At 39.8% G+C, this 72,089-nt stretch overlaps 1 protein-coding gene and 1 long non-coding RNA gene across 2 annotated transcripts; both read right to left on the bottom strand.

Moving 5' to 3' along the window:
• Positions 1-33,824: 33,824 nt before the first annotated feature.
• LOC131229471 (uncharacterized) lies at positions 33,825-37,932 on the bottom strand. Its single transcript, XR_009163352.1, has 2 exons — positions 37,574-37,932; positions 33,825-34,082 (listed from the first exon to the last, which is right to left on the bottom strand). It is a non-coding gene; the product is annotated as an uncharacterized LOC131229471 (long non-coding RNA).
• A 26,485-nt stretch (positions 37,933-64,417) lies between these two features.
• LOC131228956 (presenilin-like protein At2g29900) lies at positions 64,418-65,880 on the bottom strand. Its single transcript, XM_058224792.1, has one exon. The coding sequence runs from the start codon at positions 65,782-65,784 to the stop codon at positions 64,474-64,476; it is 1,311 nt and encodes a 436-aa protein (XP_058080775.1). The 5' UTR covers positions 65,785-65,880; the 3' UTR covers positions 64,418-64,473.
• Positions 65,881-72,089: the final 6,209 nt, after the last annotated feature.

Below are 72,089 nucleotides of genomic sequence, written 5' to 3'. Positions count from 1 at the left end.
AGCCCATGTGAAAGGCCCATCGTGATGTATATTAAGCTCTTGAGTGAGGCCCATGGTGTTGTATTTTTGGCCCTCGTGTGAGGCCATGGGTCCACTATATGTTAGGCTCTATGTGGGTCATTCCTTGGGGGTAATGTTGGTTAAATATCCACGTTGTCGAGGTCGATTATTGATGTCGGTTACTGATACCGATTATGAGTATGTGACAACATAGCATCATGATACATGCCCATACGCATCATCTGCATGTTTGTTATGAGATGTGGTTGACCATTGCATATGACATTGGGCAAGTTGTTATGAAACTCTCAGATAGGCGGAGGTTATCTCACATGAGCACACGGTATGCGCAGGATTGATGCATGACTGGATCGTATGACTCATGCACCTTTCATTGTGTGTTGTGATTATTGTACGCCCTATCGATATCAAGGCTGTAGCCTCCATAGGCATATCGTGGATGGTCAAATGGGACACCGAAAATCTGTTATTAGTATCGAGCTATTATAGATGGCCTTGGATAAAAATTTCTAAACCCTCTTGGTACCAGAGGATGCCCCAACGTCGAGACCGAGTGGATATATATGAGCGCATGAGGGCTGCATACTAATAGGCCACGTCTCTCACTTGTCGTGGTCGGTTGGGAGGGGGTGTGGCCTTACCCACTTGAGGGAGTAGGCATAGCTAGGCTGAGTCTGACGAGCTCCTAAATGGGTCCGCTATCGACGAGCCAGATAGGCATTGGTATACTGCTGGCAGGCGGGTAATGAGATCTTTTCCACTCACTGGGCTACGTGGCTTGCAGGGGCGGTAGCCAGTTTGGAGTATATTAGACCTCGGTGATGATCCCAGAGATGTACAGTACTGATATGTGGACTTATTGAGCAGGAGTTGCATACTCATTCATTCATTCATTCACTATCCACTCGGGCTGGTGGTGCGTAACTATTTGTTACGTGTACCTTCGCAATGGCCAGGATTTCGGTTGAGGCACGCGACTAACCTGAGATCAGGAGTTTACCACATTGTCTGACTACCCAAATTTAGATGGGACTGGTTTGGATAGAAGTCCCTTGTGGTGAACCTCGTAGCCTGTGATACTACGTACTATCATACCGACTTCACACTCCATCTTGGTCATTTTATTCGCATCGCATATTTCATTACATCCGCAGGCATATGACATTTTGGGTTGCTATGTTTCTGCACTTATATGGCCTAGATAGACTTAGCAGGATTTACATATTGCATTGTATCCTTAGTATCTGATATTTGACTTTCTATGACTCCTCATTTGCATAGCTGATCTGTATTGCGTACTCTGATATTGTATGATTTATAGACTTACGGTATTTTCGCTTACTCTGATTCGTATGATTCATGATTTTGCCAATAATTCTGATATTGTATGATTAAGGCATTGTATTGAATACTTGGCACTTATCCTATGCACACACACCACCCTCTAAGCTTTCTATAAGCTTATGCACGATAGATGCGTGCAGGTGGCATTAGGTTACAGCAGCGTTGAGCTTGAAGCATGCAGCTGACTTCTGGAGCTTTGATTTTCGATATATGTATTTTTGATATTTTCGTTTCAGCATTATATTCAAATGTTTATATTAGTAGATATGTGATGATGATGTTGCCTTTGTGATTTGGGTACACTTGTGGTTATGCTTCTTATGAGACAAATATACATTGGAAAATCCTCCTTGTAGGATCCCAGGATCAGAATTTGGCGTATGCACGCTGGGAGCCGAGAATGGGGTACTATGGAGGCTGTCGGCACCGAATTCGGCGATCGGGAATTTTGAGAGCCCGGTTTTCGAGTTTGGGGTGTGACACGTGAGGGGCATTATTTACACTTATTTTCAGTGCCTTAACGTAGACCAAAAAGAATATGCCACCTGGAGACACTATGTGTTTAGCAGTCAGAATCATACTCACACCCAGAGAAGATTTGTGTATGATCTTCCTTCGGCGTTACGCATTCTATCAATATTACGACAATACAAACTCTTATCAGGTCCTTTAAGGGTATAAATCGTTGCATGCCACGTGGCCACGATTAATGTGCCATTAAATGAGGGACGTGCTTGGCACGGATATAAAGACACGCTAGATGAGCATATTGTATCTCACAGCTAGATCATCCTCAAAGCCACCTCCTACGGTCCTTCCAAAATGGGAGATTTACTAGAGACCTTTATAGAACTAGCAACGATCCAAAAGATTCTGAAGATATGTATATTGGGTGAATCTCTAAATGAACCTAGCCTAGGGTTAGGCCATGATCGGGAGGAACAAAAATATCTTCTAGGTTGGGTCCGTAACTATGACCCATTTGGGATCAAAAAATGTAAGAGTGGGATCTAACTTGGTCCAATAATGTGTAAGTTCTTATACTTAAAACACAGTTAAGATTGTCAAATTTCGTAGTCTCGAATGGATCACAAGTACTCATGAAGATGTTCTTCAAATACTCATGAAGACAACGTAAAGACTAGATCAACATCTCAAGGAAGACTCATCATTGCAAGCTTTATATTGGCTTGGTTCAATGTTTAAAGCATCTGTATGTGTCAACCATTAGGTAGTTTAACCTTATATTGACCCTAGGTTAGGGTTATTTCACATGGTATCATAATGAACATAATTCTAAGTAAAATACACTGAAGTTAGGCCAGCCTGACTTCTAGTTCAACCAGCCTAACTACCTTCGACTAACCCAATACATTTCGGGCAAGTATACAGCAAGATAAGGATTTTTCATGTCAAGTTCCGTCAACCCAACCTGTCAATTCGGCTAGCCCAAAGTGTTCAATCAAGTTTCTAGCAACCTTAAATCTTTGGATCTCAAGGAAGCCGAACCCTGTATTTAGCCAACTGAACTGGAGGTTCAGCCAGTCGAATTTTAGCTTGGGCCAACCAAATTTTTGAAAAATCTTATCCTGTGAAATCCGAATGTCGTTGGATCGATATCGTTAGAATTCGGCTAGCCAAACCGAAAATCTAGCCAACCAAATTTCCAAGGCCTTTGGCTATAAATAGCGACCTTCTCTCATTTATTTCTACAATGAAAAATTGTGAGCAATATACCCTAGTAAGGAGAGAAAATTCGGGGCCTTCTTAAGCTATTCGTGCAGTAAATCTTATTTTAATTTAGCTTATTTTATTCTCTTTTCTCAAGTTAGTTTTAATCATTTTCAATAGAGTAATTCATATACTACATGAGAATCAAAGAATTGAATTTGCAACATTAGGGTTTTGTTTATGGAAAATACATTAGATCCATATACTCTTTTGAGGTTGAGCACATATGTGTCTTCATCAATATCCCAAGAAAGAAGATCGCGGCAATCAAGCTATAATTATGTCTTCAACTCGACATCAGAAGATAAGTACTGTAATTTCTTTTATCGTCTTTTAAGTTTTTCTAAGATAGCCCGAAAATCTCAGCGGATTGTTTTGTGGTGATCCCTTGAAAATCACAAAGTGGGTTTTGTTGTGATAACCCATGGAAATCACAAGAACTGTATCGAGTTATTAAGGTGACCCTGTGAAAACCTTGAAATAATGAAAGCTAAAATTACGAGCGTAATAATTTTAGGAGTGGAGTAGGTGTGGGGTTTAGCACCGAACCACTATAACTGCTTGAGCAGTGGTGGTGAATGTTTATTTATTTATTGCTTTCCTTGTGATTGATTGTCTCTTGCTAAATTTAGTATTTTGATCTCAAAGATGTCGTGAAATAAGGTTGTGCTGCCTAAATCTTTCAGGTGAAGGTTATCTTACGAACTATTTGGTATCAAGATTTCAATACTCTAAGCTATTTTATTATTCCGCATTATATCGAATTATTTTGTATTGTCCTATTCAACCCCCCCCCCCTCTAGGACATCTATAGCTCATCCTTTCAAGCTATATCAGAGCGAGGTTTCTCTTTTTAGGATTTACCACCTAGAGCTAGATCCAGAGTAATTAGAATGTCAAATTTCGATAGTCTGTCCATTATCAAGCCACCTTCCTTTGATGGCTCAAATTATTCCTATTGGAAAGCTAAAATGAGAATTTTTCTAAAATCTATTGATGAAAGTGTGTGGCAAGACACTTTAACTAAATGGACCCCTCCAATGATGGAAGTATTGGCTGAGGATGGAACCACATCTATGAAAGAAACCGCTTATACTTTTTAGACTACCGCTCAAAAAAGTGTAAGTAGCATTAATGCAAAAGCCTTAAATGCAACTACATGTACTCTATCACCAGATGAATTCAAAAGAATCATTTCTTGTGATAGAGCAAAACAAGCATGGAATATTCTCGAAATGACACATGAAGAAACTAACATGGTCAAAAAGTCTAAGATTCAAATCCTTACAACTAAGATTGAGGAAATTCATATGGAAGAAAGTGAGTCATTCATGGACTTTTATACGAAACTAAATGACATTATTAATTCGATGTGGGTTCTTAGAGAAAAAGTCCCTGAAAGCAAGGTTTGTGCTAAGATACTGCAATCACTTCCTAACAGGTTCAATTCCAAAGTCACTGCTATACAGGAATTGAGAGATATCGATGTTATGAAAGTTGAGCAATTAATTGGATCTCTACAAACCTACGTGCTGAATTTCAAAGCTCCTAAAAACAAGTCATAGCTCTTAAATCCTCTAAATTTAAATCCAAATATACAAATGTAAATTTTGATAATAAGGAGATTTTCAAAAACATTTTGACAAAAGAAAAGGAAATTCTAATCTTTGGAAATCTAAATCTAAAGACACCTGATGCTTCAACTATTCTGAATTTGGGCATCTGGCATCGAAATGTCCTAAGAAGGACAAATCTAGAAGAAGAGGCATGATTGCCACTTTGGTTAAATCATTAGAATTTAAATCTAATTCAAAAACTGACGAATCAGACCAAGAAATTGTGAAAGATCAAAAGCCTTTTATGACTATAGCCAAAATCACTTCATCAGATGAATGTGAAACTTCTTATTATGAAACTCCTAAAAGTGATTCAGAAAATGAAGATGATCTTCAAGTAGCATATGATGCCCTATATAAAGAAAGTTGTAAGATTACTCCAAAACTAAAAATTCAAAAAGAAAAATGTGTCAAGCTTCAATCAGAACTTGAAAAAACCGTTTTGAAAAAATCTCATTTTTCTTATTACTTTGAGAAAACAAAATTAGATTTGAACTTAAAAATTTCTGAAATACAAAATCTCAAATCTGAAAATGAGAATCTAAAAACAGAAGTTTCTTTCCTTAAGACTTCAAAAGATACTTGTATATATACCAAGGGAAACCAGAAACTTGAAAATTTATTAACTACATCTCGTCAAAGTGGTGACAAATCTGGTTTGGGTTATATTAAAAGTTGTACTGAAAAATCTAAAAAATCTGCTCCTGTATTTGTAAAAGGAGAATCTTCAAAGTTTAAAGGAGAAGCTCCAAAAGAAGTAAACAAGAATGTAAAAACTGTTCAAAGAACTTCTAATATAAAAACTAATGCCAACTACCACAAATACCAAAGGAGAAATAATTATCCTCCTCTAGCAGATAAGATAGTGGGCTTGCTTAAAGAGCTCTTGAAATCCAACTCTATAAATAACAGAATAAGTAGAAACAAGAAAAACTCTTACTCCCAAACACAACAAATAGTAAGAGATCCTCCTAAACCTAGAACCATAATGAAATGGGCTCCAAAGGTTAAGTGTCTTGTCATCCACACAGCTTTCAAAGAAAGTATCCATTCGAGATGGTACCTGGATAGTGGATGTTCCAGACATATGACAGGTGATAGGGCGATTCTATCATATATCAATCAAATCGATGGCGGCTCAGTTACTTTTGGAGATGGTAGCAACTGTAAAATTATCGGAAGAGGTAATGTAAAACTTCTCAACCTACTCATCTTTAAAGATGTGCTATACGTTGAAGGATTAAAACATAATTTGCTAAGCATATCTCAAATCTGTGATAATAATCATAGTGTAAAATTTACAAATCACAGATGTGAGATAATTAACAATCAAGGTCATATAATATTAAATGGTCGCAGGACCTCTAAAAATTGTTATACTATAGATGACTCTTACTCTACAAATCATTCTTGTTACATGGTCCAAACAGATGAAACTGAACTTTGGCATCAATGTCTTGGACATATAAACTACAGAGACTTATATAAATTGAGTAAAAGAGATCATCTACGTGGTCTACCCAAACTGAAAAAGGTAGAAAATAAAATATGTGGTGCCTATTAAATAGGCAAACAAATTATGAGTAGTCACAAAAAGGTGAACTTCTTAGCCACTACAAGACCTCTTAAACTACTCCATATGGACTTAGCCAGCCCGACTTCTAAGTAAAATACACTAAAGTAGCACAAATAAATTGCAACCTCAAATGCACTAGTCTTGAGAGGTTGATATAAACTTAGTTCTAAGGACAATCTAACACCAAAAACCAAAGGCTTATGGCAGGACAACCTTATTAGAACGTTGGTAAGTATCAAAAACTCAAACCAATAAAGAGGCAAAGGAAATAAACTAAATTATTACAACATTCACCACAAGTGTATAAAGTAAATTATAACATTCACCACAACACATGTACCATCATCATCATCCAAACTCCAAGAATTATAGTGGTTCGTGTGTGTACACCAACTGTTCGCAAACAGCCACACAACTACTCCACTCCCAATATCCACACTCACGGGATACTGGCATTCACTATGAAAAAAGGTTTTCCAAGGTTCACCTTAAAACCTTCACAATTGTGTTTTTCAAATGGGCTTACACAATTACAAAAACCCTACTTTGAGATTTTCCTGGATGATCTCAGAGAAAACCAAAAGATGAGATTTTCTTGGCTAAATCTCACAAACTAAAAATACAGAAAATTGAAATAATACTTATCTGAAGATTCATCTTCAATGTAGCCCGGTAGAACCAATTCCTTGTAGATGTAGATGTAGATGTTCAATGTTCAATCTCACAAGTGGAAGGGTTCTAGGTCTAGATGAATTTTAAATTAAATCAACCTAAGGCTACCTTGAATTTGATTTTAGATCTCAAAGGGTAAAGTAGAGTTCCCTTTTAATAAAATAAATTTGAATAAGGAGATCAATAAAATCAAATAGAAAAGCTATAAAAGAATCTAAAATTACTAACCAATAGCTTCACAATAGTAGGGACTTATCTCTCAGAGTGATGGCTTGATTTAGAAGTGAATGAATTAAAATCTCTGAGAAATGTCCTCAATTTATAGGCTGAACATCAGGTTTCTCGACTGGTCTAAGATTCGGCTCGACTGGTCGAGATAAAACTAATTTTCAAATTTTCTGGCGCGATCAGAAAAAAACAGTTTCTCGACTGGTCAAGTGACTTGCTCGACTGGTCAAGCAATGCACTCGACTGGTCGAGTGGGCTAAAAATTCATCGCTGGAGTTCGAGTCGAGCCCTGTTCGACTAGTCGAACCAGTCTTCACGACCAGTCAAGCAGGATGCTCGACTAGTCGAACCTTCACCAGAAATTCTCGAAAATCCTCAACAATTCTTGAACTGGTCGAGAAAATCCCTGGACAAGTCGAGCCAGTGCCTGGACTAGTCGAACAATAGCTAAGACTATTCAAGAAAAAGCCTATAAAATTATATAATGACCCAAATTAAATATGCAATCAATATGACCTAACCTATGGTCAATCTAGGGTCATTCATACCTTATAGGTGAATATAGAACATTGAAACATCATCCACTTCAGTTGATAGTTTATCTTGAAATACATGAAGCTTGTCCTTGTATACTTGAACATGAGCTTGAGCTTGTGTCCTTGTGACTTGAGCTTGAGTCCGAGTACTTGAGTTCCAACTTGAGGTATGAGTATATGCACTTTAACTTGAGTAGATTACTTGAGCTTGAGTTCTTAAGGGATGCACACTGTCTTGAAGTTGACTACCCTCTAGATGTTCATGTAGATAGCTTGATACACAACTTCGAATGAAGGTGAACTTTCCATCTATCAAAATGAGTCAGTGATTCTAGAGTGGTTTGGCACATGAAAATTTGACAAAACATGGTGCACTTACAACACAGCACTTACAATCTCCCACTTTGTCAAATTTGTGATTAAACCAATTAAAGAATCATGCACCAGATTATAAACATCACAAGACAATGATAACATCGAGAGACAATGATATTACTCCCCCTCAATCCGAGTAAGGATGATTGTAGAGTACCTATACTAATCAAATACATATATGCACTTCCATATCACATCCACTTATACCGATTATACCTCACTATTTCTCCCCCTTTTTGTCACAAAATGACAACGGAAGAATATATATATATATATATAGAGAGAGAGAGAGATGATTGAGTAAAAAAATTAAAGAGAGGAGTAAGAAAGAGAGTTAACATTAGGAGTTATAAATATATCCATCAAGCTTAAATAAACATAACATGTCCATAGAGTATCATCAAAGCAACATGTTCAAGTAACAACCAAGCAAAGGAAAGTATTAATATTTAGTACTTGCCCAAATAAAAACTAATCAGAACCATACGAAGAAGGTGGAGGAATAGATGGGTCAATTTGATGTAATCCCCTACTAATGCGACAAAGATATTTTTGCATATATTTAAATTGTGACTCGTCGAATACATGCAAACCATCCACCTTTTCTTCCAAAGAGTGAAGGCGCTCATCAAAATCAGAAGGTTGAAAGTCAGGATCAGCCTCAGGATCATCTTCTTCTAGTTCATCAAACAAATCATCCAATTAGTATCAGTGGGCAAGTCATCTCCTTCTCCAGCTTCCTCAGCTTCCCCATCCGTTTGTTTAGGAGCTAGCTTCAAATTCATCTTGTTGATGTTTGAATTGTTGAATGGGAGAAGAATGATAGGTGGCATGACCACATTGCAATGTAATGCAAGTGCAGTCATTAGATAAGCAAAAGGAATATCACTATGACCCGGATGAAGTCTAAACTGAATGATCATATAACATATCAAGGAAGGAAGATAAACAAGAGTACCAGACACTACAGAATGAAGGATACGGACCATAAAAGAAGTTAAGTCAACCTTGTTTCTTGATCTAGGATACACATTAGAAATAAAAATATGATGAAGCACTCTATATCTGGGCAACATTTGATTGGCCCCGAGTGCATTCCCAGAAACCCATTCCATATCCATATTGCATAACTTACGAGTCAAAAGGCATTTTTCTAACTCAGAAATTCTCTCAGCTAGGACCGTTATAGGAATACCTTCATCATTCACACTAACATCTAATTGATCAGCAATCATAAATTTATCAATTTTAAATGTGCCTTATCTAAAGGCTATAGTGAAGGTCAGGTCATCTAGAGAGACATCTATGATGCATGCAAACATGGCCTACACAATGGACCAGTATGCAGGTCCGCCCCATTTCAAAATATTTTCCCATCATACAGAGACGAGGAGAGGAATAATCTGGAATTGAGCGATATGATTTGCATTAACGGGTCGTTCAACAATGACATTTCATTGTCGAAAGTCACGCACATAATCCAGATCATCACCAGGAGCCCGTAGGGTTCTCACCCTAACAAATGATTCACGAAAAGTAGAAGCTAGGGTTTTCTTAGTGCGACGTTCCATTACCACAATGAATCAAGAAAATCTACCAAAGAAAGCTAGGAAATGAAACCCAACAAGAATTTCTCAAAAAGACCCAATAAACCACTATAATTGATGAAATAAAAACAAGATCCAAGCAAGATGTGACTCTAGGAACCTAAATCCAAAAGGAAATAAAAAAATGGAGCATTTACTTGCAGGAATCAAAGATGGGTTCGATGGGTCGTGGAAGGAACACTTGAGGAAGATGAGAAAAATGGTGAAAAAGTGACTTTTTCCACATAAAAGGGGATTCCCCCTGTGCACCACTACTGGTCGAGTATAGTGCTCGACCGGTCGTGCAAGCACAAAAAAATTTGCATAATTTTCAATTTAAATGTAGAAATAAAATACATAAAAATGTACAAAAATAAAATAATTTAAACATGATAATCTTAGTTAGAATTATACATGCCAATATCAATCTTTAATTTAGAAAACCTGTTTCTGTCCAGAGGTTTAGTAAATATGTCTACAAGTTGATTTTCAGATTGCACATAATCTAATAAAATAATTTTATCTGCAACTAATTCCTAAATATAATCATACCGTATATCAATATGTTTGGTACGAGAATGTTGGATGGAATTCTTAGATATATTTATTGCATTCGAGTTATCACAATACAAAATCATAGTATCGTATGCAATACCATAGTCAAGTAACATTCTTTTCATTCATACACGTTAAGTGCAAGCATTTCCGGCTGCAATATATTTAACCTCAACTGTGGATAAAGAAACAGAACTTTATTTCTTGCTATGCCAGGAAACCAAACAGTTCCCAACATAAAAACATCCACCGCTAGTGGACTTTCGATCATCTATATTCCCAGCCTAGTCAGCATCCAAGTAACCGGCTTATTGAACATTAGTATCATGCGGATACCATAAACCAAAATTAACCAAACTTGTGACATATTTGATAATTCTCTTAATAGCAATTAGGTGAGATTAATTAGGGTCTGATTAATATCTAGCACAAATACCTACGCTGAATGCTATATCAGGTCGGCTTGCAGTTAAATATAATAAACTTCCAATCATACTGCGATACAACCTAGGATCTACATTTTTACCTGAAGCATCTTTAGAAAGCTTAAGAGTTGTACTCATAGGAGTATTGAAGTTTTTACCATTCTCAAATCCAAACTTCTTAACCAAGTTTAGGGCATACTTGGTCTGAGAAATGAAAATTCCATCTTTAAGTTGTTTCACTTGTAGTCTAAGGAAGTAATTCAGTTCTCCTACCATGCTCACTTCGAACTTGGATTTCATTAACTCTGCAAACTCAGTAGACAAGTTTGAACATGTAGAACCATAGATAATATCATCAACATATATATGCACTAGTATGTGATTATTGTGTTTCTTTACAAACAGTGTCTTATCAACACTCCCCATCACAAAGTTATGACTTTGCAAAAACTTAGTCAATTTCTCGTACCACGCCCTGGGAGCTTGTTTTAAATCATAGAGCACCTTTTTCAGGCAATACACATGATCAGAGTGTTTAGGATCTTCAAACCCATTAGGTTGTTCAACATACACCTCTTCATGTGAATCACCATTCAAGAAAGCATTCTTGACATCCATCTGATAAATTTTAAACTTTTTGAAACAAGCAATGGATATGAATAATCTGATAGATTCAAGACGAGCTACTGGGGCAAAGGTTTCATCATAATTAATGCCTTCTATCTGAGTGTACCCTTGTACAACCAGTCTTACCTTGTTTCTTATAATGTTCCTTAACTCTTCAGATTTATTTTTAAAGATCTACTTAGTTCCTATGATATGTTTATCATTTAGTCTAGGAACTAGATACCATACATCATTTCTTAAAAATTGATTTAATTCATCTTGCATGGCTACTATCCAGTTTTCATCAGTAAGTGCCTTTTTCACATTGGCCGGGTCAATTTGGGAAGTAAAATACACATAATTACATATGTTCTCTAATTGTTTACGAGTACGCACACCAGTGAGAGGGTTACCTAGTATTTGATCAGTTGGATGGTCTTTCACTGATCGTAGTTCAGCGTTATTTTGACTAGATGAAGAGTCAAGTTTATCAAATATAGTGACTTCATAATCTTCTAAACTAGAGATAGGTGTATTCAGGTGATCATCTATAACCATATTAATGGACTCCTGAATAACGCCGGTTCTCTTGTTGAGAACTCGATACACTCGACTATTTAAAGCGTACCCTAGGAAAATTCCTTTGTCTTCCTTAAATTTTCACAGTCACGTAAAATTTAACACTTACTTCTAAAAACTCGAAAGTATTTGACTGTGAGCTTCTTACTGAACCACAGTTCATATGCAGTTTTATCATTTGATTTTCTAGTATTAACACGGTTTATTATATAACATGCAGTGTTAATAGCTTTAGCCTAAAGATTTTTAGGTAACTTCATGTTATTCAACATTACATTAGCCATTTCTTGAAGTACACGCTTCTTCCTTTCAACAACCCCATTTTATTGAGGTGTCTTACATGCAAAAAACTCATGCAATATTCTGTGATCGGTACAGAACTTCTCAAAATTGCTATTCTTAAACTCCGATCCATGGTCACTTCGAATTTTAAAGACATTTGTTTCTTTTTCAGTTTGGATACGCTTAAGTATCCTCTTCACTTCATCAAGAGTTTCAAACTTCTTTCTCACGAAAGCAACCCATGTGAATCTGGTAAAATCATCCACAATTACCAGAATATATTTCTTTCCACCTCAACTCTCCGTTCTAATTGGTCGAACAAGATCCATATGGAAGAGTTCAATGGGTTTAAATGTGACATAGGAGTTCACTTTCTTGTGACTACTCTTTATTTGTTTCCCGATTTGACATTCACCACAAATTTTGTCCATTTTCTTCAATTTGAGTGGACCTCTTATTAGATCGGCCTTGCTCAATCTGTATAAATTTTGGTAGTTTACATGTCCAAGGTGTTTATGTCATAACTTGGTTTCATTGGTTTGGACCATGTAACAAGTAAATTTAGACGAGCTAGAATCACTTACAACATAGCAATTCTCAAATGTTCTTCAACCATTTAGTATCACACAACCTTTCTCATTAGATATCTCGCATCCTTGATTAGTGAATTTAACGCTATGTTTATTATCGCAGATTTAAGAAATACTTAAAAGATTATGCTTTAAACCTTCTACAAATCAAAAGGAGGAAGATTGAAAAGTTGAACCGTGCCTTAGCCAATTATTTTGTAGTTGCTTCCATCACCAAATGTGACTGACCCGTCAGTCATTTCTTTGTAGTTGGTGAACAAACCTCTATCACCTGTCATGTGTGTAGAGCAACCACTATCCAGGTACCACTTTAATTGACTTAAAGCTTTGAAGGCAATGTGGGCAACCAAATAAGTAACCTTAGGAACCCATTTCATAGTCGTTTTGGGTTTTGGAACATTGCTGGTTTTTCTTCTCTTATAGACATTATCAAATCTCACATTCGAGTTAGATTTCAGAAGCTCCTTGAGTAAGTCCACAATTTTCTCAGCTAAAGGGTTATAATTCTAATTTCTATGGCTGATATGGTTGGTATTAAATTTGGGAGTTTGAAAAGTTTTAGAGTTTTTAAAACTGTTTTGATTTAAGCCTTTCCCTTTTGAGTTGGAGGACTCTACTTTAACAAATATAAGATTTGTATTCTTATTTTTAGGAGGTATGAATTTATCATTGCCCAGACCCGATCTATCACCAAATTTTGTAGATTGCGTTAGCAATCTTTCAAGTTTAGGGTCTCCTTGGGCATACTTCCAAGTGTCCTTTAAACTTAAGAGAGAAGAGACTTCAAGTTTTAATTTCTTATTTTATGATTTTAATTTTTCAAGTTTAGATGATTTAAAATCCAAGTCATATTTAGATTTTTCAAAAGAATCAGAAACATGTGACTTTTCTAACAGTAAATTTTCAAAATCCTCTTTTAATTTTAGAAATTTCTCTTTTTGTAATTTAAGCTTGACAGCTATCTTACAACTTTCCCTATATAGGGCATTATAGGCATGTTGTAAATCTTCATCATTTTCAGGGTCACTCCTCAGATTTTCATTATAAGTTGAATCACAACTATCTGTAAAAATGACTCTGGCTAGAGTCACTAAGGCCTTGACTTCATTTGTAGATTCAGGTTCTGAATCATCTAACTCAAAAGAAGCTTCACAGCTAGATGATTCATTCCATGTGGCCAACATGCCTTTTCTATTTGGCTTGTCCCTTTTTGGACACCTATTTGCCAAATGCTCGTATTCATGGCAGTTGAAACATTGGCTATCTTTTAAAGATTTCCAAGTTTTAGATTTACTCTTTTTCTAAGATTTTTTAAAGGGTTTTTGAAAATTAACTTTCTTTTTACTCTTAAAAATTTTATAAAACTTTTTTGTTAATAAAGCCATATCAACCTCTAAATTTTCACAATCAGAAATATTATTATCTTGAGAAATATGTTTCGAAGATTTAAGGGCTATAGACTTACCTTTTGGAGCCTTGAAATTCAACTTGTAGGTTTGAAGTGAACGAACAAATTCTTCCACCCTCATATTATCGGTATCTCGAAGTTCCTGAATGGCAGTAACCTTAGAATTGAATCTCTCAGGAAGTGATCGCAGTATTTTTGCATAAACTTTGCTTTCTGAGATGCTATCTCCAAGACCCCACATTAAGTTGACTATGTCATTCAATTTCGTATAGAAGTCCATGAATGTTTCATTTTCTTCCATACGAATTTCCTCGAACTTAGTTGTGAGGATATGCACTTTTGACTTTTTGACAATAGTTGTTCCCTCGTGTGTCATTTATAGGATATCCCAGGCTTGTTTTGCAGTATCACACGATATAATTCTTTTGAACGCATCTGGTGATAGTGCACAAGTGTATTTAAAGCTTTGGCATTTGCACTGCTTTCATTTTTCTTAAGAGTAGTCTATAAAAAATAAGGTGATTCTTTTAAGAACTTATTCCATCAGTGCCTAGGACTTCAACCGTAGGTGGGTTCTGCCTAGTCATTGTTGCTTGCTACACACTTTCATCCATGTATTTTAGAAAAATCCTCATTCTGTCTTTCCAATAGGCATAGTTGAAGCCATCAAAAGGTGGTGGCCTAGAAATAGATAGGCTATCAAAATTTGACATATTAAAAGCTCGAGATCGCTTAACTCAGGAAATGAATCCAACAAAATGAGCTATTAGGCTCTGATACCACTTGTGTTATCAGAGCTTTACCATGGCATAATCCAATGAAAAGGGCGAGCTCTAAGTCCTAGAGGGGGAGTGAATAGGACTATGCCAAATAAAAATAAATAAATGAGAAAAGTAAAGGCGGTACCATAAATAAATAATAAGATAGCATAAGTAAATTACAACCTCAAATGCACTAGTCTTGAGAGGTTGATACAAACTTGGTTCTAAGGGCAACCTAACACCAAAATCAAAGGTTTATGGTAGGATAACCTTACTAGAACGTTGGTAAGTATCAAAAACTTAAACCAATAAAGAGGCAAAGGAAATAAACTAAGTTATTAAAACATTCACCACAAGTGCATAAGCTAAATTACAACATTCACCACAACACATGTACCATCATCATCATCCAAACTCCAAGAATTATAGTGGTTCGTGTGTGTACACCAACTGTTCGCAAAGAGCCACACAACTACTCCACTCCCAATATCCACACCCACGAGATACTGGCATTCACTATGAAATAACATTTTCCAAGGTTCACCTTAAAACCTTCATGTAAGACCCATATCCTAAACCGTTCCATTTCGTAAACTTCTGCGATCCTCCCTGTCAAATGTCAGCAAACCGCGACCTGTAACCAGCATTTGCGTGTAACCCTAAGTCACACCCTATCAACCCAAGTCGACTCAACCCGACACTTGTACCACTACGACCACACCGTCGCCGCGGTTCCAACACCACGTCTTGCGCACCGATGCGATACCCAGGCCAGGAGATGTGGGCCCGCGTTTATTTTCGAGAAAAACGTCGCGTAAGAGAATCTCTACCAAATTTCAAATCAATCTCATCAATCAATCAAAGTATACAACCCATCAAATCAAGTACTCTATCCCATCCCCAAGTACACAACCCATCCCCAAAGTCAACTCTCTCTCTCTCTCTCTCTCTCTCTCTCTCTCTCTCTCTCCACCCATCCCTTCCTTACACCCATCACCCATCACTCCACCCATCATCCATCAGTCCTCTCTCTCATTTCTCACTCTCCCAAGCAACTCCCAAGGAGAGGACATCCAAGCTTCCCATGGAGAAGCTATAGTGTGGCCCACTTCTTACCACCCTATCTCCCATCTCCACCCTCCAATCTTCATCATCCACCATCAAACAGCAAGCCAAGGAGCTAAGGAGTCCATGGAGCCTAAAAGAAGTGGAATCGGTGGGTGTTCGTAGCTCTAGATCGTGATTTTGATTTAGGGCCCCCTTATGATGGGACCCACTTTGATGTATGTGTTGTGGTCTAAGAGGGGCCCATAGTGGCCGGGTCCCTCAACTTCTCTCTCTCTCTCTCTCTCTCTCTCTCTCTCTCTCTCTCTCTCTAACATTTCGTGGAGCCCACCTATGATGTACATGTTTTATCCAAGACGTCCGTACGTGGGGCCCACATGATTGTATGTGTGAGATCTGGACCATTCAGATGGTCTGGACCCACCTTGATCAGCACGTGTGGCACACCACACCGTCCAGCAGCAAGGACGGTGGGTCCCACCTGGAGTCATATCCAAGCCGTCCGTCAACATACGTCCAGAGGCTAGACTTGATACTAGCAATATAACAATAATATTATAACATAACGTCTAGAGGCAGGACATTGATATAAATAATATAATAATATTATAATTATATATATATATCAGCTCCATAGCTGAGGTGGGCCACACGTGTGGACCCACCTCTAATGGAGGCATTTCACCTCTGCTATCCACCGTCCATTGCTGGACGGTGGGACAGGTGATGTATGTGCCTTATATCCTGGTCATCCGTCCAGGGTGGACGCGTGTGAGGTCAGCCACGTGGTGGCCATCCACGTGGGGCGTAGACCCACCTTGATGCATTTATTCTATGTCCACTCTGTCCATCTGTCCAAGACGGTGGACCCCACTGACGTATGTGTTTCTCCACATCGTTCATCTAGAGGATGGTGGGCCACAACCATGATTATGTATTTCGGTCCACACCGTCCAAATGGTTGGACGGTGGGCCACGCCATGATGTATATATTTTACATCCACAGCATGCATCTATTTTACATCCACACCGCGATGTACATGTTATATCCAATCATCTATCAGGCAGACCACGCTGCAAAAATCGGTGGAGATTGAACGTCCACCATTAAAGCTGTTTGGGGGTCACAAAGGTTCTGGATCAATATGATATTTGTTCCTCCTCTTAATTCAGGTCTTTGTGATTGTATGAATAGATTAGATAGAAATAAACGTGAAGGTGGGCCCAGTGAGGTTTAAACAGTGAAAATCACTATCTCCACTGCTATTTGTGATATGGTCCAGATGATCTTCTGATATGATTCATTGTTCTGGGTAATGCTCTAAAATAATCTCTAAATAATAGATGAATGGTGTAGATGGTCTAGCTAGGACGATGGGGCCATCTTGATGTATATCAGGCCCATTGGTGGGGCCCATGTGATGAGGCCCACCTTGATGTATTTGTGGCCATCCATGAGGCCCACCTTGATGATTTATGGCCCATCCATGAGGCCCACCTTGATGCAATTGCAGCCCATTTGATGAGTGAGGCTTATGTGATACGACCCATTATGACGTATATGTGGCCCATGAGTGAGGCCTGATGTATTGTATATGACCCATCGTGATGCAGCCCATTAAGATTGTATATGGCCCACCGTGATGCGACCCATCATGATATATATAAGGCCCATTGGTGCGGCCCATGTAATGTGGCCCACTTGATGTATATGAGGCACACGCAATGCGGCCCAATTTGATGCATATGAGGCACACGCAATGCGGCCCAATTTGATGCATGTGAGGCCCTTACGTGAGGCCCAATATAATGTATTTATAGCCCTTGTGTGAGGCCCAATGTGATGTATCTAAGGCCCATTGAATGAGGCCCATTGAGATGTATTTGAGGCCCAGGTAAGAGGCCCATTATGATGTATTTGAGGCCCAGATATCAGGCTCCATGTGATGTATATGCGGCCCATTTGATAAGGCCCATTACGATGTATATGTGGCCCATGAGTGAGGCCCATAGTGATGTGTATTAAGCCCTTAAGTGAGGCCCATGGTGATGTATATTAGGCCCTTGTGTGAGGTCATGGGCCCACTATACGTTTGGCTCTATGTGAGCCACTCTTTGGGAGTAATGTTGGTTAAATGTCCACATTAATGGGTAATGATGGTTAAATGTCTACATTGTGACCTTCCCTTAAGCCCTTTGTTAGGCCGATTATCGATATCAATTATGAGTATGTGATAGTATAGCATCATGACACATGCCCATACGCATCATCTACATGCTTGATATGAGATGTGGTTGATCATTGCATATGCCATTGAACAGGTTGTTATGGGGCTCCCTGATTGGCGGAGTTCACATTAGCACGTGGTATGCACAGGTTTAATGCATGACTAGATGTATGACCCATGCATCTCACATTTTGTGATATGACCACTGTACACCCTAGTGACATTAGGGTCGTGGCCTTCACAAGCATATCATGGATGGTCAGATGAGACATCGAAAATCTGTTACTAGCATCGGGGTGTCATAGGTGTCCCTGGGTGAAAATCCATAAACCCTCTAGGTACCAGAGGACGCTCCAACGTCTAGACCGAGTGGATACATGAACACCCGAATGTCGAATACCAGTAGGCCGCATCTCCCACTATGTCGTGGTCGGTTGGAAAGGAGTGTAGCCTTACCCGCCCGAAGGCAGGGGGCATAGCTAGGCTGAGTTTAACCAGCTTGTAAATGGGTCTGCTATCGACATGCTAGGTAGATATTGGCTAACTACTGGCCAGGCGGATAGTGAGGTCTCTTCCACTTGCATGGTTGCACGTCCAATGGGCAGCGATCACATGTAGAGTGTACTAGACCCTGGAGATGATCCCAAAGATATACAGTGTTGATATGTGGACTTATTGAGCAGGAGTTATATACTCAACATCTTACTCATTCATTCATTCATTCACTATCCACTCAGGCTGGTAGTGCGCACCTAATTTGTTATGTGTATCTTTGTAATGGCTAAGATTTTGGTTAGGGCGCGCGACCAACCTGAGGTCAAGAGTTTACCACATTGAGTCTATCTATCCAAATTTAGGTATGGGACTGGTTTGGATAGAAGTCCCTTGTGATGGACCCCATAGCCTGCAATATTACGTACTATCATCCCGACTTCATACTCCAACTTGGTCATTTCATTCGCACCACATATTGCATTACATTTGCGGCATATGGTATTTTGGGTTGTTATGTTTCTGCATTTATATGGCCGGGATGAGGTTGATGGTATTCTTGGACTTGTCAGGATTTGCATATTGCATTGCATCCTCAGTATATGATATTTGGCTTACTATGACTCCGCATTGCATAGTTGATCTACATTATTTCCTCAATATATAATATTGGCTTATTATATTTTGCATCGCACAGCCTGGATAAGGCTGATAGTAATTATGGACTTACCAGCATATTTTCACATTGCTCTAATATTTATATGCTTGGCACGTGCTTCACACACACTTACACCACCCTCTAAGCTTTCTACAAGCTTATGCACGATAGATGCGTGCAGGTCGCGTTAGGTCATAGCAGCATTGAGCTTAGAGCATGCAGCTATCTTTTAGAGCCTTTGATTTTTTATATATGTATTTCCCTTTTAACACTGTATTCAACTTTTTGATATTAGTGGATATGTGATGATGATGTTGCCTTTGTGATTTGGGTAAACTTGTGGTTATGCTTGTTATGAAAAAAATGTACGCTGAAAAATCCTCCTTATACAATCCCAAGATCGGAATCTAGTGTATGAGCACTGGGAGCTGAGAATGGGGTACTACAGAGGCTATCGGCTCCGGATTTAGTGATCGAAAATTTTGTGAGCCCGGTTTTCGAGTTTGGAGCGTGACACTTCACAATTGTATTTTTTAAATGGGCTTATACAATTACAAAAACCCCACTTTGAGATTTTCTGGCTGATCTCAGACAAAACCAAAAGATGAGATTTTCCTGGCCGAATCTCACAAACCAAAAATACAGAAAATTGAAATAATACTTATCTGAAGATTCTTCTACAATGTCGCCCGGTAAAACCGATTCCTTGTAGATGTAGATGTTCAATGTTCAATTTCACAACTGGAAGGGTTCTACGTCTAGATGAATTTTAAATTAAATCAACCTAGGGCTAGCTTGAATTTGATTTTAGATCTCAAAGGGTAAAGCAGAGTTCCTTTTTAATAAAATAGATTTGAATAAGGAGATCAATAAAATCAAATAGAAAAGCTATAAAAGAATCTAAAATTACTAACCAATAACTTCACAATAGCGGGGACTTATCTCTCAGAGTGATGGCTTGATTTGGAATGGAATAAATTGAAATCTTTGAGAAATGTCCTCAATTTATAGGCTGAAAATCGGGTTTCTCGACTGGTCTAAGATTTGGCTCGACTAATCGAGGCAAAACCAATTTTCAAATTTTCTAGTGCGATCAGAAAAAAACAGTTTCTCGACTGGTCGAGTGACTTGCTCGACTAGTCGAGTCGAGCCCTGCTCGACTGGTCAAACCAGTCTCCACAACCAATTAAGCCCGATGCTCGACTAGTCGAACCTTCACCAGAAATTCCTGAAAATCCTCAACAATTCTTGGACCGGTCGAGCCAGTGCTTGGACTAGTCGAACAATAGCTAGGACTAGTCGAGAAAAAGCCTATAAAATTATATAATGACCCAAATTAAATATGCAATCAATATGACCTAACCTATGGTCAATCTAAGGTCATTCATACCTTATAGGTGAATATAGAACATTGAAACATTGTCCACTTCGGTTGATACTTTATCTTGAAGTACATGAAGCTTGTCCTTGTATAGTTGAACATGAGCTTGAGCTTGTGTCCTTGTGACTTGAGCTTGAGTTCGAGTACTTGAGTTCCAACTTGAGGTATGGGTATATGAACTTTAACTTGAGTAGATTACTTGAGCTTGAGTTCTTGAGTGATGCACACTATCTTGAAGTTGACTACCCTCTAGATGTTGATGTAAACAGCTTGATACATAACTTCAAATGAAGGTGAACTTTCCATCTACCAAAATGAGTTAATGATTCTAGAGTGGTTTGGCACACCAAAATTTGACAAAACATGGTGCACTTACAACACAGCACTTACAATCAGAGTACCTACCTCTGTGTTGTGTTCTACACTAAGCAATTTAAGTCCTTATCAAAATTCGATTGTGTACTAAGTTACTCAGTATGCTTTTATTATACTGAGTGAACTTTGTCGGGCCCACCATGAATGTATGTGGTTTAACCACGTCGTTCATCCGTTTCTCTAGCTTATTTTAAGGGTTGAACCTAAAACAGAAGCATATCTAAAGCTCCAGTGGACCACACCAAAGGAAACGGTGGGAATAATGATTTTCACCGCTGAAACCTTCCTAGGACCCAAATTGATGTTTATTTTTCATCCAATATTTTCATAAGATCACACAAACATGGATGAAGGGAAAACACAAATATCAGTTTGATTCAAAACTTTTGTGGCCCCCAAGAATTTTTCAATGGTAGATACATGGATAGTTTAATGTGCTCATCAATGCCTAACCCGAAGATGTGGATCATCTAAGGCACGTTAACATTGTGTACTCCTATTCGAACTGGAGTTTAAAACCAAACTTCTCCTCAAGAGGATAGATGGGGCAATTCAGGTGAGATTTATATTAAATCCGACTTTCTATTCACTCATGGGATCTAGGAGGTCTGAGGGACCACCATGGCTCCTCTCTTCTGAAGAATCCATACATTCATTATCAATGTATGGATAGTTATCTCTCGAGCATAGGTTTAGGTTCAACCTCAATGGAAAATGGAATACATAACAACGCATCTTCATAGATCAAGAATTAGGAGATCACCCCTTTTGTTATGGGGTGACGGAGGGATCGTCCATTCAAGCCTTTTTTCATGTTTTTTTCGGAGGTTTAGAGAAACCAGCAATTAATAAGATTTTTTTTAATTCTCCATTCCTCAAAGGAATAACATAAAAAATCTTTTTTCCTTTCCACAAGAATAGGAGATTGCATCTAGCCATGAGAAGAATGCTTGGAATAAATGAAATTGCAGTTATCGGGCCGCAATGTGTTAAGTGTGGAAGCTTGGCGAAGCTAAGAAATGAAGGCTAAGTCCTAGAGAGGGGTGATTTGGACCTATTAAAAATTATGTCAATTAAAAATAGAAATTTTTTAACTTAAACTAATATACAATTAAACTAAGTAAGGCAATTTAACTCTAAGATTTTCAAGCCAATAGAGGGTCCAATCACATAGACTATAAAAGATATGCAAATAAGTAACTAGTCTGTATAGATAATGTATATGTGCGTGTGGGATATGCTACCTATTCAATCACTAAGCATTAATCTAATCATGCATATATAATTAAACAGTCAAACACACATGCATAATTAAACAATTGCGCAAATGACAATCCGAAACACAATCATATATAGTGGTTTGGCTACTTGGCTACTCCACTCCCGGCGAACGCACTCAACCCATGAGTGTACCGGATTTCACTATTGGAGGTTTTAAGTCAAGTTAACCTCTAACCTTTATAGTCCTACACAAGGACTCTAAACTTTATGCCCTACATAAGAGTAAGGGTCCTACTCCCGAACCCGACAATTTAAGCCCTACACAAGAACCAAGGTCCTATACAAGAACTTGGTGGGTTATGCCCTACACAAGAGCCAAGGTCCTACTCTCGAACCTAATATTTATGCCCTACACAAGAGCAAGGGTCCTACTCTCGAACCTGACACGTATTCTCCCGTCGAAGGCATACAAAAGAACTTTAGTTGGTTTCTCCTTAGGCTAACCAACAACCTTGGTCCTACACAAGAACCACGAAATTTAAACCCTATGGAAGAACCAAGGTCTTACGAAAGAACCTGAGTGAGTTTAAACACAAATTCTTGCACTCCAACCTACACAAGGAAGGAGTACAAACATGGACTCATACACATGAAACTTACTTGTCAAATTGAGTCCATTTTGATGCTCCTATTGGGTTACTTAATTTTCGCTCTCCCGTGCTTCAATCAGCTCCCTAATGCTCCCCTGATTATGTTGCCGCCACTTCGTCAAGGCTTCAGCTCCACGATCAATCACCTTGCTTGTAATGCTCCCTTGAGGTGACCAAGGTAATAGGAAATGGGTTGAATCTCTTACAACTAATGGAAAGTTGTTTTCTTAGGGGATTCAACTAGATGGGTCTCCTAGATGATTTGGACAATGGTTTGCTAAGATTTCTTAAGTCCAATCTCCAGGAAATGTAAGAGTTCAAGCAAATCTCAATGTTGAGGTTGGAATCCTCATTAGAGTTGAAATCTCAAAGGGAATTGCTTATAACTTAATGGAGTAGAGCTTGGGATTAGGGATATGTATATGGAATCACCCTACCTTTGGTTGCTCCAAAAATCCATCATGATGCCCAAGAACTGAATGCTCTTTATAAAAAGTTCGAGCTCCAACGGTCAAAAAACAGATTGAAAATGGCTCTATCGATATCATTAAAAGTCCTTCGATATCATCGAAGGGTTCCTCAATGCCATTGAACAATCCAAACAATATATGTCATTTTCTTGCTAGATAATTTTGGACCATTATCGATGTCATCAACTTACCTTCGATTGCATTGACATTAGGTCATTGATGTCATCGAAGGAGCTTTGATGTCATTGAGAAAATCAGAGGAAAAATCCAAAACCTTGATGGGCAATTCTGACTCTCAATCAATGCCATCGAGGGGACTTCGATGTCATCGAAACATAAGTTTCGATGTCATCAAAGGGACCTCAATGCTATCGAGAATTTCATAGTAAAATTCAGTTTGATTGCTGGACATCCCTGACTCTCGATCGATGTCATTGACCAGGTCTTCGATGTCATTGAAGATTGTTCAATGGTAGCTTAATGCCATCAAACATCACTTGAAAACTGTTGTTTTGAGTAATCTTTTACACCGCGGCTCCTAACCTCTTTTGAGCTTATTTATCATGTTTTTCTTAGTCTCCTAAGGTTAAGGGATGAAAAATTATGTATTCCTATAGGGTCAAAATCATTTAGAGGTATATGGGTTATTTCGAGTCAAGAGTCAGGGTCACCAAGGCACTTGTTTTACCTGTTGTTGCTTCCTTGATGCTTCAGTTTTGCTTGTGTCTTCGGTCTTGACTTTGCAAAGGCTCAACCAACTACTTACACAATGACTCACGTAATTGACAAATAAGGTACAAAAATCAATGCACTAACAAAAAATAACTCACTTCTTAATCTTCAAAACACCTCGTGATCCATGAAATGAAATGTATGAAATGAAATGTATGTGTTTATCCATCTCTTGACTCAAAATAGGAGCAGGTTTTTTTTTTTTTTAAACACGCGCACACATACCCCGACACACTCACGCTAGTGGAATTTCACCACCTATGGATACTCGAACCCTTGATAGGGTGTTGAAACTCCTAAGAGTCTACCACCCGAGCAAGAGTAGGGATCCAAAAATGGGGGCAGGTTTGAAAAAGATATTAGAGTGTCTAGAGTTGGGCCAGGGCCTTCATAACACCTTCTCCCTGTGATTGGAATTTAGTTGGATGGATTGGTTCTGTTTAGGACAGCATATCTGGGGCCGTACTCATGACAACAGTTGGCATATTCTTCCATATCTGTTCAGGTCCAAAGCCTGTGTGTGATGCATCATTGAATCTTTTTCTCTAACTAGGAGTTGCCAAAATCAATCAGAGCCTCCTGTGGTCCACCTATCTTTGAATGCTTTTCATTTTTTTAGTTCAAGTCATAAATTATCTAGTAAAATGGATGGACAGAGTTGATCAAATACATAAATCAAGGTCGGCCCCATAGAGTTTACTCAGTACGCTTAGCGACTTGTTCAGTACGCAATCCGCTTCCGTCCTTATCAAAGCTCTTTTTTAAAACTTTAAAGGAGAATTTGACAATTCACCGAACGAATCTTTGAATTTGGCACTGATTGTGAACACATCCACTGATCAGATGGTTAGGATTTCACGCAATGATTTGGAATTTCCACTATGGCACATGAAACTGTGTGTCCAGTGGATGAACGGTCCAGATCAGCAAGTAATGGACCACTTGCACAGTTAGTATCGGTGTATTCCATCCGACCATTTCGCACAAAACAAAAGCTGCTTATTTAATTTATGGAGTTTGATCCTAAGGGTGGTCCACCCGATTCCAGCCGTCATTCTTGACCGTCCAATTCTATTGCAGAAAAATGATATGGAACAGCTGGTAGAACTAAAATTAGGTAGACCAATCAGAGAATAACAACTGGCTTTTATGAATACTTTTCCATGATTTTCTAAAGAGGTCAGATAGCTTAACGTAGCAATAGATGTGTGGGACCCACTGTGGTGTTTTGATGACATCCAATCAGTCCATCATGTGATACCCCTCCTATTATCCTTAGCTTCCAAAGCTCAGGTACGTCCATAACTCAGGTGGTCCACACGTGTTGTGGCCCATCTGAGTTTTAAAAGCCGTGATTGTTTGGGTCTCCATTCATCCTAATTGGATGGATCTTCTGAATGAATAAAAGATGGAAATATACAAAAGACAGTTGAGAGCCTCACGTCACGTGCAATTCGGAAGTTTTTTTTAACGGTGGGCATCCCTCTCTTAACTGTTCCTGTGGTGTGGCCTACCTGAGTCTTGGATCAGCTTGAATTTTAGGTGCCAACGTGAGAAATTAAAAGACACACATAATGATCCGAATGGATGTCATAAAAAAATCATGGTGGGCCCCACAGGTCGATCCCATATTGCCTTAGTTAGTGTAAAAAATAATAATAATAAAAGTCAATACAATTCAAGTCTTTGGTAGCAATCGTGCTAGGCTCATGTAGGGGCCATATTAGGGGGGCCTTGGACGGTTATGAAATTAATCTTCTTTTAGGGAATGAAAGGGTGAGATTCAATGAACATAAACAATAATCTGATTGGCGTATGGGTGGAAATAATGCTTCATGAAGCTTGGTAATTATGGGGAAAGAAAAAGTCAAGGGATGTTTAATAGAGCAGACTATCCGGAAAATGCCACTTATTTGTTTCATCTGTAGCAGGGCCCACTAGATGGCCACGTCTCACCCATTTCTACATTTTCTTTTTTTTTTAATAACTTTTCCAACGTCTCCAACACACTACTCTTTTGAGATATTTTTAAAAGGAAATCGGGTTGGTGGTTAGAATATGTTTGGCTTTGCTAAAAAGCTTTTTTTTTAATTTAATTTTGAAAATCAGTTTTTTAGGCTTTAAATGTGATTGGTTAGTTAATTAATTAATTAATTTTAAAAAATTATTTTTATTTCTAACCACCAAAAGCACACTAGTGTAGAGCCAGATATAATACGCGTGTGCCATCATGGCACGTAGGTTCAAAATCAAATCATTCCACTGGTTGGTCTGACCATTATTTTTCTAAAATTAATATAGTTTAAAAGGTGAGTCCAATATTGGAAACAGGTGGATGGGTTAGAAAACTTCAGCAAGTGTTAAGAGTTCTATATTTAATTTACAAATTGTGACTTGCCTGACTAATAGATCTAACTAATTCTTAGGCTAGGGCATGAATATAATAGTGCCTTTCTAATGGATGAATTAGATCTGAGACACGTGTCATGATGGCAAACATGTAGCTTGTACATAAATTGTTTTGGGCTAAGAAAATCTTATATCTCATATTTAGAGAAGCTAGACAAATGGACTTTATTATATAACTACTGCCCACTGTAATGACTGTGCAACATCCACTCTATTCATTTGTCACATCATTTTAGGGTATGACTCGAAAATGTATTAAATCAAGACTTAAGTGGTCCACGGTCACAGGTAGAGCTGGGCATCGAGTCAAGTTAGACCAAGTTAGGGCTAACTTGACTCAATCCAGTTTTGAAATAGGCCTAACCCAAACTCAATCCGACTCGATACCGAGTCCAGCATGCCTAACTCAATCCGAGTTCGGTCTGGCCTGGACTGATCCGGACCGAGTCCAATCCTGTCAGGAGCACCGAGTCAAGTCGAATTGGCACCGAGTCGGATTGAGAGATGAGGGAGGGAGGGAGTGGAGAGGACAGAGAGGAGGAGGAGGGTGATGGTGGTGGGTGGTTGCCAGGCTTGGAAGAGGAGGATTGGGGGGGGTTGGGATCGGGTTGGGGTAGGGTTAGAGAGTCGGATCAAGTCGAGTCTAATTGGATCAAGTTTCGAGTCGAGTTACTGGGTAACTCGAACTCGACTCAGTTTAAGTTCGGATTGGGCAAAGCTTACTTGGTTCAGACCGACTAACCCATTCAGTTCAGGTCGAGTCGGATCGAAACGAGTCAGACGAGTCAAGTTAGCCGAATCGAGTCGTCTCGTGCCTACCTCTAGTCACAGGGAAACACTAGGAATTCAATGGTCGTTGTTGGAACGTTCATAGGGAAAATGTTTTTTTATGCATGTTTACCAAACTTGTACTTTTTTAGATAAGCAATTCTCTAGTATGCAATGCCAAATAGACCCTCATAGATTAGTCAATTATATTAAGTTTTGTCTCACTTTTGTCATTAATTACTGAGTTCGGATCATAATCATTTTAGAATTAAGGAATTGTCAATGTAAAAAGTCAGTTGGACAGTTTTAATTCATCATTGCAATCACTAAGCCTTATCTCAACTAATTGAGGTTGGTTACGAAATCTTATTTTATCATTCCATTCCATCAACGGCTATATCTACAATTAGATTATAGGTTGTAAAGTCCTTCATCCAATTGTTTTAGGTTTTTTCACTTGTCCTTTTAAAGCTTTAACTTGAACTTATTCACTCCTAACCAAAGCAGTTCTTGGTCTACACTATACATGGCTAGACCATATAAGCTACTTTTCCACATCTTATTACATGTTAGTGACATTCGTAAGTTTTCTAGGATGCATTACTTCCAACTTAATTATTCCATGTCTTGCAATCACTCATTTTAACATTCTCATTTCAGCTACCACCCGACAGATAACTTTCAACGTGTCATTTGCATATGACATCCAACCCATATGATAGGTTGGCCCCACCAAAAGGATCATGCCATGTAAAAATGCTTCATTGATTCATTAAGTGGACTGGACTTGTTTTTTTCTCTTTTTTTTTTCTTTTTTTTTTTTTTTGGTTATTTATGAGCGGCTATATATATTATTCTCTACTATCTAGCCCTGATAAATGAATGTAACTGATTTTCAAACATGTTGATCCTCATGGTTGGAGTAATCTGTTGGAGGGGGTAAATGTAGCATGCACATGCTAGGTTGGAAAATATCCATTGGGCAGACGATAAACTTGTCATCCAATCGATTGAATGTGATCATTTCTCTTACTTAATTGCAATTTTTTACCGTTTATTTTTAGAGGTTGTTTTGATTTGAGAAAAAATGTGTCCTAGCAAACAGTAAAAATAGTTATATACATATCCATGATTTATCAATCTACGCACAAAATCAATTTACCCTTAAACAAGAAATCATGGATGTATAACCCTTTAATCATAGATTGTCTCTGGTAGAGAGGTCCAACTAGTTCTTAATGACACTCTACGACTTCAATGCACATGAAAATCCCACTTATGCTTTTGCACATGTATGATATGTTCTAATATAGCACATGTATAATTGTCCAAGTTTAGGCATACCATTTATACATATGCCAGTATTAATTTTCAAGTACATATATCAAATATGTACATGCACATATGTAAAGATGCTACTAACACGTCCATGACTTGCTAGACCAGATAGCATCCCACGGATTTCCAGTCGCAATACAACTTATTCCGAATCCAAACAAGACCTCATGGAAGACAATGTCATTTTCAGATAACAAGACATACTACCGAGCCTTGTCCTGGATGGGGACTTATTTTTAATTTTTTTTTAAAAAAAAATGAGGGTTGGTAGTTGTAAATATCAAGATTACCTGGCAAATAAGAAAATCAGCTTGCTGACTTTAGCAATGTAGTTAGCCGTACCACACTTATTCCTACCTCCACGTGATTATTAAAACAAGTGAAGTCATTTGATGCTCCACCAGAGTATATATATACAGCATATTCCGTACTGAGTTTATCCAAGTACATGACGTATGAGACTATTGACCTGATGGGCCCCAACTTGGACAGCAGATTCCCTATGATCAACCAACATCGGATGATCACAGCCATCCATCCTTTGGCAATGATGACCTGTCATCTTCTTAACCACTAGGGGTGTCAACGGGCAGGGTACATGAGTGGCTATACCCATACCCACCAATGATTACTGCACTTATATCAATATCCATGTCCAGCTGAAGTGGGCACCTATAATCATACCGTTTGATGTTGATCTGATCGAACGGTTCGAGAGATACTTGGCAAATCCCACATCCATATCTAGGTCCATCTGATCGGAGGTTAGGATCAGCAGACATATGCCATACTTATAAAAAAGACCCTCATGTGAGAGGAGGGAACATGTGATAAAGAGATCTGGGCTCTTTACTCGGTGGGCCAAGAATTCTTGCCTGAACCTGACCCGTGACCCTCTGACCTGGTCCAACCTATTTAAAAATTCATCAAGACCCGTTTTATTATAGACGGCTTGACCCGTCACACCATGACCTAACACAGGTTTAAGAATGGAATACAACACTAAAGACAGACATGCATTAAAAATGAAGATAAAAAATAAAATCATTTATGTTTGTCTTATATATTTTGTTTTAGATTTTAGGTGGGTCAGATTAATCTGGGATCTATCGATTCAGTTTGGTTCGGTTCTGGTCTTATCAAATTATGTTAGGATGTCAACCCAAAAATAAGGTAGATCAAAAATGCAAGTGAGCCATGCTACAAGAAATATTATGGATTGAATGCCCACCATTGAAATTTTATTGGGCCCCACAAAAGTTTTGGATAAGGATGGTGATGTGAAGCAGGTCCCGAACAGTTTCATGGCCAAGATGGATCAGAAAAGGCCTGATCGACGACAGAAGTGATCCGGACCATTAGACCTTAAATCGGGCGTATCTGACAATCCGGAATGAGTTATCAGGCGTAAAATATATAATTTTGGGGTAGAACGAGCTATGTAGCGGGGTTGCGCAAGCCAGATTGTGAAATACCCCTTGATCGACAATTGTTTCCCTATTTTAATTCCGTTTGTACTATAAATAGTAGGTTTTAGTTTGATTATAACTCTTCATCCATTAGGTTCTAGGAGCTGCGCCCAACATAAAATGAGCTTAGAATAATTAGGAGAACAACTTAGTGAAGCCAAATAGGACACGTGCTATTTTTGGCCGAAAACCTTGCACACTAGTAGATATCAAGACCGTCTATAAATAGTGAGTTTACTATTTATAGTAAGTTGCGAATTCTAGGTTTATTTCTATTTTCTTGCTTCTTTTTCCCGTGGATTCTAGTGGTCTCTTAGAGGCGTCCAGAGAAACTCTATGGAAGACGATGCTCAACTTCATCACATTCATCCCTGCGCCAGATGGTATTTGTCTTTTACCTGCATCCTAGTGATAATGAACATACGAATGGGTGGGATGGCATGTTAAAATCACAGTAAGCCCCCAAGAAGACTTCAATGGTGGGTGTGTTTCCATCCAAATGTTTCCTGTGGCTCCATTGAGTTTTGGATCACGTTGCGAAACTAATGGACGGAGTGGATGCCACGCAAATATCGTGGTGGGTCCCACAGAGCTTTGGGTTTCATGGAATCCTTGCAATAGGGTCACACGCAACTCCCGTCCCACAAAGAAGCCTTGAGTCCTTGCACCCGATTTGCTTTACAAGGCATTTACGAGTGCATGTCCCCAGCAAAGAGTAAGTTCCTGTGGGCAGAGGCTATGTGGGGCCACTGTGATGTACGTTAGAAATCCACTCCATCCATCAGTTTCACAAGCTAGCAATAGGACAGCATCCTAAAAATTATGTAGATTCAAAACTCAGGTAGGCCACACGATTTGAAACAGTGAAAATGGAAACAGCAACCATTGAAACATTTGCAATCTAGCTAGATGTTTATACGATATTCAAACTGTTCATAAGGTTATTCCCATTGGGGTGAACTGAAAGCACAAACATTAGCCATATCCAAAACTTTTATCGCCCCACAAAGGTTTCAATGGTGGCCGCTCAATCCCCACCGTTTCCTGTGATGTGATCCACTTGAGTTTTGGATCTGCTTCCTTTTTGGGCTCCTGTCCTACCATGAGCTTGCCAAACTGATGCATGAAGTGGATTCTCACCGCCATTGTGGAGTCCCCATAGGACGCGGTTTGGCTAGTGATGCTGCCACGAGCCAGGTGGCTAGTGGTCGGTGCCATGTGGACCCCACAATGATGTATATACTTTATCCATGCCGTCCATCCATTTTGAAAGATAATTTTAGGGCTTGATACAAAAAAATGAGGTAGATCCAAATCTCAGTTGGACCACACCATGGGAAAACAGTATTGATTGAATTTCCACCATTTAAAACCTGCTAGGGCCCACTGTAATGGTTATTTGACATCTAATTTAAAACCTGCTAGGGCCCACTGTAATGGTTATTTGACATCTAACCTGTTGATTAGGTCATACAGACTTGGATGAAGGGAAAAAAAAATATCATCTTGATCCAAAACTTTTGTGGCCCCCAATAAGTTTTTAACGGTAGGCATTCAATCAACACTGTGCGGTCCAATTAAGATTTGGATCAACCTCATTTTTGGGTTCATACTATAAAATGATCTTTAAGAATGAGTGGACGGTATGGATGAAACACATACATCATGGTGGGCCCACAGAGAACTGACAATCCGTTTCGGGCCCCATATAGCTTGTGTGTATGAGAACTTTCTGTTGGCGGGAACACAGGCAATTCAGGTGTAGATGTTCTACCATTTCGCATGGCCACGTGGTGATCCAGGCCGTCCATCCATACGGTAGTGATATAGATGGGAGACGTGCTCAGAAATACTCTTTACCCATACAAGTATGGGATAGAAAAACAAGAAACGCACAAATGAGGCACACGACCCTGATCACAATCCTATATATCAATTCAAATAGGGGATGACTCAAAATCCATCCAGATGTAGAAACCACATCCGTCCATTCATTACCTTTTTTAAGCATTGATGTATTTTGCCTCTAAAATCTTCTATTTGAATATCGTGAACCACAATAAGATACAACATAACGCCAGATTACACCGTTAGATCTACCGATTTAACGGATGAAAATAGAAGGAAGCACACCAAAGATGCACAAGCCTCAGCTACGGATGAGAAGGGGAACTTGGACACACCTCAGGATCTAAATAGTGGGAAGAACTCATATCTAGCACAAATAAGGAGCAAGAAATAGAAAGATGAAATGAGATACGGAATTCCTCAGTGGTCCAGCAAACAAAAACCTAAGACCCATCCTTATAGTATGGGCAGTCATTAGTGGGTGGCCTCCTTAAGGAAAGGCTTTCCCTTGTTTATCTTACAAGAGAGGCCTCTTTCACATTTCCTACAAGTCTCACCAATTAATTCAAGGAAAAAATCAGTTCGACAGTTATAAAACATATTCCTCTTTTTAAAATATCCTCCATTGATATTGTGGGCCTAGTTTGTTTTGCCAATTACCCAGCAATGTAAAGGAAATATGCCATCGTTATAAGTTTACCACCACCAAACCAAATATGAGATGCGTCGATTTAATGCATATGAATTCATGATTTAATGCATATGAATTCATGAGTGTTTACATACACCTAATTTGATTGTGTTAGATATAGCAACTCAAATAATGCCACATGGTAACAAGATTTCAATAAGAGACAAATAGAAGATCTTTTTTGCTCCTCTAACTATCAAATTTGATCTGAATACAAAGAGTCGTAAATAGCCCAAAAAGGATAAATCCAGTTGGCTACGATCATGCGACATGTCACATATTTTACTCACATTGTCGAGTCAACTACTCACCTCAGTAGCCTCATGACCGATAACAGATAACGAACGAAATATTGTAGTGACAAATTCGGCCGATACATCATAGCGTCAATGTCATGGCGTCATACAAAAGAGACCCAAATGGCTTAAACTTCTCAAAGAAGCAACGAAGAGGCAGCACCAAGTTGGCCGATTCAGTGCATGACGTACATTTGAGTGAAAGAAATGATAAAGATCATTTACCTGTGGTGTCCTACAAAGAAACCTCGCTTATGTAATAGACTCAAAATGTGCACACAACCAATAGTCAACCCACGACAAATGACTAACACACATGGCATTACATAATAGGCCACAACTGTTTACGAGTGCAGATGGTTATTTCTACATCAGCAAATGTAAGGAATGGCTACAAAAATCTCTTTCTAACTACTGGCTAAGATTTCTATAAATATGAGGAAATCGAAGAGCTTTGTACCCTTGCCAACATAACACAACAAAACTCTACAGCATAACACTGCTAATCCTAGTTTAGCTCTTAGTGTAATCCAATCCAAGTAAGTGGTTACACTAGACAGACTTTAGCGTAAGAGGAGTGTAATTCAATCTATCTATGCTGGACCAACTTAGCTTAGCTTATAGTATAATTCCCTTCATTTACATCCGATTCATTGGACAAGGAAGACCCTAGTTTAAGACCTCGTCATCTATGCCATAATCACTACACTGCTAGGGATTTTCTCGTTTCTCTTTTTTGCAAGTATTTATCTTTGATAAATATGATTTTTTTTCATTTTCTAATTATTCTCATAATGTGTTACGGTAACCAAAAAATTCTATCAACTGAGAGGCAAAACGAATTCATTAGAATGATGAACCCTCCTTTTTGCAAATCGCCTAGTTTATATTACGAGTGGCTAAATAAACGATCGAATAGTTAAGATCTCGATCTCTTAGTCTATGTCGATGCTTAAGGTCAAAGGCATTCAGTTCAAAGCGACTCGTATCAAGCTCTGGCATGCCCAGCATTGCACACATGTATCAACAACTGAATTTTAAGCCAACAAATGAGATAGGGAAGGGAATATGTAATCATTGCACATCTTCATGGCATTACCCTGAAATCCAAAATCCAAATAGTGGCATCAATTTATTCTGGTAATGATTCGATATTACTTTATATAGAAATATCATCATTACAATTTTAGCGTCAATAAACTAAACACGGGAATCAACGGTCAAATACAAATATTGTCAAGAGACATGTAAAATAATTGTAATCATTACACATTTCTTTTATATTACTAATTGGTGAAACAAACAAATATTATATTTGAAGTGTTTTGCTAACTTCATCTTCATGGACACATTAGCAATGACTCCAAACCTTTTAAATGGCACCCAAGGTGACCTATCATCAGTCTAAATCATTTATTTATTCATATAACTGTGAGCAAGAAATGATGCAATAATTACGCCGATTAGATGATCCTACCCATTGGAATGGAGCCAATTCGTTACAACCGTCCATTGTTTACGAGCCAAAAATCACATGGTTAGAATCAGTCAATGTCCGGCGTAGAGGTTCTCGTCGCCCCATGATGAGAGCTTGAGAACCATTTTTTACCCATTTTTAACATGTGAGCCCCCACGGCTTTCTCGGAGCACCTATAACACTGTTGGGATGACCACTTGTGTATGCCACAACTATCACAAGTCTTCTGGCTCCAAAGACTCCGAAGACAGAGAACCAATAAGCGGTCTATGTAATACAACAAAACACCTTCTCTAGTTTTACCTCTTAATCAAGGATTTTTCCCAATGATACAATTAAAGGCCTATGCCAAACCATGTAACAGCCCTTAGACATTAATGAAAGTCACTCATCATAACTTTCTTTGGGTGCACGGCATGTAGGCATTTGAACACTTAACAATTCTCCAATGGAAACAATAATTCCCCGATGTAATCAGTGGATCGTGAACTCCCCTCCCATTAAATACTGACTTTCTTACACCCGCCTGGCTAATCAGATAAAGTTATCTGATGTCATTACCTCCCAATTGTCAAACCCATGATGCCAACCACAGCTATATAAGCGCCTAATACCCAACAGCTAACAAAAACATCAAAACATTCTATCCGAACTTCGAATCATAAAAAATACGTTGTCTCAATTGTTTTGTTTCTCCGGTCAATCTTGACTTTCCACTTTCATGCTATTGATCAGAAGAGGATCGCCTAATTTGCATGATTCTCGCATCATAGCTTAATCCTAGTTGTACGAATGAATGAATGGTTCGGGTTGACAATAGGTCACCCCATGTGCCATTTAAAAGGTTTGGCAACATTAGTAATGTGCCCATGAAGGTGGGTGGGGATGTTAGCAAAACCCATATTTAAAATATTATCATTATATTTATATTTTTACATAAATTAACACTAAAATTTCAAACATTCTTAGGTCCAAAGATGCAACATACCTGCTCCTTTACATGCAAATCCAAGTCGACAACTTCATATTTCAATGATCTGAGGCATCAGATCTCTACGACCTCTCATCCTCACTAGGAAGATCATAGTGTGCCAAATCCAAATACAGATTATAAATGAGACATCTTATTTTGCCATTTGCCTACCTAGATCTTATTGAATCACATTGATTGAGCATGTTTAAATCCCGCATGAGCTAGTGATCAAAACTTAACATTTGTCTATTGAATGCACTTATTCTAATATCAAGTTTTCATGATTGTGCAAAAATTTCAATTAAATCACATTTTAGAAAATATTCAACATATATAAAATATAAAACTTTTCTAAAATAGTTCATAACATTCATTGATAAAGCACTAGTATGGAACCAAGAAATAGGCTTCTTATAGGGTACGTTTGGCATCTCTATAAATAAGAGCTAATTGACTTTTATATATATATATATATATAGACACACACACACACACACACTTTTAGGTTGTTTGGTAAATGTCTAATTATGAGGCCTATTTGTTTAGAAAGTAGCCACTTGATTGAGAGTCTACCCTTATGTAGTGATGTTTTATGTAATTGTGGCTTTAATTTTATGTTTAATGGATTATGTTAATTTTGAAGCATGGAATATTATAATTTTATGTTTTTTATTTTCTTCAGCTTTTGTAATTTTTGTGATGCCTTTGTTGTTCCAAGGTTGTATAGACTTGCTTAGTCGAGATATACGATTGGCAAGGCCCGAATTGGTGGTGCTTATTTGAAGGCTATAAAATTTCTGCAGAATCAACAAAATTATATAGGTGGTGTGCTCCCTCCTTTCTAAAAAAGAAAAAGTAAACTTTACTGTAATTTTTATAAATAATTAAAACAGAACATAGTAGACATGGTTTGACATCAGACATGCTTTTTCAAACCAAAGCATTGGGCCGAAATTGTTGACATAGACATTCTTTTTCATCCCTTTGACAAACCAAAGCCTTAGGCCAAAATGAGGCAACAGTTCTACAAGAACCCTTTTTTTCTTTTTAAAAAATACGAGCAAGCCCAGAGTGGGCTAGTTTTCCGACTAATTATATATCCCCTCCTCCCCCAAATATTCACAATAAAATCTACCATCTCCTGCCGAAAAAAAAAAGTACATTCCACAGTTACGTAAGGTCGAAACTATTTAATGATGTCAGACATTCTTTTTCATCCCTTTGACAAACCAAAGCCTTAGGCCAAAATGAGGCAACAGTTTTAAGAACCTTTTTTTTTTCTTTTTTAAAAATATGAGCAGGCCAGAGTGGGCTAGTTTTCCAACTAATTATATATCCCCTCCTCTCCCAAATATTCACAACAAAATCTACCGTCTCCTACAAAAAAAAAAAAGTACATTCCACGGTTACATAAGGTCCAAACTATTTAATGATGTTGGTTTCTTTTCTTCCTTTTTTTCTTTTCTTTCTTTGTTTTTTGCTTGAAAAAAAAAAAAAAAAGTGACCATTAATTGTACATGATTTTTATTACGAACTATATGGGCATTATTTAAATTAGAATGATTAGAATTATTTGTAGATGATTCTAACTGGACAGAGTTGATGATCCAAACAGATCCTACCATTCCTTGTAAAATGAACGTGTGAGATCCACAAAAAAGGGGCCCTAAGACTGAGGCCAAGTCCATCTCTTGAGCATGTAGAGAGGTATGTGGATGTTGCAACCTTTTAAATGTGTGAGATCAACCAAAAAAAAAAAGTTTAGATATCTTTTATAATAGAGTTGTTGTAATTTTTCAAAAATGACATCAAATGCCCCTACAATAAGCTCTTATTTGAATGTTTTACCAAACATGCTTATTTCAAATAAGAGCTTTATTTCCTCTAGAAAAAGTGACTTTACCAAACGAGCTTATTGTAAACAGGAGCTTTTTCAATAAGAGCTTATTAGAGTAACTCTTATTGAAAAGCTTTTATTGGATTAGACAAGAGATGCCAAACGGGCCCATATTTAATTAGAAATTTATCCTTCTTTAACCTACCTGTAAACTTATCATTGACATGGCCACTTTCCTAGCATTCTTTTAGCCCAATCTAATAAATATGCATGACCTTAAGAATGCATGGCAGAGTAGGGTTACCTTATCTTAGCTTTGTCACACAGTGAAGAGTATTAAGGGCACTGTAGTCACCCACTGCAGTGGCCACCTCGCATAGCAATGAGAATCAAGATCAATCACAGCATTTTTAGGTTAACAGTCCTAGCATGTATGATATGAGCACATTTTGTGATGCATCAATGATTGTTGGTCACATGATTATCACCGTCAATCAATCAAAAGATAGCTAATTATATAGGCTATCGCCATATATGAAAGTCATGTCAATCTTGTGGAGATCTCATCTTGATCATCTCTTCGATCAAGGCTAGAGATGCATCTAATAGCACACATGCATCTCAATATACATGACTCTATCTCTATGCTCAAATACAGGGATCGACACCCCTAACCCATTGAAAAAATATGGGTACATACCAATAGCATCTCCCAAACCAAAAAGAATGTGCATTAAAAAAAACTATCTCATGTATGTAAAGAAACCATAGTTTTATTAGCACAAATTAGTTTCATAATAATTGTTTAAATGTCATCAAAGTGGATGGAAAAATGACATATTTCTTATGGGCCACACACAATCCAACAATCTTAAACATCAAGCACTACTGGTTGGGTCAAAGGATCAGCCAACATATCATGAGCAGAAACATGACTAATGATAATCACACACTCAGCAACCTGCTCTCCAACAAAATGATATCTTGTCTTAACGTGCTTTGACCTCTTGTGAAATTTAGGATGAGTTAAGGCATTCTTCTTCAGAGGTATGTAGAGATTTATGTTTTCTCATTTCCAAGAATCCTTTTTTTTCCTTGGTTACTCATGCTTAAACACAAACTGATCTTGGGAGGCATTAACCATTTGCCTACATCACAGGCAATTAATAAGCAGCTTCGTTGATTGGCAATGGATACAGTGAATAAGAGGATCCTAGTTTAAAGGCTTCCATCTAACAGGATGCTAGACATTTCTAAGGTGGTTCGAATGGATGTATGTAATGGTGGAACATCTGCTGATGCTTATGAGCACAAGGACTGACTAGGCCATAATAGCGACTCATGAGGCCTTGGGTCTTGCATTTGAAGTTCATTAGGCTATGACAGAGACGTTTCTGCTAGTCTCCAATAGTTGCATTTTCATGACTAGTAAGCCTGGCTTCTCAATTTCAGAGTTTTTAATGAGATTATAGGTCTAACAATCTCAGGTGATGTACGCAAAGAGTATGTCCCAACTTGTTGGCTTTTGTGCCCTTCAAAGCTAATGAGACTCTTTTTTTTGTTGTTGTTCACACTACCAAACTAGAGGTCTACCAATCACAGGTTGCTGGCTTTTTTTAGGTTCTTATGGCTAGAAAGGAATGATCAGTGCTTAAGAAATTAGAAGAGGCAAGTTATGGAGGTATTTAGAAGGGCTAAGCACATGTAATAGAATGGGTGGTTGCATCAAAGGCTATTGTCCAATTTCTGGATAATTGGCTAGAGTTGTAATCTTTTTGTTCGTGTTTTGATCCTTTGTATTCTTTAGGCTGTGGCCTTTGATCAATAAAATAGTCTCTGTTCAAAAAAAAAAAATATTGTGTATTGATTTACATTAAGATGAAGAGAATATAATCTTATTTCAGATATTTGATGGATCAACTCATTTAGTAATATTACGATCTTGATTCTAATAGCATAGTTATATGAACTTATATAAGAGCTCTGTGTAATTAACTTGGAGTTTGCATCCTTGGAATGTAGACATTACTAATGATTTTTAAGGACTTGTATTATTAAGAACACATTTCCTTCTATGTGATATGATATCTTGGTCACAATCCATTGAAGTGATCAATTTTACAATTAGGATGCTTTGCTCTAGTTATTTTATTTTGGAATAATTTCATTATAGCTATCTAAAAAATTACACCTGCATATCATAGCTTTCGCCATGTTTTCGGTAGTGCTTGAAGCATAGCGTGTAGCATATGCTACATGGCGTATGCAGATATCATAGCTGTCTGCAAATTGTGGTCCATAACATGGATAGAGCACTAGATCAATTCGGACCATCCAAATTGTGGTCCATACTGTGAATTTGTCATGTTTCAATAATAAATAAATAAAATTTGAAAGGTAATGATTACTTTATTAGAAGACAAAAAGAGAACAAAAGGGAGAGTCAACCCGCTGAGATAGCGGAACAATTACTCTCCTAAAAAAAGCAGATTACATCCCTTTAGAATATCAACATTAGAAGCCCATTCGACTATTAACTGCTTCACTCTACAGACTAAGAACTCTGACGAGTTAGAGACACCCCTGAAGCACCTCCCATTCCTTTCTTCCCAAACAGACCACTAAACAGCCAGCAGGGTCATTCTCCATATCGCCTTCCTTTGCTTGCCTAATCTAGCACCTTGCCAAGCCTTGAGCAGCCAGCCAGTGGAATCTGGGGAGGACCAAAACATTTCGAAGGGAGACAAGATTGCTGGCCAGATCTGGTTAATGAGAGGACGGTGAATAAACAGGTGATCCACTGATTCTTCATTTTCCATACAGCACACACACACGTTTGGAATTATCATTCCCTTTTTTCTCAGATTGTCGACTGTCAGAACCTTCTTCTTGCCAACCAGCCATCCAAAGGCCGCTATCTTTGGAGGAACTTTGTATTTCCACACATGGTCTATTAAAGTCTCTATTTTAGTAGAGGTTTCGCTGCCAATAAAGTTGTATGGGGACTTAACCAAGAATATGCTGGATTTATCAAACCGAGAATATGCTGGATTTATCAAACCTCCACACTAAACTGTCTGCGCTGAACTGGTCCAGCTTGCAATTGTTTATGCAAGTAATCTTCAATCTCCCAATCCTGGAGATCTCTTCTGCACTTAGGATTCCAAACTACTTCATCCCCAAAAGCTGAATAGCAATCAGCTAACGTAGTGGATCGATTCAGGGCTAGGCAAAAGATACTCAGGAAATCCTCTTTTAAATTAACTTCTCCCACCCAAATGTCTTCCCAGAAACGAGTGTTCTTGCCATTTCCTAAAGCAATACCAATACTTTTGAGAACCTCCTTTATGGATAACACACCTCTCCACAAAGCAGATGCTCTATAGATTGAAGAGTCCTTGGTCCACCAACCTCCCTCTGAGCGACCATACTTGCTCTTGACTAGCGAATTCCAAAGGGTCCCATTTTCAGTCTCGAACCTCTAGGTCCACTTTCCTAAGAGGGCCCAATTCATTCTATTGAGATCTTTCACCCCTGCTCCACCTTCTTGGGTCTACTTACACACCTCCTTCCTGTGCCATAAGAAGGCTCGTTTTAACTTTTCTAGAGTTGCCAGAATCGATGTCGGGCATTTAAACAGGTACATGAAATATAGAGGCAAATTCGAAAGCGCCGCTTTCATCAAAGTGAGGCACCCACCCAAAGATAAATATCTACATTTCCATCTTGCTAGGTACCTCTCGAATCTGTCGATAACCTTGTCCCATAAGGATTTTGGGGGCTTCCATTTACATAGCGGAAGACCAAAAAAAGTGGTCGGGAGTCTTCCCATTGGACAATCAAAATAATCGGGGAATGCATGTATCTCTTCTTCTTCCTCCGTATTCACCACAAACATCTTTGACTTTTCCATATTTACTTTAAGACCCGAAACTGCCACGAAGCACCGAATTGTGGTACGCAGATTACTCACTTTATTTATCCCGATCTGCTTCACAGAACAAAAGCGTATCGTCTGAGAACTGAATGTGGGATATCGATGTGTCCATACCTTTCACTCTGAAGTCGCTGATGGTACCTTAATCGTGGCCTTTTTCTCAACATTCTAAATATGGCCTCCTCGACTATTAGAAAAAGAAACGGAGATAGTGGGTCGCCTTGGCGCAGCCCCCTTGAGCTGCTAAAGAAGCCTTTTGGGGATCCATTTAGTTATATCGAAAAGGAAGCGGAACTCACACATCCCCCCATCCACCTTCTCCACTTGACCCCAAAACCCATCAGATCAAGCTTGCATAGTAATCCCTTATAACTGAATTTGTGGCTCGAGTCCAAACATTCATACGCAATGAGGGCGCTATCAATTATTTGTCTTCCCAAGATAAACGCACTTTGATTGTTGGAAATAATCTTTCCCATCACCCCTTTTAGACGGGATGCCAAAACTTTTGCCAAGATCTTATACGGCCCGCCGAACAAACTAATCGGTCTATACTCTCTCATAGAGTCTACTCCGAGAATCTTTGAATAAGTGCTATGAAAGAAGCCCCAAGATTTTTAGATATCCGCCCTCTGTCCTGAAATTCGTTTATGAATTCCATAACGTCTCCCTTTAAGACTTACTAGAACGTTTGGAAGAAAATAATCGGAAAACCGTCTGGCCAGGTGGCCTTATCTCCACCCAAAGCATCCACCGCCCCTTTCACTTCTTCAAGCGAGAATTGGGACCCAAGAGCACTGGCATCCTCTTCGGATACACGATCAATATGGAGGTGGTCTAGCTTTGGCCTAAGCCAACCTCCTCCCTGAAGGAGATTTCTGAAATAGTGTATAGCCTCTTTTGATATTTTTTGCTTGTCCTCTATTCGAGTACCATTCACCACTATGCTGCTGATCATGTTTATTCTTGCACGCGCGCTGGCTATACTATGAAAAAATTGTGTTTTTATCTCCTTCTTTAATCCACTTACTCCACGATTTTTGCCTCCATGAAATTTCATCTTCGAGCATCCTAGCAAAGTAACTCTGGATTAGTTGAACTCTTCTGCTCCAAGTTTTTGTTGACCTAAAACCTTCTTCCGCTTTTGTATCAATTGTCTGCAGCTCAGCGAGGATAGCATTTGTTTCCATGTCCCTTTTACGAAGTTCAACCGCTTTCCACCTCTTAATCTTATCTTTTAGTAATCTCAGCTTACAGCAGAGCCTAAATCCAGCATAACTGTCGACTTTGAACCATGTCCACTTGTCTTTAAGAAGCTGATGAAATCCTTCTATCTTTAGCCGGGAAATTTCAAATCTAAACGGCTTCGTTCCCCAATCTTGATCAGCAAGTGTAAGGATCAGCGGAGTATGGTCCAAAGTGGGTCTCGGAAGAACAGATTGCTATACCATAGGAAACACTTCAAGCAAATCAACCGATACCAGAAATCTATCCAACTTAGACAAGGTCGGTTTCGCTCGTTCATTTGACCAAGTGAATCTGGATGCAAGCAAAGGGGGATCCACTAATTCCTAATCGCCAAACCAATTCGAAAAAGTGCGCATAGCCACAGTGACCTTTCCCCCTTTGGATTTCTCTTCAGCGTATCACGTAATGCTAAAGTCTCCCCCTAAGCACCAGGGTCCACCGAACTTCTGCCGAACTGCATTCAATTCCTCTCAGAATGCACTTCTTCTATCTTCTTGATTAGGACCGTAAACAGAGGTAACAAGACAACTGAAGTTAGAGCATACCTCTTTTAGGATGATTGAAACTGAGAAGACTTCATTCCATCTTTGCTCCAGAGACCAGGATGACGACTTCCACACCACCAGAATACCTCCTGCGCTTCCCTTTTACAAAGTTCAACCGTTTTCCACCTCTTAATCTTATCTTTTAGTAATCTCAGCTTACAGCAGAGCCTGAATCCAGCATAACCGTCGACTTTGAACCCTGTCCACCAGTCTTTAATAAGCTGATGAAATCCTTCTATCTTCAGCCAGGAAATTTCGAATCTGAACGGCTTCAATCCCCAATCTTGATCAACAAATGTAAGGATCAACAAACTGTGGTCTGAAGTGGGTCTCGGAAGAATGGATTTCGATACCATAGGAAACACTTAGAGCAAATCAGCCAATACCAGAAATCTATCCAACCTAAACAAGGTCGGTTTCGCTCGTTCATTTGACCAAGTGAATCTGGATCCAAGCAGAGGGAGATCCACTAATTCCTGATCACCAATCCAGTTCGAAAAAGTGCACATAGCCGCAGTGACCTTTCCCCCAATAGATTTCTCTTCAGCGTATCACGTAATGTTGAAGTCTCTAAGCACCAAGGTCCACTGAACTTCTGTCGAACTGCATTCAATTCCTCCCAGAATGCACTTCTTCTATCTTCTTGATTAGGATCGTAAACAGAGGTAATAAGACAACTGAAGTTAGAGCATACCTCTTTTAGGATGATCGAAACTGAGAAGACTCCATTCCAGCTTTGCTCTAGAGACCAGGATGACGACTTCCATGCCACCAGAAATACCTCCAGCACTTCCCTTTGCATTTAAAGCTACCCACTTCGCATCTTTTGCCTTCCAGAGAGTGCCCATTGGTTTATCGTTGAAGTTTTGGACCTTTGTTTCCTGTAGACAAATCACATCTAACTTGCTTCTTCCACATTTATCTTTGAGAATCCTTCTCTTCTGTTTAAACCCCACCCCTCTGACGTTCCATGATAAGATCTTCATCTAGGAAACTTATCTACCCCGTAATCCTTCTTTGACGCTTCCCAAATTAGCCCCACTAATCGGATTGGGACTTGATAGCAAACTACGAAGTTCCCTGTTACTGCTTGACTTAGATGGAAGTTTTCTTCGGGATCTTCCTCCTAACAGAGGTCGGCCACGAGCCTCGATACAATGGAAAAGGGCTATGTAATCTTCTGGATGATCGTCAAACGATAGACCAATGGATCTATCGACAAGGCGCATGGCATCCCTGACCATCTTTTCTTTTGGATGATGTTGACCAGCTTTGCCCGTTGTTCTTCGAAGTCTACCCTTGCCAGTTGATCTACCCCCATTACTTTTGTTGGTCTTCCCACCCTTACTTGCAGAGGCTCTGCTTCTATGATCCCTTCCCCGATTCCTTCCTGAAGTAGAGATATTAGAGCTTGGTCTACCATAGCTTCTCTGGATGACAGGGAGCGAGGCGACGAATAATCGGGGGTAACCACGCACTCAGAAGTCCAAGACTAACAATCTTTGTCGAGTGCGAAGAAGTCTTCTCCATCCAGCGAACGTGGGGATAGGTTTGCTTCGATTGGGTAGAAGCGATTTTCCGAATGCTCCATGCCGTGCAAGTCGGTCCCCTCAGAGATCGTCCATGACATCCGAGTTTGAAGTAGAAGAGGGGGCTCCCCGACAGGAGACTCAATCTCCGAAGGAATTACTTCCGAGCCTACAGCCATGGGTATGATTCGACGTTCGGCACTCGGGTCCACGCTTAATGAAAGATCCAAATTTAAAATAGCTCGGTTCGATGGATCCGACTCACCCATCTCAGACCCGGTGGAGGTACCCGAAGTAGCGATCAGGTCCCGAACCTCCCAAGAGTTGACGCCCGTGACTCCGAAGCTACCAAAGAGAGAGATCACACATAGAGATGTCTGAAGGCAAAGAAACGGAGATTTTGCATGGAATTATGAGGTTAACAATCCAGATTCGCAGTCAAGAACTCATAGGAATTATGCATTTTATAAATTTTATTATATTTTTCTATTATTTTAATTAAAAAATATTAAATATCATGTAACTTACACTACATGCTATAGAGGGCCAAATGCTACGCTATTTAAAACACTGAACTTTCCCACAATTGACTTTTTTTTTTCTTTTCTTTTCCTTTTTTTCCTTTTTTTTCTTTTTTCGCTTTTTTTTCTTCTTTCTTTTTTTCTTTTTTTTTCTTTTTTTTCGTTTTTTTGAGTTCCCACAACTAATATAACTTCAGCAATGAATTACAAAAGAAGAAATGATGTATTAAAAAAGATGGTAGCTGCATTATTTGTATGGGGATGTTATGAGTTACATATGATGAGTCAATCTTGTCATGATTCATCATATGGGCATGCCACATTTTTACGTGCTATTATAATATTCTCCAAGACAAAGGACTCTTACGGGATGGTTGGAATGTTCCAAGTAAAAGATAAATTATATGACAGTGCATCATAGTTCTAAAACTCAGTGAGTCAACTTTACTCGGCACTTGTTGCTAAGCCCGAACTGATTCCGACTCATCAAAATTCGTCAAGTCAACATGCCAACTCAGTCGACTCGATGCAACTTGGCATGACCCAAACCAAGTCACTCAGTCATTGATGGGCTTCTTTTAATAAATATTTTTTTTAAAAAGAAAAAAGGTCAATGCTGGGAAAAAAAATCAACACGACCTCCGGCTTGGAGGGGAACATCCTTACCATCTCACCATGTGTTTATCTTGTTGTGCCCGATCCAACTAATTTTTTTGCTATAAAGCCAGTGACCTTGCCTGCTAGCAACTGGGGGCTGCACAACATGATGCAAGTGAAATCTACTCTGCCAATCAAGTGTGTCACCTCATGCTAGGTCCAGGGAAATCAGGCCAGTCCAGGGTTCAGGTGGGCAATGCTAAGGGAAACAGTTGCTAGAGGGACACCCGCCCTTGATTTTTTTACAGGGACCACCATGATGTGTATGTGAAATCCACTCCAACAATCAGATGAGCCATCACATGTTAGGTGCAGGGCCCAAAAATCGGGCTGGTCCATGATTCTGGTGGTCCACACCAAGGGAAACAGCTGGTAGAGGGACGCCCACCCATGATTTTTTTTAAGGGCTGCCATAATGTGTATGTGAAATCCAGTTCGAACATCAGATGCGTCATTGCACATTAGACCCTGAGCCCAAATATCATGCTGGTCCATGATTCAGGTGGGCCACACCAAAGAAAACAGTGTAGGTGTCCTCGTGTAAAATGCTCCCGATCGTTTGCCCCATCTGAATAATGGATGGGCCTGAATTTTGGACCCTAGGCCTAAAATCAGGTGATGCATCTGACAGTCCAACCACACCCCCCAAAATCAGGTGATGCATCTGACAGTCCAACCACACCCTCTTTTATTTTTGCTCACACGGAGGTCCCCTGTGGCCCAACTCGTAGGGCACCACTTCTCTATTGTTTAAAATCTCTATTATCGCTTTAATCTTCTCCCACACTTCACTATTTAAGTACTGAATCGATTCGCTCAAGTCAAACTAACCCAGCTGTATATAGAGTTGAATTTTTTAGTTTTTCAACTAATTCAGGTTTGGATTGGTGTGAGCTAAAATGATGTATAAAAACTAATATGAATCCTCCAAACAGAAAAACTGAGTTCCAGAAACAATTCTGCTATTTGCTTTGGGTTGCAGTTAGTTTCCCTTAGAAATTGGGTTTTACCTCCAATTCTGCCATTTGAGAATATCTTGAAGCATGAAAAACCTGTCAAAAAATACAAACATGACAGCGTAAGCTAAAATGATGTATAAAAACTAATATGAATCCTCCAAACAGAAAAACTGAGTTCCAGAAACAATTCTGCTATTTGCTTTGGGTTGCAGTTAGTTTCCCTTAGAAATTGGGTTTTACCTCCAATTCTGCCATTTGAGAATATCTTGAAGCATGAAAAACCTGTCAAAAAATACAAACATGACAGCAAAGTGTTAGTCCAGATTGTTGGTGAGCCATATGCCAAACTACTGCTTGTATAAGCAAAGACGACTTGTATGAAGGTAGAAAATGATGAAATACAGGAAATAAAACGGTCAAAAGTTTCCCTCTTTCTCAAGATTTCTGTGGAAACCAATTTGATACTTTTTTTTTCTAGGAAAAGTACTAGCATGTATGAAAAAGTTGACAATTATTAAAATTGAGCAAAAAATCAAATTCATTGTCCGCATTCAGCAACCTTGTCAACAGGGCACAAGTGTGAGATCTAGACTATTCATTAGTTGGGGCTTGTGGTCCACATGTTGGAAACCAAACATAAAACCAGTCCAATCATCAGGTGGACCACCTGTACAAAGAAAATGGACGGATAGGAAAAACGACTAGCAGTCCATGTGCAGGCCAAACATGTGTGAAAGTGAACAGGTTACCTAGAAACTTCTACAGTAATACATCCCAAATAATTAAACATAAGTAGAAGTCAAACAGAAGCTATTTTTCACAAGCCAAACAAATAGCATTCTTTCCGGATCATTTCTTTTAAAAGACATTAATTCCTTCTGTCTAGAACATAGTTCAAAAACTCAACTCAATATCTAGCCGAGTTGAGTCAACTCAAAGACTCAAACGAGTCTTTACTTGATTCAACTCGATATTTTAATAATTAAAGTATTCAATTGGAATAAAAAGTTTAAAATACTCAGTAAAATGGTATAGCATATAAAATACCTTAACCTTAATAGAAATGTGTTGCATGGAACATTGAATACAGGTCTATCCTCAATTAGAGGAGATCACCTGTTCAACTCCTGACTTCCACGGTTTTATTTATAAAAAATAATAATAATAATAATAATAATAATAATAATAATCGGGTGGGTGACTCAGTTGGGTCAAGCCGAGTCATGTCGAGTTGACTGAGCTTTCAAGTCAACTGGACAAGTCTTCTTGAGTCCCGATTGAGTCTCTTCGGTGAGTTTCCAAGAGACAGCTCAAATCTCTCCGAGTCAAGTTTTTCGAGTCAAAGTAAGAGTTTTAGAACTGCGGTCTCAAAACTTTTCCATGCTGAAATTGCTGCCAAACATACATTTATTCATCATTGCATTAGCAAGTCTATTGTTACCCAACATCCCTGATGGGCTAAATGTTTCTCCGTAGTCCATTCCATGCCTTTAATTGAGCCTCCCACAAATCAAGCATGAAAAGCTCCAAACCAGTTGTATCTCCACCTTGCAAATCCACCCACGACCCAGCACATTTTTGTTTTCCAGATGCAAGACTATCTTCCAAGTATCTTTTCATCCTTTTTTTTTTTTTTGGTTTCACAAGTGTTTTTCATTCATTCACTGTATCCACTCCTTTTCTCAACTATTTCGTAAAAAATAACTGGTTCTGTTTTTTTTTCCCCTTGTTGTTTCAGCAACAAACAGAAACCTATTCTTTTCATCCTGATCATAATTCAAAATTCTTAAACAACACTTGATGTTTGTCCAGATCGAGTTGACTTGAGACTCAACCTAATCAACTCGATATTTAATAATTACAATTAGAAGTACTACGTATGTTAATAGATGTTTGGCTCTTTCTGTGGGTAAGGTTCTTGGTTCAATTCCAACCCAGATTATTAACTTCTTGTGAATAACAACGGAGCAACTCACTGGGTGACTCGATTCGAGTTACCGTGAGCCACGTTGAGTCAACCTGAGTGCTCGAGTCAACAAATGTTCCCGAGTCAGAATCAGGCCAGAACGAGATGCCAGTTTACAAGAGACTCGGCTCAAAATCTTGCTGAGTCAAGATGACTCAGCTCAGTTTCAAGTAGACTCAGCGGGTTTTAGAACTATGATCCTGATAATACTAGCCATCCGTAGGCCTAACCAAGAGCTCCTCTGTCGAATGCTTCAATTTATTCCCCATATAATACTGTTGTTGCAGATAACTAGCAACAATCGGTGCATGAATGAACCATTCGTAAATAGATTTCATGCTGCTGAATTGAGTTTCAGCTCTGGGAACCTTGATCTGAAATTTCAGATTGCTGTGAGTGCAATCTGTGAGAAGACGGTGCATTTAGGAGAAAGGGCGTTGAAGGGTGTTCTCGTGAAGATTGTTGCAGTCTGCTGATTACCGAGACAAAACTGCTTTTTTTCTTTTTCTTTTCTTTTTTTGGAACATTGAGACAAAACTGATTGGTTTGTGCATATTTCAGCAGGTTTTGATAACTCATACCTGGAAAACCAGAGGGAAAAGAAATAGAAGCGGACTTCAATTGAACCATTGATGTCTTCTGCGCATTTGACTGCAAAACTGTGTAGAAGGCTGTCGGTTTTCTCCATAGACCCAGGAAAAAGTATAAAAGACCTCACATGCTGATGGGGACATCATGCACACGCCCCCTCTACGCACGTATTCGAGGAGGAGGCGGGCCCCACTTTCTATTTGGATCGACAACGACATCTTTGGAGGACTCCATAATTAGGGGGCTGCGTTATGGAGCATTGGAGTGGACCCGATCATCACATAGATCCTACCATCGGATCTCATGATCGTGGCCCACTACTTTAGATGATTCAGGATTTTGAGTTTTGATTATTTTTATTATTAGAAACATCATGAACGGTTTTGATTGGTTAGATTAGTTATTTTATTTATTTTAGTTTTGGTATTAGTGCGCGCCCATGGCACAAGGGTAGTTTTGTCTTTTGGATTTAGGGTTTTCTTATAAATAAAGCAATCCCATGTATGGACTCTCATGATATTATGAATAAAAAAAATCATGCGTTTCTTCCTCTCTCTCACATTGAGTTGAAGGATCAAATTGGGTGCGAAGCCCTCCCTTCCTCTGAGGGTTAACTACCGTGGTGCGAAGTCACACCCGCTCCAAATCATCACCATCTTCTTCTGCATCACATCCATCATCCTCAACACCCCATCCACCAGCAGATTCACCAATTTTCGCATCAAAATCCTCTCCTACAGTGGTGTACAAGAAGGTTTTCAAAATTTGGCGCATTTACGGGGCTGAAACTTCGGCGGAGTACTACGCACAAAACATGTACCGAATCGAAGTGATTTTTGGTATTGAAACAACCCACCCCTGGTCGATCCTAACCTACGAGTCATTTCCCGATTTTGTGGGCCTCACACATGTACGGACGTCCAGTCACACACGTGCATCCAGGCCAACCTGTTGTCCAACGTGCGTGGCCCATTTCAAGTCCTTTTTTCCCCTCTGTTTCTTTCCTTTTTTGGGCTTAAAACCTCCCCATAGGATCCCTCATTAATCCTCTACCTAAACGCCCTTAGATCTACCCATAATATTCACTCTTAAACATAATCAACATGTGGTACAACGGAATTGTTAAATCTGGAAATTGCTAAATCAGTCCATGTACCCTCGAATACCTTGACCGATCCCTAACCGTTATCTAGAAAACCTCATAATCCGAAATCCATAACCCAAAAGGGTCCCAAATCTCAATTATCCCTAATTTTCAAACCCTAGATTTTCCCCTAAATTGAAACTTAGTAAATCTCTTGAGTCAGGAACCTATGCAAGAATGGGTGATTCTTACACTCCTTTGGGCTTATTTGGCTTGTAATTTTATTTGATCCAGCCCTAATGGTTGTGTAGGCTTGGACCCCCATAGATTCCCCTTCTTGAATGTTTAATAGTATGTAGGATGTAGAATTTTGTGACTGTTTAATATTGGCATAATCACAAACTTGATTTCTTGCACTCCATGGTTAATTTCATGTCCTGCATCACATGCTCCTAAAGCAGATGAATGGCGTTGGACAGATAAGGCATTCTCACCAGATGAGGCATGCTGAAATTCTGTAAGATCATAGGAAAAAATGCAAAACCCTTCTGTTCATCATTGTAACCAATCATAATTCAGCAGTTGATTTCCAAGAAAGTTCTCATTTTCCCGAATCTGGACCTTGGAATATGTAACATGGTAAACGCAACCAAAGAACCATGGTCCAAAGAGATTTGCTTGAATACATCCCCACGAATTAAAACAAGATATGACGAGACTCTAGCAGCTGGATTTGGGTTTTTGCAATAACTCAAAACTGTTTATCTGATAGGGCTCCCCTTCAATTGGGGATGGCTGTAAAAACTCTTAGATTAAATATTCCAACCCTTTACGGTGACCATCCATATTCAAAGCAAACAAGCCAAATTATAAAAGGGTCGAAATTATCCTATTGAAAGCTTTTATTTGCTGTATATCCACCATGCAAAGTGAGAAACATCGTATAAACAGTTTGGATAATTGGAAGATGATCCAGATTCAAAGGCTAAGATCCCAACGTATCTTATTACTTATGTCGGGATGCATTCAAGCAAACCTCTAGTTCAAAGTGATCAGGAAGAATCAGCTGAGAGAGATCATTTAGCACTACACCAAGAAGCATGTTATTCATATGGGTTTAGCACTACAGACCAACGCATGTTATGTACGTGGACAATCATGTGTAAGGCATGGTCCAAAAACAAGGAACTCAACCATGAAAGAGCATAGAAAGAAACAGGATTCTGTGATGTGTTAGCTCATTCTCTTGGTTACCGCTATATATTGCCTGATGAAAAGCTTTAAATGCAAGATAAAGACAACATATGATCATTATTGCATTACAGGAGAAGAATGATTTGGACTATGCACATACAGGCTTGCAACAAATCCTATTTGAAACTCAAACCTGGGTCTGAAGGCATGATGACTGTTTTTTCCCCATTTTGGATTAAGACCTGAAACAAATGGGAGTTATATTCAATAACATCGTCGTTTTTAGGGGTTTTATGCAGGTCTCATTATGTTCTCTCACAAACGTTATGAAACACTGGAACACAAGAAGAATATATTTCAACTTTAAGGGAAAAGGCATGTGTAGCAAGTGAAATCAATTGACAATTCTATACTATATAAAGCGGTAATAGCTTTTGGCCAAATTTAATCCCTGCAATTAGTCATGGAGAGAGGCATTAATAAATAGTTTTGGGTTGTGTCTGGGCCTTTGACCAATGGTATTTTTGTCTTTTGGATTCATCGATGGTTAGCCTGCTCCCACTTTTCCTCTTTGCATCCAGCCCGCATGTAAGCATAGTATTAGGGAGACCATGCAACAAAAGGCTCTCCATGGGGCGCACCGTGATGACTGTGTGACATCCAAACCATACACGTGACAGCTCATATCTAGGCATCAGCCCGGAAACAAAGCAGATCTAAAGCTTGAGTGGGCCATAACACCGGAAAAAGTGGGGATGGGTCGACTTCTTTCTCCCTTCCCATGTAGCCTTCACCTGGGTCTAGCAGCACCCTTTTCCACTATATCTCTCTCCCCTACTCATTCCGCGTGCGTTGCACATACCATAACACCACTATAACCTAAAAAAAGAGTCAGACTGTGACGAAATGGCTTGGGATAACGAACATCACATTTGAAATGAACGTACAAGATAGGCTAAAACCATTTCTAAAAAGCTAAGAGGAAGTTTCTAGTGCTTCTTGAGATGGCAACTAGAAAAACCTACACCATGATGAGTTATCACTGATGATCTGGTGACTTGAATTAGGACTGAACAATATGAATTTGCATGCCCAAACAGCGTTGTCATGGGATAGAAACTGACAAATATGCCTGGGAAGGCATAGACTTGTAACCGGCGAGAAGTAGTTCTCACATTTCTCGTCCCCAACCGAAATCCTTCACAGTGAAAGATCACACACATTTTTTTAATGCTAGGTGAAATAAAGACACCAGGAAGAGCCAATCTACCAAAATGAAAAGGTTAAAATGGATGTGGAACCAACATAAGAAATGGGCTAGTACCGTTTCCCATGAGAATGTTGGAGGAACAAGATTAGAAAGGTGCCCCACATCATCTGTGATGTGATTAATAGCTCGTGTCCATCATCTAAGATGCCCCGGAAGTCTGATGGGTTGGATAGAGAGTGACTGTCAGGAGAATGAATAAGGGCAGCCTGCTTTGAAGCTGATATTGAATTTAAGGTGGCAGATTAGCCCAGGAAGAGCCAATCTACCAAAATGAAAAGGTTAAAATATATGCGGAACCAACATAAGAAATGGGCTAGTACCGTTTCCCATGAGAATGTTGGAGGTGAAAGCAAAGAGAAACTGAAAGCAAATGAGTGTCGTGCAGAAGTGAGGGACTTCGTGAGAATGTCTGCAATCTGATCATGGGATGCGACATATGGAAGAGAAATGAGCCCAGACTGAAACTTCTCTCGGATAAAGTGACAGTCAACTTTAATATGCTTTGTCCGTTCATGGAAAACAGGGTTAGAGGCAATCTGAATGGCACTCAAATTATCTACATGGAGTGGAGTAGGATTCTGTAGATAAAAGCCCAAGTCGGAAAGAAGTCCACGTAACCAGACAAGCTCACTACAAGCAGCCGACATCGCTCGATACTCGGCTTCTGTGCTTGATTTGGAAACAATGACCCGCTTCTTACACTTCCAAGAGATGAGAGAAGTGCCGAGAAAAACATAGTAACCAGTGGTAGATTATCGTGTGAGAGCGCAACCGGCTCAGTCAGCATCCGAAAAAGCACGAAGGTCCAGAGTTGCCGTGGAGGAAAAGAACAGTGATCGATCTAGAGTTCCACGTAGGTACTGTAGGATGCACAACACCGCAGGTACATGAAGAGTCCAAGGAGCTGAAACAAACTGGCTGACAACGTGGACAACGTAGGCAATATCAGGGCGAGTCATTGTTAAGTAAACCAGTCTCTCAACCAAACGGCAGTATAACGTGAGCTCCGCAAGAAGATGACCATCGTCACGGCCATATTGAACGTTAAGTTCTAAGGGAGTCTGAACTGTCTTCTGATCCGTCAATGAGGCTAAAGCGAGAAGATCCTTTATATATTTACGCTGGCTGACCAGGATCCCACGTTGAGAACGTGAAAATTCAAGCCCAAGAAAGTATGTTAGATGGCCAAGGTCCTTCATCTTGAAGGATGATTTCAGAATTTCCTTTAATGCCGAGATGCCAGTAGCATCGCTACCGATCAGGAGTAGGTCGTCAACATATACGAGAACAATGACAATACCACGATCAGTGGTGCGCAAAAATAAGGATGGGTCATGACCATTTTGAGTAAAGTCAGCACCCGTAACAACATCGTGAAAGCGTTGGAACCATGCCCGAGGTGCTTGTTTGAGGCCATACAGAGCTTTCTTTAGGCAACATACCTTATTAGCAGGGATTAAAGAGTCAAGAGGAGGTTTCAAATATACTGTTTCTTGGAGGTCGCCATGAAGAAAAGCATTTTTCACATCCATTTGAGCGAGTGACCAAGAACGAACGGATGATGTTGCCAGAAGTGTACGAACGGTTTTCATCTTGGCCACAGGAGCGAATGTCTCATCATAATCAATTCTGTGTTCCTATTTGTATCCCTGAGTGACAAGCCGAGCCTTGTATCGATCCAATGATCCGTCAAATTTGAGCTTTACAGAATAAATTCATTTACTACCAATTAATTGTTGGTCAATGGGTCGAGTGACAATGTCCCACGTATGATTATCATCCAATGCTGCAAGTTCTTCTGCCATAGCCTTCTTCCAACAATCATGAGTGGCTGCCTGAGTGTATGAAGTAGGAAAAGATACAGTATCCAGAGTAGCATTCATGGCAGACATAGAGTATATCAAGCGATCAGGTTGTTGATGTACACGAGCGGAACAACGTACCAAGGTGGGTTCTGGATCGGCAACAGGTACAGTAGGGAGAATAATAGGTGATGGATCTGTACGTGGTCATCGTGAGTAAACCTGAAACGGACGAGGGAGAGTACTCGAGGCAAAAGGAATGTCAGAAAAGGCAATAAGACCAGGAGAGTTTGGTGGGTGCGGAGGAGGAACAAATGAATGAAAGGCAATATACTCAAGAAAAACAACATGTCGTGATACCCGAACACGACGAGAAACCGGATCATAACATCGAAAACCCTTCTGAGTTTCTCCAAATCCCAAGTACATACATTTGACTGATTTTGAAAATAGTTTGTTACGTTCACGTTATGCCAGGTGAACATAACATACACAACCAAAAACACGAAATGTGGAATATGTGGGAGGTAAGCCAGCGAGAACAAAGTAGGGAGATTTACTGTTTAGAATTTTGGTTGGCATCCGGTTAATCAAGTAGACTGAATGTAACATTGCTTCCGCTCAGAAAGAACGAGGAACACTCATAGCTATCATTAGCGTGTTGGCAGTTTCAACAATATGGCGATTTTTTCGTTCAGCCACCCCATTCTGTCGTGAAGTATCAAAATAGGTGGTCTCATGAATAATCCCATGACCCTGAAGATATGTACAAAAATCTATTGAGAGATACTCCCCCTGAGTCAGAGCGGAGAGTTTGAACTTTTACCCGAAATTGAGTGTCTACCATAGAGTGAAATAACTTGAATTTTTGAAAAACCTGTGACTTAGAGTGCAGAAAGTAAATCCAGATGTAACGTGTGAAATCATCAATAAATATAACATAATATCGTAACCTAGAGAGAGACATAATTGGTGAAGGACCCCAGACATCCGTATGCACTAGTTCAAACATGGATGATGATTTTGTACTACTTAGAGAAAATGGAATATACTTACTTTTTGAAAGACAACAGGAAGAACAAGAATAATCCAAATCACTTTTATTAAGAGAAATATTCTCTAACATGCCAGAAGAAAATAACTGAATTAACCGATCTGAATGTGGATGACCCAGGCGAAAGTGCCAGAGTCTCCACAATTTATTTGCCGAATAAATATCTGATGAAGATGGAGAAAAAAAACAACGAGCCGGAGTGACAGATGGGTCAAAGTCCAGTACGTACAGACGACCATGCCGCCTACCCTTCCCAAGTACCTTTCCCGTTAACAGATCCTGCACAAAATAACAGTTTGGAAGAAATATGACTAAGCAGTTATTGGATGTAAGTTGACCAACAGAAATTAAATTTGAGGAAAGGTTAGAGACATAAAACACATCACGAAGGGTGAACTAGCGATGGGCAGAAGGAGAGAAAGTCAATGATCCAACGGACTGAATGGGTAGTCTAGTGTCATCCGCAGTAGAAATAACCTGATTTCCGGTGTAGGGACGAATGTCGCAAAGATGGGATACGGCACCAGTCATATGATTGGAAGCACCCGAATAGAAGAACCATGTAGAAGATGAGGATATACCTGGCATACTGGCCGCAGAAAGGACCTGCACGATATGCTAGAACATCGCAGCAGTCAAAGATGAGGAAAGTCCTTCAACAGAAATAATAGATGCAGTATCACCAACAAAAGTAGCAGAAATAGGCGCGGAAGTAACAGAAAAAGCACGACCACAGCCACAACCTCGACCACCACGTCCACGGCCGAAAGAGGATGCATAGGCACGTGAACGGCAGTCCTGAATACCATGACTAGTCCGTCGACAATAAGCGCACTAATCTTTGCACTAAGCGACGACATGTCCCACTTTGTTGCAGCCGCGATAAGTTAAATGAGTGGAACTACAGTTTGGTATAGAGGTGGATGCAGCAAGTACCAGATCAGATGATCCCTGAGTTGGGGACATGGGAGAGAACTTTCAATCGTTGTTCCTCAGCCAATAAATCATTAATAACCGAATTCAATGAAGGAGTTTGGCTACGGTTCAGGAGAGCAGCCCCAAAATGCTCAAATTCCGGACGCAGCTTCATAAGAAACTGTCGAACTCGCACATTATCACGCATTGTTTGGAGGATCTTAATGTCATTTGGAAATTCTGGATCCATCGTAGCCATCTCTGTCCAAATTGTAATAATGGTATAATAAAATGTTTAAATACTTTGGTCACCCTAAGTAAGATGAACCAGATCTTGTTCCAGGCGGGCTCTGGTTATAAATTGTCTGGAAATGCTCCCATATTGCCTTAGCAGTGCGATGTGGCGTGAGACCAACAGCAATTGACCAATCAACCGAATCGAGAATCCAGGTAATAATACGTCCATTTTTTATTTCCCATTCAGCCATTTTGTCAGCATCTGTGGAAATGGGGACAGTAACAAATCCACCAATTAGTCCCCACAAACCACGACCCTTAAGGAAATTCTGAAAGTGGATGGCCCATAGATTGTAGTTGGTACCATCGAAACTACATCGTGGGGCCTCTGTACGGGAGTCTTTGTCCATATATCTGAATGGATGTAAACCACACCAAGGAAGGAGGTACCTTGCAGCAACATCAACAAAACAGTAATAGAACAACAACAAAACAGCAATAGAACAGCAACAGCAAGGGAGAAAGGGACTTGGGGATATTGTGTGCGGACGGAGATGGGGTGATCAGATGGGCTGGGGTTGGTCGGATGGGCTAGGGTTGGTCGAACGTGCGTGCGTGCGTGCGTGCTAACGGAGATGGGGTGGTCGAAAACAGCAGGGGTGGTCGGATGGGCTGAGGGTGGTCGAACGGGTTTGTTGATGGGTTGGGGGTGGTCGGCCGGGTGTGCGGACGGGCTGGGGTTGGTCGGATGGGATGGGTGACGCAGCAGGGGTGGTCGGATGAAGTGGGTGACGCAGCAAGGGTGGTCGGACGAGGCTGGGTGACGCAGCAGGGGGCCGGATTTGTCTAGAAGTGGTGCCGCAGAGGTTTGGTAGCACAAGAAAGGCCGGATCTGTCAGGAGGTAGTCCCAGTGTTGAAGGAGGTGCCGGATCAGGATGTGCAGCTGAAGATGGTGGTGCTGGATCAGATCAGCTGAGATCAGTATAGCTCTGATACCATGTGAGCAAAGAGAAACTGAAAGCAAAGAGAAATGATTCTCCTTTGGTTTTCTTGTATTTGAGACAACCCAAAGAATGATAAAGACAGAATCATCTATTTATGGAAATTAGCTATACAAGGCATGTGGCTATACAAGGCATGTGACCTGTCTAACAGGAGGAACAAGATTAGAAAGGTGCCCCACATCATCTGTGATGTGATTAATAGCTCATGTCTATCATCTAAGATAAATCGGAAGTCGGATGGGTTGGATAGAGAGTGACTGTCAGGAGAATGAATAAGGGCAGCCTGCTTTGAAGTTGATATTGAATTTAAGGTGGCAAATTAGCTTTCAAAAAAAAAGGTGGTAGATTTCTTTTTTTTCCATTTTTTGGAGAGATTTTTTTTAAGGTGGCAGATTGTAGCTATGTGGTTACTGGTTCAACTCACCACAAATTCAGTGGCAGCTCCAAAATTGTCAAAAGTAGCAGGAAAAAAAAGGCCACTAACCACTAGTCAGCAAGATTGAGTGAGCCAGGGACTGCTTTGTTGATTAATGGGTGGCAATGATGAGAGAGGATGACCACCAACCTGTTGAATTCGCATGGCCACAGCCACGAATACCATGTCCCATACCACAATCACAACCAGCAAGTCTGTCATTGTTGGAAATGGGAACGTCAGACATGAGGACCCTACAAAAGGCAATATCCTGACACGTGCATACAGATGAAACAAGTGTTGTCATATAAATTCTACTTTACAAATGCATAAGATATAGAGATTGTATCTTCATAACTAAAATACACTAAGAAATGTGTAAAATGTACATAAATAGTGCTAAAATGCAAGAAAAAGAAAATTGATGGCTTAAGGCTTTTCCTACTAGAAGTGTCATTATGTAGCTTTTGAGGTTTCGAACACAACAAGCTTTCATAAAATTGAGTGTCCTAGACCTAATATGAACCAACAGACAATTAATTAGGTAAAGAAAAAAGCCCTTGTAACATGTAGGTGTATAAGGGTCGGAGAAAACCCCCAAAAGTAATACCAAATAGAATAGTCCTTTTTTCAAAATTTCTTCCCACCGACAACGACCTTTTCTCTTCTCTACGATTTTGATTTTCGATAAAGTAGACATTTACCGGAAGATCAACTACATTAGCGTAACCGTTTTCACATATTTCCCACTTTTATCATCATCTAAGCCTTCTCCCAACCAATTGGGGTCGGATACACAACTCTTGTTCTGCCATTCCACTCTATAAAGGACCATAATTTTCAGTTAGATGATAGCTTATCAAGTCTTTTCTTAGTACTCCACCCACTCCTTTTGAGCCTTCCCCTCACCCTTTTAGAGCCTTCAACTTGCTACAACTCACTCCTAATAGGCGAAGTTCTTAGTCTCTGTTGCGCATGACCAAATCATCCAAGTCTGCTTTCCCTCGTCTTATAACCTATTGATGTTACTCCTAAGTTCCCTTGACTTAAATACATTCATTTCTAATTTTATTCTTCTTGGTCTTGTCACTCATCCATCTCAACATCCTCATTTCTGCCACACTAATCCAATGAACATTTGTTCCATAACTGCCTGCAATTCTATCCCATAAAAGCATGGCTGGTCTCATATCTTTCCTATAAGATTTCCCCTACAATTTGATTAGTATACGTCATCGATGTCAATAAACAGAACTCTAGAGACATCTCCATTTCTTCCACCTAGCTTAAATTCTATGGGTGACATCCTTCTCAATCTCTCCACTCATGATTAGCGACCCAAGATATCAAAAGTGGTCATTTTGGGATACTTCTAGGTCAACAATCTTAACTAATTCTTCGTTTCACTCCTATTGTTACTAAAATTGCACTCATATGCTTTGTTTTAGGCCGACTAATTTAAAATCATTTATATTCTAAAGCATCCTTCCATAAGTATAGATCTATGTATATGGCCTCCATCATCTTGTCCATCAAAACTATGCCATCTGCAAACAACATACACCATGGGATCTCTTCCTACAATCTCACACTAACTCATCCATAACCAATGCAAAAATATAAAGTTCAATGACGACACCTGGTGCAAGCCTATATTAATGGGAATTCAATTGTCTCTCCATTAGTGGTCCTCACATTTGTTACCGCTCCCTCTTCATTTCCTTAATCATGCCAATGCAGTGTTGTCATATGTGATCGCATAATGGGCCACTGAAATCGCATATGCCATGATAGTATATGCGATCTGAAGTGTATGTGATGGCATACTTTTGTATGCGAAAAGTATGAGATGGCTTTTGCGATGCCATCCACCCTATGCAATAGCATACTTCTCAAGGTGTAACTTGTGAGTTTAGTTGTTTGTAACTTGTATTGTATTATGTATACATCAACTCGTCAAGATTCAAGTTATCAATAAAATTTCTATATTTGTAGTTTTTAATAATTAATTCTCTCTTAGTGTAACTTATTGAATGTTTTGTTATATTATATAGTATAACTCAACTTATAATAGTCTAATAGTCAATCGACAATGAAATAGGTTTTTTTTTTAATTTAAAATTTAAAAAAAAAAAAAAAAAAACATCAGCCTGAGCAATCACTTGCGCGATTACATGATGGCATAAGCAATCAGCAAGCCGATGGCTTAGGCGACTGTATGCGATTTGACAACATTGTGTTAATGTATCCTCTTGAAACTCTTTACTTTCCCAACACCCACCAGATTAACTCTTTATAAACCCTATTATATGTTTTCTCTAAATTATTAAGGACGATTTAGAGATCCTCCTCACCCTATATTTCTCCATTAATTGTCAAAGTAGGAAAATAGCTTCAGTACTAGTTTGCTAGCCCTCCTCAACAGGAAACCAAACCGATTTTATGATAAATTCTTCCAACGCATTAGTCTTTGTACAATCACTCTCTTCTGAAGTTTCATAGTATGGTTCATACGTTTAATCCCATGATAGTTAATGCAACTCTATATGTCTCCTTTATTCTTATGAGTAGGTACCGCGGTACTTTTTCATCACTCGTCTGGCATGTCCTTTGGTCTTGCAATCTTGTTGAACAACTTTGTCAACCAAAATAACCCAACATCCGTGCACTTTCAAATACTATTAGTATACCATCTGAACCAAGGGACTTTTCTTATTTTCATCTATCTCATAACTTTTTTCACTTCAAATTTCTTAATGTTATGAAAGTATCTATGGTCTCCAACGTCATTTGAGTCCATGGTTCCTTCTATCCTTATGTTCTCAGAGTTGTCATTGAACAAGTTGCAAAAATAGCTTCTCCACCTTTCATTGATTTCATTGTCCTTGACTAGGACCCTCTGGTCATCGATCTTAATGCATCGAACATGAGCTAGGTCCCTACCCTTCCTCATTTTTGTTATTTTGAAGGCATCTTTCTCACCCTCCTATCCCTAACTACTTAAAGATCATCATGAGCATTAAGTTTAGCCTCACCTACTACTTGCTTAGAAATCTTGGCATTTTTTATGTTGTTCTAAATTTTCACCATTTCTAGTCCCTTGCCAACTTTGAACATATGAATGTTTAATGGCTTTCGCAGACTAATAATAGCATTGGGACTGGTTTTAACTACGTTTCCTAATAGTTGTCAAAAGTGGTCCTCAAACTTCTGTGCAACAACAAACCTAAGATCCTCATTTTGTTATTGAAATCCTATAAACTCTCTCTACCAAGACCTGCTTCCATAACCATCATAGTTCATAATGTTGCCTTTTTTATGTTTATGGATAAAAAGGTCGAAGAAAGTGATTACAAAAATAGAAGGCATCATTTTACAAGTTAAAACAATTCCATTTCCCTCCCCCCCCCCAAATGAGTAGATAAAGAACTTCGTACCAGAATGTTGCAACCCTTCTTGTGAGCTGAAGGGTTCACATGTGGAGATCAATGACTATGTACTACAGTGAATCAATTCCATCAACAGAAATGTAACATTTGATTTTCATGCAAAGGGAAGGAAAATAACAAAGGCCAATATGCTTCCATGATCATAGATATTATAAATTTGCACAGACTTTATATGCCTCCGTGAAGAAAATTCCAATACATAAAGTACAAAAACACATCATCATCGTGGTCACTGGTCATCGTTATCTAAGCCTCATCCCAATTACTTCGGCTACATGAATCCTGCTCCACCATTCCACTCTATCAAGGGCCATGCCTTCAATTAAGCCATAGGTCACCAAGTCTTTTCGTACTACCTCCATCCATGTCCTTTTAGGCCTTCCCCTTGCCCTTTTAAAGCCTTCAACTCGTACCAATTCGGTTCTTCTAACAAACGTTGTTCTTGGTCTCCGTTGAACATGACCAGACCATGTAAGTCAACTTTCTCTCATCTTATTACCTATTAGTGCTACTCCGAAGTTCCCTCAAATGTATTCAGTTCTAAATCTATCCTTCCTCGTCTTGCCACTCATCCATCTCAACATCCTCATTTCAGTTACACTCATTCTATGAACATGTTGTTCCTAAACTTCCCAACAGTCTGCCCCATAAAGCATGGCTATTCTTATAGATAACCTATAAAATGTCCCTTTCAATTTTAGTGGTAAACAATAACCACATAAAACGCAAGAGACACATCTCCATCCCTTCCACCCGGCTTGAATGACATGGCCAACATCCTTCTCAATCTCCACTCTCATGAATTATTAACCCAGTATCAAAAGTGGTCATTTTGGGAACTTCTTGTTCTTCGTTAGCATCTTAAGTAATTCCGCGTTTTCACTCCAATTGTTATTAAAATTGCACTCCATGTACTATGTTTCAATCCAATTCTATATCCTTTAGATTCTAGAGTAGCCCTCGATAAATCTAGCTTTGTGTTTACAACCTCTCTCCTCTTGTCAATCAAAACTATGTCATCTCCAAACAACATTTACCATGGAATTACATCCTGAAAATGCTTCGTTAACTTGTCCATAACCAATGCAAAAAGGAACCAGCTCAATGCCAACCCCTGGTGCAAGCCTACAGTTATTGGGAACTCACTTGTCTCTCCACAAGTGGTCCTCACACTTCCCACCACTCCCCTCATACATATCCTTAATCAAGTACATAAACACATCTGATGTAATATATAGAAAAATATAACAGCTCAACTGTAGTTTCTCATTTGCTCATTTTATTTTGGGCAGGAAGAATTCAGCTTAATCACAGTAATCTTCCAAGAGTAACATGTGCATATGGTTGAAACAAAAATCAATGCCTTAGATATCATTCTCAATGAACTCAGATCAGTTTTATTTCAAATACTTGAAGTAGTTGAATTAAAATACTATATGAAACAAGTCAAACAACCCTCACAATTATCAATATTTACTTTTCTGTTTCCTTTTCATCGATTATAGTTAGCAATTTTTATTTCACCCAAGCCGGTTAAAATGATACCTGGAAGAGGAAGCTGATGAAAAAACAAGGGCAACTCCACTTTTGAGCCGCAACTGAAGTTATCCAAAAGCCAAACAATTCACTGGTGAAGCAACAAGGTTGTGATATATGGCACTCTTCAGTTCAAACAACTTGATTTCCTTGGCTATAGCTTGCTTGCCTGCCAAAAACGAGAACAAGTATAAACGACGGAAACCATCAAAACAGAAATCTCGTCAACAGCATCTTTTCCAATACAAAGATAACACATAGAATTGCACCAATAGTCTACCAACTGTATGAATCCAACTCCAAAACATCATGTCCAAGATGCTTCATGTCAAAAAATAGCTTATTTGCTACATTTTGTCGTCAATTCCACTCCAACCACTCCTGCTTTTTGTAACCCAGTAAGAATTCTCCTTACTCTATGGTGCATATTCTGTGTGTGGCCCAGCTGGGTCCATCTGCGATCACAATGGACCATTGGGTAGGGGAGTCCCATCATGAATCTACTTTGCACCTCAGCCCAACCTCACCCAGATTGGATGATCAGAACCATCAGATCAAGGGCGCAGCTTAAAGTGGTATCTACACTCCCTTGGCAAATCTTAAACAGAACTTCCTTCTCCAAGAATACAAGAAATGCCCCACCATTTGTCCTCTTCAACAACTGGTTATTCTACAATCAGGTCTTCATTGCTTTGTTTTCAACCAAAATGCCCAAAGGTCAGCCAAAGAATGCAAGAAAAAGAAATAGAGTAAATCAAATGATGAACAAAATTCCAAAAGCAATAAACTCAATCCAGCATTCCAAGAAGCAACCTCTGGTATTCCATAAAGCATAGAGATCTGAAATGGAAACCAAAGAGAATTTGTTATGGAGCATAGATTCCCATAAATTCAATTTTTTGTTATAAAAAATTCAGCAAATTTACAGAACATTGCACAACAAACACTTCTAAAAAGATCCGAGTCAAGAAGTAAAGCCAGCGTAAACACAAGAACAGCTGGGGATGCCTTCCTCTAAAATGTTAAAAACATCAAATAGATGCCAAGCCCATCCATAAAAGATAATCAAATAGATACCAAGCCCATCTATAAAAGATAAATTTGCTGAACCCCAATTTGATCACGCCAGACAAGCCCAACCGAATTCCTTCAATTTCAACCTGCACATTTTCACTCAACATAGCTTCTTCTCTCCACGTATCTGACCTTTCCAATCGCCAATCAATCAATGGTGTCGATAAGCATAATTTTTTTCATAAACATAAACTCCCATAAATTCAATTTTTTAATCTAAAACATTAGCAAGTTTACTGAAACTTGGACAACAAACAATTCTAGAAAAATCCGAGTCAAGAAGTAAAACAAGACGCCTAGAGCAATAGACACAGGAAGAGCAGGCAATGCCTTCCTGTAAAAAGCTAAAAGCATCAAAGTGATACCAAGGCCAGCTATAATAGCAAGATAACAAGCATAGACCGTCATGAAATCATACATTGCGGCCCTTCCGACCAACACGCTATAAAAGATAAAATCCCCTAGCCCCAACTTGATTGCACCAGATGAGCCCAACCCAATTCCTTCGAATTCAAACTGCCCACTTTCATCCAATGCCGCTTCTTCTCCCCGCGCATCCGGCCTTTCCAGTCGCCGATTGATTAATGGTGCCGATAACTCAGCAGCTGGCCCACCCAAAACATGTCCCTCTTCAGCAATAGCCAATGCAGTGTCCTTCTGGAGAAGATCGCCAACAGTCAAATTCGGATTCAAATTCGAAGAAGAACCACCCAAGTAAGAACCCGAATCCCTCCTTCCTCTCCACAACCTTCTCTCAGCACCTGGTGCTGAAGCTGGCGCCGACCCACAATCGGTAACGGGCCGTGCCTCATAAACCAAAGCCGGTATATCCTCATCCCTAGAAATTGCAAGCTCGACCAAGAGCTTCAGCGGCCCACCTGGCAACAAGACAGCGGCCAAATCATACAAAGCCATGGCAACCAACAGGACCCAAGTGGTCCATTCGGGCAGCAGTGTGAACCAGTAAGCAACGAGCATCCCGATCACCACCAAGTACCCCTGATTGACCAGGATCGGGGCCCGCGACGTGAAGACGGAGATGGCGCCCATGACAGTGAAATTGAGGAGGACAATGAGGAAGCTGATGCAGTCAATGGGGATGCGGAAGTCCTTGATGAGGAGGAGAGCGACCTCGCCACCCATGAAGCCGAGGACAACAAGGGCAGAGAAACCCATGTAGATTTTGAGGAATCTGATACACCTGAAGTAGAAGAGGAGGACGAGAAGGAAAGTGATGGCGGTGACGATGGCAACGAAGACAAGGGAGTTGAGGAGAGCGCCGACGAACTTGCTCCAATCAGAGTCTGAGGAGTTTTCATTGTAGGCAATGGTAGCAATGGTGGTGAGAGATGAGGAAGAAGAAGTAGAAGAAGAGGTATTGAGAATGGTGACAAGGAGGACGACAAGGAGCATGCATGTGGAGACAGGAGCTATGATTCTGATGATTTCTTCACCTAGAGATTCAATGATGGTGGTGGGGTTTTGAGATTGGGCCATTGAAATGGTGGGGTTCTGAGATTCGGCCATTGAAAGGGTGAGATGGGCTGTCCAACCCTCTCTTTCGGAATTTGGGGCTCTCTCTCTCTCTCACGGGTGTGGAAATGGCTGATTTTCTTCTGACCGTATGGGGCTTGAGATCGGGAGTATAGGACGCTAGGGTGACGTAAGACACGCTGGAACCACACGTGTCTCACATGTACGGAGAAACAATGCTAGAAAAGCTTTTTCCGCCTGTATGCCTCAGTTTTAAGCCACCGTCCCCCTCCAAATTTACTTTACCCAACTATAACCTCTCTGTACAAACACATTTTTACCAAACCAAAATACACCTCTGCAGAGACTCATTTTTTTGGGACCAAATTACCCCCTACTTTATCATAAACTTAATTGTTGAAAGATGTTGTACTCGCATGAAACCTACAGCTTTGGATTATAACTGTAGCCATATACAAACATGAAATTCCCTTACATGGAATTCACCGAGTTGAACATGAAATTCACCCGCCATAACTTAAAATTGACGGAGCCTAATATGCAATTCACCAAGCCTAACTTGAAATTCACTAAGCCTAACATGAAATTGAATGAGCCTACCATGAAATTCACCGAGCCCAACTTGAAATTCATCGAGCCTACCATGAAATTGAGTGAGCCTAACATGAAATTCAACGAGACAAACATGAAATTGAGCGAGGCAAACATGAGACTACTTATCTTCTCTTTAGCATTTCTTACGTTTATGAGTATTATTAAATTGCCTTAGTATACATTAGATCCTCTCTTTCAACTTAAACTTGAAAACTTTGAATCCATGATTCACATCCTCCTGTCCATACATCGTGTGAATCGCTACCTTTAGTTTCTTTAAGTTTTCAAGTTTGAATTAAGAAAATTGTTGGAGCAGCCTAATTGAAATAAAACTTAATATTTATAGTAAAAACGAAAATAAAAAGGACTTTCGATCATCGATAGGTTGGTTGGCTAAATTAACTTCTCCTACCCCAAAATCATATATGATATGTCGAAAAACTCATTCCGGTTTGCAACATACAATTGTTTTAAGGTTGGACATGCAGCTAATCGAGGTCGACCTTGACTGGACCCGGTCAACCCTATCTTGCTGCTTGACCACCTAGCTACATGAAATTCAACGAGCCTCAAAGGAAATTGAGCAAGGATAACATGAAATTGAGCGAGACTAACATCAAAATAAGCGAGCCTCAGAAGAAATTGAGCAAGGCAAACATGAAAATTCAACAAGGGAAATTCAATGATGCAAACATGAAATTCAATGAGCCTCAAGGGAAATTGAGTGAAGCAAACATGAAATTTAATGAGGCTCAAAGGAAATTGACTGAGGTTAATATCAAATTCAACGAGGCAAACATCAATTTTATGTGAAGCTCGGTGAATTTTATTTGAAGCTCGGTCAATTTCATGTGATGCTTGGCAATTTCAAGTTTAGCTCGGTTAATTTCAAGTTAGGCTCGGTCAATTTCATGAGAAACTTGGTGAATTTCACTCGCTTCTCAATCAATTTCACTCACTTCACGGTTAAGTTCACCCACTTCGTAGTCAAGTTCACTCACTTCGCGGTGAATTTCACTCACTTTGCCTTCAATTTCAATCACTTCACAGTGAATTTCACTCACATCGCGGTTACGTTCACTCACTTCACAGTCAAGTTCACTCACTTCGCAGCCAATTTTACTCACTTCGCGATCAAGTTCAGTCACTTCGTAGTCAATTTCACTCACTTCGCGGTCAAGTTCACTCACTTCATAATGAACTTCACTCACTTCGTAGTGAACTTCACTCACTTCACGGTGAATTTCAATCACTTCGCAGTCAATTTCAGTCACTCCGCGGTCAATTTCACTCACTTATCGGTCAAGTTAACTCACTCCGCGGTCAATTTCACTCACTTCTCGGTCAAGTTCACTCACTTCATCGTCGATTTCAATCACTCCGCAGTCAATTTCAATCACTTCGCGGTCAAATTCGACAAGCCTAACGTGAAATTCAATGAAACTAACATGAAATTCAACAAGCCTAACATGAAATTCACCGAGCCGAACTTGAAATTCACAATATTAACATCTTCTATAGTGATTAACTACTTGGATTTAAAGTATTCAAGTTTAAGTTGAGAAGAATGTTGGGGCAACCCAATCGAACTAAAACTTAATATTTATAGTAAAAAAGAAAATAAAATGGACTTTCGATCATCGATCTGATAGAATCTCGCAAATACGATAGGTTGGTTAGCTAAATCAGTTTCTCCTACCCCAAAATCATAAATGATAGGTCGAACCAGTTTGCAACATACGACTGTTTTAAGGTTCTGATAGTCCCTGTCACGCCCCAAACTCGGAAACCGAGCTCACAAAATTTTCGATCTCCGAATCTGGCGCCGACAACCTCCGTAGAACCCCATTCTCTGCTCCCAACGCCTATTCACCAGGTTCCAATCCTGGGATGCTACGAGAAGGATTTTCAACATCAGTTTGATTCGTAATAAGCATAACCAAAGGCATAACCCACAAACAACAACCAAAAACTCCATCACATTTCCACTATGATAAAAAACTTTACAAGTACAATGAGCATAAAGGGAAATACAATGATAATGGACAAAAAGCTCCAAGATGATCTGCTATGCGCTCCTGCCTCAGCGCTGCTGCGGTCCAACGTCACCTGCACACAACGGTCGTGCATAAGCTTATAGAAAGCTTAAAGGGCGGTGAAAGTGTGTGCGCAAAGTAGTAATACAATTATGCAGTATCAGAATAATGCGGAATATGCTGATGAGTCCATAATACCATAAGTCGTATCAAGGCTATGCAATGCAAGATGTGAATGATGTCGGTCATACAAGGCCATGTGATGCGAGATGCAACTCAAGCATATAAATCCTCATCTAAATCCACATATTAATACAACTCAACTCTGAAATATAACCGGGGTCTAGTACACTCCAAGCCAGATTGCCGCCTCATCGCGCGCAATAAGGTGAGTGGAAAAGACCTCACTATCCGCCTGCCAATATTGGACTCGGCTCGTCGATAGCGGATCCATTTCTCGAGTTGGTCAAACTCAGCCTAGCTTTGCCCTATCCCCTTGGGCGGGTAAGGCCGTGCTCCGTTCCAACCGACCACAACACAGTGGAAAGCACAACCTTCTGGTAATCGGCACTCGGTGCTCATGCACCCACTCGGTCTAGACGTTGGGGCAACTTCTTAGTACCATAAGGGTTTAGAAACTTTCACCAAGGGATATCTGTAGCACCCCACATAGAATAAGATTTTCGATATCCAATCCTGCCAACCACGATACTCCTGTGGAGGCTACGGCCCTGATGTCACTAGGGCGTACAGTAACCATGTCACACAATGTGAAATGCATAGATCACACTATCCAGTCATGCAGCAATCCTGCGCGTATCATGCGCTCATATGGGGCATCACCGCCTATTCGGGAGCCCATAAACAAACTACCCGAAGGCAAATGCTATGATCAGTCACTCCACATATCAAACATACATATGATGCGCATGATCATGAATCATGGAACTATTCTAAACATATTATATATGGTGATGGACTCTGTTCACAACGAAGATGGGCCTAGACGGCCTACACACTACAAGTATGGGCCTAACAATGGGCCCTCGGGAGAGTTACAATGCGGACATTTAACCATCATTGCTCTTACAATGTGGACGTTAAACCATCATTGCTCCCAAGGTGTGACCGCCAAAAAAACACATCATCACACACATTATGGTAGAATCTCACGTCGCACTGGGCCTCATATATATCGCACTCAGCCCACACAAAGGCGTCACATACGTCTCATTGGGCCTCATATACATTAAATGGGCTAATTGAATGAGCCGATCAAATGGGTCGAATCAATTGGGCCAAGTCAAATGGACCTCATGTATATTAAATCGAGCCCACCCTCATATATTTTTGGGATCCGACCTATTCATAAGTTAACATAGAGATATATGAAATGAAAATAAATATCAACTAAATTGGAAACTACTGTTGCCCTTAGAAGTTGAACGGTGGATGTCACTACCCACTATTTCGATGGTGGGGCCCATTTGAATTTTAGTTTTGACTCATTCTTTACCTCATACTATAAATGATATCTCAAAATGGTTGGATGGTATGGATACGACACATGCATCATGCATGATGGGCCCCACCATCCAAATAGTGGATGGTGTGGATAAAACATATGCATCATGGGGAGCTATAGGACTTGTTGACTTCGAATCACCAGCCATGTAGCTGGTATGACGTACCCCAGCCAACCCGTTCTCCTGCTGGTGGGTCCCACCGTCCCAACCTGATGGACAGTGGACACAACACATGTATCATAATGGTGTGGCCCACGTCCCACACTGGACGTACATAACAGCCATCTAGCTGTTGTACGTTGCAGTCATGGCTACTTAGGAATGCAGAGGTGCGTCCCACGTAGGGCCCAGCCTCATGTAATATAATATAAAATATATCTATTTAATATATACCAAATGCCAGCTGCTATACATGCAGCTTTTCTGCATTAAAAGGGAGAGGTGGGTACCACATAGGGCCCACCCTTCAGTTAATATATATGATATTATATAATATATAATATATTATATCATATATTAATATAATATAATATATTAATATTATATAAATATGCAAAGTCCAGGCCCTGGACAGCCTGGACATGCACATTCATCAAGGGAGGCCCCACATGTGGGGTGGGTCCCACCGTCCAAAGACGATGGACGGTTTGGATAAAACACATACATGATGGCATGGCCCATCTGGTTAGATGGAGGACGGGGGTGGGTCCCATGGACCCCACCGTCACTCACACTTCTCTGTTAGCCAACCAAGACCTCAGCGTTGTAACGAGGTATCTCCACTTAGATGCCAGTTGAGCTATTGGATCTGGGTGTGGAAAACGGGCCCCACATGGATGTGAGTCCCACTGCCCAGGGGTGGTGCACGGTTTGGATAAAACCCATATACCGTGGTGTGGCTCATAGAAAGTGGTGGATGGCGTGGATGGGTCTCATGGACCCCATGTCAGTCCACACCCATGTCAGTACACATACTCCATGTTAGCCACCTCCACAGGATCGATACCAAGACCTCTAGTGTTAAAACAAGGAATCTTTCACTCAGCCTACCATGTGATCTATGGAGCTGGGGCCCACGTCAGATCACACTTCACTGGCAGCCACACCCCACTGCTAGCCACATCCAGGTGGGCCCCCTATGGATGGTTGGGATGGCATATAAACATCATGGTGTGTCCCATATAGATGGGGTCCACCGGTAGATGGCATGGATGATATACACACATTATAGGCGGGCCATAATCATGGAAAAAGAGAGAGAGAGAGAGAGAGAGAGAGAGAGACATCGACGAAGATGGAAGAGCCCCAGCACTATGGGCCCCTCTTTGATACAAAGCCTACATCAAGGTGGGTCCCACCATAAGTGGGCCCTTACATCACAAAGAAAATAAAGGAGTGGAGATCCAAGATCACCCACCGTTCCTTCTTGCTCCCTAGGCTTCCTTTGCTCCTTAGCTTCGATCCTAATGGAGGAGATGGAGTTTGGATGGTTGAGATGGGAGATGAGAGAGTAGGTAGTGGGCCACACACAAAGTTCTCATGGAGAAGAGAGAGAGCTTGGACGTGGGATTTTCTTGCTTGCTTGGGAAAGTGAGTTGAGAAATGAGAGAGAGGGCTGTAAAGAGAGAGAGAGAAAGATGGGTGATGGAGCGATGGATGTAGTGAGTAATGGGTGTGTAAGAAACTTTTGACTTTAGGGGTTGTTTGGTGTAAGAAAAGTATGGGCTTGTGTAAGAACTTTTTGACTTTGGGGTTGCTTGGGGAAGGGTGAGAGGTGATGGTGTACTTGACATGTACTTGACATGATGGGATTGATTGATTAATTGATGTGACAAGTCGTAGAGATTCTCTCGGTCGCACGTCCGACGTTTTTCTCGCACCAAACACGGACCCACATCTCCTGACCAGGGTATCAGATTGGCGCGCAAGTCGCGGCATCGGAACCGCTGCGACGGCACGGTCGCTAGGTTACAAGTCTTAGGTTGAGTCGACTCGGGTTGATGACATGTGAACTAGGGTCACGCGCAAATACCGGTTAAGGATCGAAGGTTGCCGGAATTCGACCGGAAAGACCACGGAAGTCTACGGAACGGTACGGTCTAGGATACGGGGCTTATAGTCCTTATCACTTCCACCTTCAATTGGTATTTCTTTGGCCCATCTTTGCCATGAAAGTGTAAGC

The sequence above is a fragment of the Magnolia sinica genome, chromosome 16 (genome assembly GCF_029962835.1).
Source record: "Magnolia sinica isolate HGM2019 chromosome 16, MsV1, whole genome shotgun sequence".
In the NCBI taxonomy this organism is placed as follows: Eukaryota; Viridiplantae; Streptophyta; class Magnoliopsida; order Magnoliales; family Magnoliaceae; genus Magnolia; species Magnolia sinica.
Note: the sequence above shows the minus strand (reverse complement) of the source record. Positions and strands in the feature narration are given on the sequence as shown.

Bases quoted from the DNA above. Each gene is read 5' to 3' on its own strand.
- LOC131228956 (XM_058224792.1), bottom strand. From the start codon at position 65,784: ATGGCCGAATCTCAGAACCCCACCATTTCAATGGCCCAATCTCAAAAC.